Source organism: Carex rostrata, chromosome 21, assembly GCF_964058835.1.
Source record: "Carex rostrata chromosome 21, lpCarRost1.2, whole genome shotgun sequence".
Taxonomy (NCBI): domain Eukaryota; kingdom Viridiplantae; phylum Streptophyta; class Magnoliopsida; order Poales; family Cyperaceae; genus Carex; species Carex rostrata.
In genome coordinates, this window is record NC_135938.1 from 2,862,393 (window position 1) to 2,934,481 (window position 72,089).

At 34.0% G+C, this 72,089-nt stretch overlaps 5 protein-coding genes across 5 annotated transcripts; 4 read left to right on the top strand and 1 right to left on the bottom strand.

The window, feature by feature from the left end:
* Positions 1-26,482: 26,482 nt before the first annotated feature.
* LOC144573234 (pentatricopeptide (PPR) repeat-containing protein) lies at positions 26,483-29,432 on the bottom strand. Its single transcript, XM_078322959.1, has 2 exons — positions 28,488-29,432; positions 26,483-27,439 (listed from the first exon to the last, which is right to left on the bottom strand). Exons 1-2 carry the CDS (start codon positions 29,178-29,180, stop codon positions 26,663-26,665), a joined length of 1,470 nt encoding a protein of 489 aa, XP_078179085.1. The 5' UTR covers positions 29,181-29,432; the 3' UTR covers positions 26,483-26,662.
* A 1,046-nt stretch (positions 29,433-30,478) lies between these two features.
* LOC144573565 (uncharacterized) lies at positions 30,479-32,810 on the top strand. The gene is made up of 3 exons (XM_078323346.1): positions 30,479-30,606; positions 31,022-31,135; positions 32,410-32,810. The coding sequence occupies exons 1-3, from the start codon at positions 30,565-30,567 to the stop codon at positions 32,521-32,523; spliced, it is 270 nt and encodes an 89-aa protein (XP_078179472.1). The 5' UTR covers positions 30,479-30,564; the 3' UTR covers positions 32,524-32,810.
* An 827-nt stretch (positions 32,811-33,637) lies between these two features.
* On the top strand, positions 33,638-35,050 carry LOC144573173 (SAGA-associated factor-like protein). The gene is made up of 3 exons (XM_078322881.1): positions 33,638-33,757; positions 33,838-34,143; positions 34,610-35,050. Exons 1-3 carry the CDS (start codon positions 33,716-33,718, stop codon positions 34,784-34,786), a joined length of 525 nt encoding a protein of 174 aa, XP_078179007.1. The 5' UTR covers positions 33,638-33,715; the 3' UTR covers positions 34,787-35,050.
* A 17,360-nt stretch (positions 35,051-52,410) lies between these two features.
* Positions 52,411-53,304, top strand: LOC144573650 (uncharacterized). Its single transcript, XM_078323423.1, has one exon. The coding sequence runs from the start codon at positions 52,411-52,413 to the stop codon at positions 53,302-53,304; it is 894 nt and encodes a 297-aa protein (XP_078179549.1).
* A 9,886-nt stretch (positions 53,305-63,190) lies between these two features.
* On the top strand, positions 63,191-66,919 carry LOC144573252 (receptor-like protein 6). Its single transcript, XM_078322986.1, has one exon. It carries the CDS (start codon positions 63,462-63,464, stop codon positions 66,792-66,794), a length of 3,333 nt encoding a protein of 1,110 aa, XP_078179112.1. The 5' UTR covers positions 63,191-63,461; the 3' UTR covers positions 66,795-66,919.
* The last annotated feature ends 5,170 nt before the right edge of the window (positions 66,920-72,089 follow it).

Genomic DNA, 72,089 nt, shown 5'->3' on the forward strand with positions numbered 1-72,089 from the left:
TAGTGGTAGAGACGCGGCTGTTGTTGCGTACATCTTACACGAAAACATAGAGAAGAAAATGACTGCTCTTGTGACTAGACAAAAACACTGTCCTTCAAAAAAAAAAAAACCATAAATTAATTTTAGTAGAACCAAATGCACCTTTAGTTCTTGGCAAGGCGATTCTTTTAATTAGCCGTAATTCAACTATGGAGCCCTTAAATGATTAAATAGAAAAAAAAAATGAATGATACTGAAAGAAGGAAGTTGTTTAGCAAAAACAAAACACTCCACAGCTAGAGATGACTGAAAATTAAAAACACTTGCCAAATTTGTAGTCAGTAAATCTGTAGTCAGTACAGGTTGGTACCAATATTTGCCATCACTCAACAGTACCAGTCCAATATGAACTGCTTATTACAACAACAAACTATAAAAACATGACGTAGAATAGCATAATGCTAAAACTTTGTTTGCCATTACTCAAATACTCATGTCCTGACCCTGGCACATTACTCAATCTGTCCTGCATCAGACGTGACCTTCTCAACATCGGTAGAAGACATGCCCTCCTGCAACTGGGCCGTACTGGGCATTTCCGAACCTAAAACAGAATCATCAGCTGATAGCTGTGTTGCCGGGACGTTCTGATCAAAGTCGTTGGTACCAAATAAATCCTCCCACTCCTCCGTTGTAATAATCTGATCAAAGTCGTTGATATCAAAGTTGTTGATATCAAAGTCGTAGACACCTTTCTGGGAAGCAGACGACTGCCCTAGTTCCCTCATGCCGGGCTCCTGTAGTCCATTAATATCTGCATCGGTGTCTAGCATGCCATATGAGTGGTGAGCAGCATTGCGGGGCCCACCCAGCTGGTGCAACGGCCCGCTGGTCTGGATCTTCTGCGGCACCATTATGCCAGATGAGTGGTAAGCAGCATTGTGGTGCCCACCCGGCTGGTGTGCGTGCTGGTGCGACGGCCCGCTTGTCTGGATCTTCCACGGTTCCAGCATGCTATTTGGGTCCTGAGCAGCATGGGGGGCTCGACTCTGCTCTTGCTGAAGGTTTTCAAGGTCAATATGTTCTTGTTGGAGTCTTCTATACTCTTCTAAAGCTGCAATGAAATTAAAAATTAAAACTAACTAGTAAATGTAAATTTAAGAGGTTTTTGTTGACACCAGTTTGTGGGAGATAATCTATTACATTGTATATATCTTTCATTTAGGCTTTGTAGTCGTGTGCTCCATATTTGTTTCTCGAATTGTAGCCTCTCCCACGTGTGCTGTGCAATTCAGAAAAAAAAATAAAGAATAAAAATTTCATATTTCATATAGGTTATATTTAAAACACAATTGGGAGGGGGGGGGGGGGGGGGGGGGGGGCGGGGAGGTTTGGTACTGATAGAATATTTATGGTAGGAGTCGCGGTGCTGATAAAATATGTTAAATTTTCATGTTCTTTCTCGAGACTTGTGATGTACTTGAGTTTCTTCTCTCTCGCTCTGCTTTTATAGTCGCGATGATATTGACGCCTGGAAATTAAAACAACAAATAATAGTTTAATCCGTGTTTGCATGAAAAAAAAAATCGATCATATTTAAATTTAACTAAAGAATCATGCACATTGAATTAATAAAGCTCTCTTCTTCTTTTATGACCAGATTATAATTATCTACCTTATAACTAACATCGTACGTCATCAGATAATCTCAATAATTATAACATAATTTATTAAATGAGAAAGTTATCAATGTAAAACCTTTTAGCCGCTTTCGATTCGGCAAGCTTTGCTGCATCAGACATGGCTTTCTCCTCTGGGGCATTCATCATCTCTCCATTGTTCAATTCCACCTCCACTTCAGAATGATCTGTGGTTGTTTCATCGTCACTGATATATATCACCAGTTCTTTGCCTTTCTTCATAGTTGAGGTTGTGGTGCAGAGGACTATAGGAAAAGATTTGGGTAATAGAAGGCGAGAGAGAGAGAGAGAGGGTTATTCTACAAGGTTTTACGGAGGAGTTAATATTCTACGAGGTTTCTTTGAATTTCTTGGAATAAAGTAGTTTCAAGAATGATACAGAGAATAGAGATTAAGAGAAAATGAATAATGTTTCACAGATTACATGTACAGTACTGGTATATATAGAGATTGTTACAGTATTCAAAGCTAACCAAAACTGCTATAACAACTGTAACAGAATTCTAACTGATCTTGGTGAGTATGCATGTGTGCAAAACTGGACGAATCCAGTATATTCTTATCATGGTTGAATTACTGGGGAGTTAATAAGGAAACGAGAGGGAAGTCAAAAGGAGATGTTACCTTTAATTAATTAATTGGTTATCCGATTGGTCCAAAAAACAAATATTGATTTAGCTGTAAATTAAGTTATGCCAAATTTTATAAATTAACTATTTATCTGTAATTGTAAAATTTTGTATAGTTGTATAATTCTTTTATCAGTCATATATTGCATGCTGTAAGAAGAGCTTGGGAAACTTCACTATAAATTATATTAATATTTTTCAGGAAATATAATTGGGGTACATTGTTGTCCCAATATATTTCCAATATTTACAAAGGGCGATAGAAGGGCTATTTGTGTTTTGTAAGAAAATTACTGGGCATTGGTAATTACAAATTAAAATAGAAGTTTGTGCATACGTGTCAGAAACAGAACTCTATTATCTTATAGATAATTAAGTGGATTTGATTTCTCTGACTAAGGTATATTTTATCAATTGTTGTAATTAATTATAGGGATTTAAAAAAGTCATGGAGTGACAGGATATATTTGTCTGACAAATGAATATGTTCTGTGTCGTGACCATTCACGTGGTATGGTCAGTTTTTTAAAATTTGGCACGGCACATCGCACGAAAGATCCAATCACAGCACATGGTCACGCGACTCATGTGTAATTAGGACTGTTAGATTTTGATCGAATGATGAATCTTGAATAAACTAACTTAAATTATAAAAAAATAGTTAAACGTTACTAAACGTTATCAATCACGTTTGGACACGTCATGGCATGACTAGCGTGCCGTAACATTAATTCCTTCAAAATTTGATCATAGCACGGCACACGTCACATATTTAGATCCCTAATTGGTTCTTCTTTTATTTAACACTATTTTCATCCAGCAACTCTTAGTCAGTTATTTTACAAATTTTATTTAATTATTTTCTTCTTGACAAAACTATTGTTGTAAATTTCTAATAAATCATTTTTTTGACAAAACTATTTTTCTTGATAGTATGAAATGAACTTTGAAAATTATAAAATTAAAAAAAATAAGATTTACGATTTAAGATTGTGTTCAGTATTTGACTTGCAAAATTTCAAATATAAGCTAAAAAGGTGAATTTGTTTTCGGTTATATATGGTATCATTTACTTGTGTGGCATTATAATATCTCATGTAAATAAATAAGATTCAGTTGCAACGGCATGGTTGCACTAGTTCTCCTTTTTTAGGGTTGCTACCTAGTTTTAATTATTACAAAGCACCGTACTGTTTTTGATGGTTTTTCTGAACTTGAATTACGTCCTGGAATGAGTACTAAACAAATTCAAAGGCAATTAATTTTGGAGTATTTACGCAAGAATTGCTTAAGTATAATTAAAATATATAAATATAGGCATTTCAGAATTAAAACATCCCTAGCCACTATAGTAAAGGTTCCTTTTACAATTTATAGGGTCTTCTTTGTCAACTTAAAATCACAAAGGTTCCTTTAGAGATTTTAAAAGAGCAAGTGTTCAAGATTTTTTGATTTTCAGAGGGGCTTTTCAAATTTTAACTTAATCCGACTAGTATCAATAGTCTATATATTATCAATTTCAAAATCTATCAAATCGACTTCAAATGAATTCAAACTGCTCAATCTGATCTACTTCATAATTAGTTGTGTGTTTACATGTAAAATTTATAATTTTTTGAATTTATTTAGTATCAAGTCAAGCGGTCAAATATGAGAGTTTTAAATTTATAATTAGGAGTGGTTTTATTTGATCAGCAGAATAGAGGCGCCCAATTCATTCAATCACATCTGAAAGCTCGTTTTCCGACTATCCCTGATTGGCAATGGGTTCCACGCAAGGTTGCCTCTCAACACTTCCTGATCGACCCACCAGATGATACGTGGCGTACCATTGCTCTCCGGGAACGCAAGATCTCACTTGGCGATGTGGATTTCCCTCTGGAACCCTTCTCATTTGCCCGATTTGGGAAAGGCTATAAACCTCAAACCTTTTGGTTGAATATTCTAGGATTTCCCCAAGATTTGTGGGTTCCTAGTGAAATCAAGAGAGTAGCGGAGAATATCGGTGGTTTCTGGATTGCCACTGACCCGCAATCTTTTGATTGCCATGACTTAGAAATTCTGAGGATCAAGATTGGAGTTCCTGATCGTTCGATCATTCCTACCTCTCGCCGTTTACAATTCACTGATGAGGATAAAACTGTGTTATATCATGATCTCCTCATCATGGTAGAGGAACCCTCTACTCCAGTTTGGCAGAAAGTCACTCCCCCACCCTTTACCTCTACTACTTTGGTGGTCCCTCCACCATTGGCGCTACCCCCTCCTCCACCCCCTCCCCCACCACCTGTGGTACCCCCACCTGAGGTGCCTTTTGTCATTCCCCCTAAACCTATCTCTCCAAGGGTAGCAATACCCACTCCCTTGGCTGGCACTAATAATCGCTTCTCGGCTTTAGATACTGAGAGCCGGGAACCTATCAATCTGGATGTTCAGCCACTTGTCTCGGTACTGGTACCGAGTTCAGATACTTTAGTCGTCAACAAATATTTGGATTCTGACCCATGGACCCCCAACGAACCTGACCCTCAATCTAAGATGCCATCCACCAAGTTGGTGGCCAATCAGCCCGTGGCAGCACCTACTTCCTCTTCTGAGACACGTAACAGTTTGCGTATCAAGTTGCAGTCAGTTGCTGATAACAAGGGAGCTGCTGACAAACCAGTCAGACGCAGTACTGGCACAGGTATTAAATTACTGCTAGATCAATTTCCATATGCACATTTAACTGATTCTGAGGTGATTTCTATGTATGAAATTGGTGGTTTTTGCTTGGATCCTACTGCGGACATTAAAAATAAGGTAATCCATAAGTTTCGCACCATTTCAAAACTTGCTTTATCTACAGTTTTAGATGAACTTGCTGATAACCATCTGGCAGTTCAGTTACCTTCTTCTTTGACCGACATTAGTGATTTGGTGCTTAAAACACCAAATTCAGGGCATACTACACTTTTAAATGGTTAATTTCCTTACATGGAATGCACGCGGTTTAGGGAAGGCTGTTAAACGTAGACTAGTTTCTGATTACATCAAAGCACATTCTATTGACATTATCGGGATTGTAGAAACAAAACATGAATCTTTTACTTCACGCATACTCAGTAATCTTAGTTCTATCATGTCTCAATGGTTTCAAAGGCCATCTTTAGGCTTATCTGGAGGCATTCTAGTTGGCTTTGATGGTTCTAAATTTGATTTAATTAATCATTGGATTGGTGATTTTACTATCTCTCTACATTTTAAGAATAAATCTGATAATTTTGAATGGATCTATACTGTGGTTTATGGTCCTGTCTTGTCATCCAAGCGACTTGCTTTTTTTACTGAACTTAGACTAATTCATAGTTACGGGATATCCGCCTGGTTACTCACAGGTGATTTCAATCTTATTAGATATAGAAGGGAAAGGATTGGTCCCTCCTTCAATATTGCCTTAAGTAACAGATTTAATTCTCTTCTTTCAACTCTTCAACTTTTAGAAATCTCCCTATCTGATAGGAAGTTTACATGGTCCAAATCTATCAATTCAACTTCTCAAGCCCTTTTAGACAGAGTGTTCTGCTCTATAGAATGGGTATCACATTATCCTGCCCATAATTTAACTTCTTTGCCTAGATTCATGTCTGATCATAACCCACTTATACTTAGCACATCTGCTCCTATTTTTCACAGTACAGTTCCTATCAGATTTGAAAAAGCTTGGTTAGCTCAGGAAGGGTTCATTGAACTCTTGACTAGTTGGTGGCAATCTTTTCCCTTAGGTCATGATCTAGGTAAAGATTGGCAGGTCAAGTTACAGTTTCTAAGGAGAAAATTACGAGGCTGGCATACAAATGTAATGGGTGCTCACAAAAAACAGAAACAGAACCTTCTGTCTCAAATCACCATATTCGAAGAACTTGATGAATCCCATTCACTGTCTTCTCAAGACATGGAATCTTGGCAAAATTGTCAGTCCACTCTTCATCAACTCTATCTAGATGAAGAAGTTTACTGGCAACAAAGGTCACGTCTTAAATGGTTTTTAGAAGGTGACCTTAACACCAAATTTTTTCATGTTACAGCCTCCACCAGAAAAAGAAAAAATACAATTTTCTCTTTAGAAATTGATGGAGTTACCTGTTTTGACCCTGTTCAACTTAGAATGCATGTAACTGCTTTTTATAAAAATATGTTAGGAACCACTACTGATAGGGACATTTCCCTCAATCCCAAATTATGGACTGACTCTGAAAAACTGTCGGTATCTCACAGTATCAGTCTTGAAGCTCCCTTCACTTTAGAAGAAATTAAAAAAACTCTATTTTCATGTAATCCTAACAAGGCCCCTGGCCCTGATGGCTTGTCATTTTTATTTTACCAATCTTTCTGGGATGTGATACAAGGAGATATTCTCCAATTATTTCAAGCTTTCTATCACAATACTCTAGATTTGTCTAAACTAAATTTAGCATCCTTGTGTCTCATTCCTAAGAAAACAGATCCAAAGTTAGTCACCAACTATAGACCTATTAGTCTAATCAACTGCAGCTTCAAATTACTTACAAAGGTTCTTACTGCTCGATTAAGTAAGGTTATTGATTCTATCATAAGTGACTCCCAAACTGCTTTTATTAAGGGAAGGTTAATTACTGACAACATTGCTTGTGCACATGAGGTCTTCATGGCAATTACTTTTCACACGACAACTTACTGGTACTTTATACTATGAGTGGCATCACCTGCACATTCAAATACAAAACTTTGTCCCCAATCCTTCTACCCCAGATACACTTTACTGGAGATGGTCCTTGGTGGGTAAATTCACCGTGCATTCTTTTTATCAATGGCTAGAATTTGGAGGCATTTCCAATACTACTTTTAAAACAATTTGGTTGTCTAAAATGTCCCTTAAAATCAAAATTTTCTTGTACTTGTTGAAAAGAAATAAAATACTCACTAAGGGTAATCTCATTAAAAGAGGATGGCAAGGGGATCATGCTTGCCCTTTTTGTGGTAAATTTGAATCAACATACCATTTGTTTGTACAGTGTACTTTTGCCAATTCTATTTGGCAATGGATTGGATCACATAATAACTTCACCTTTGCAGGCACTACTATGGATGACATATGGTTTATTAATGCATGTATACCTTTAAAACACATTCCTTTAGTTGAATTTGTTAGAGGTGCAGTACTTTGGATCATATGGCTTGAACGGAATAAAATATGTTTTCAAGGCTCTTCTTTACCCTCTTTGCAATCGGTAGGATCTAAAATTATTTCACTTGTCAAATTTTGGTGTACTAATTCTAATACAGGATCTCTTTTACACTTATCTCTTATTTTACCGATGGATACTAATGATCTTTGCTCTCAGGACCTTCTACCTCACTCCGAGGAAGAAACCACTTCCCTAGAGGAAGAAGTGGAGAGAGAGGAGCTACCAGGGGCACCCACCCCAATGGTCGACGGTTCAATCCATATGCTTGGTATAATCCCGACTATATAGCTTGACTGTGCAAGGATGGAAACAATTTTTTGAAGATATGCTGACTACTTGCATCCCTTTGTAGTTTAGACCAACAATTTATTTTGATGTCATGTTTGCTTTGCAGTTCCTTGTTCCTCTATTGTAGTTTGCTATTGTCGTTCTTTTGTTCATCTATTAGTACTTTGTATACATGCTTTGAGCTCTAGATAGTTGGAGCTCTTTGCATTTGACATTATGGTTTCTTAATGAAATCGGTGGGCTATACCCGCTTTATCAAAAAAAAAAAAAAAAAGAAAAAAAGAAGAAGTTAATTTGTATGTATTCATTTTTCAATTTTTTTTACCACTTGAGTTGGTACTAAAATAATTTGAAAGAAGTATAAAATTTACATGTAAATACATCACTGATAAAGTAAATCGGTTTGAACAGTTTTAATTTGTCGTTTGAAATCTATCTAATAAATTTAAAATTGATGTCATATAACATCAATGCGTACTAGCCGAATTTGTCCATATTATATGTTAATTTATATTTAAAATGACTAACTTTTGACAAAATGCTTTGAAAATCTCAAATATTAAGATGTTTCTCACAAATTATTTCATAATGTAAGGTTGTATGATTTCTTAATTTCAGCCAAAGAAATATACTAACATCTTGTTTGGATGGAGAGTAGATAAAGGGTGACGAAGTGAAAAATAGAAGGAAATATAATTAAATAGAAAGGAATATTAACATTCTTATTTGAATGATTAATGAGGACAAATAAATTGAACTTTTTTTCTCTTCTTATTTGTTGCTTGATTAATTAAAATTATAGAAGATTAATCAAATGCTTTTAGTGTACTTAACTTTTTTGTTTTCTTTTCATTTGTTACATATCAAAAAAGAAATCAATTCTATTAATTACAATTATACAAGATTAAACATGTCTCCTAGTGTATTTCTCACATTCGTCATAATTTTATCAACCAAACACGATTCGAGAGTAACTTTTCTTTTCATTCCATTCCCTCTCTTCCTCTACTCTCCATCCAAACATAAGTTGACAATTGTTTCTTTTTTCCACAAGCACAAACTTAAACATAAGCACAAACACACACAAAATATACTAGTGTATGTATGATCAAAAAAAGAAAAAAAAATGCAAATTAAGTGTTTGTGAACATCACTTGCAATAGCTAGCTGCAGCTGCATCATTATTTCAGTTTGTTGTTGTTGTTGTACTATGATCTGTTATAGCTGGGTCTTGTGCAGGTGCTGATGCGGCAAATGGCTAATTAATTTGAAATTGTTGCAGTTGTCTCTTGTGCCTAGGACTGGCAAAAAAGCTCGTGGCTCGTGGCCCACTTGGTATTCGCCCGTGAATCGATCGGTAACAACTCGTTCGTTAGTGAATCGAGTTAAAATTAGCTCGCTCGCTATATACTCGAGCCAGAATTAATGAGTTTGAGTTTGGCCTGACTCGGCACGAGCCAGCTCGGTCGTTAACGAGCTATTTAATATACATAGTTTAATTGGATCCGTTCACTTCAGATTTGGGATTTTATGGTCTATGAATGTTATAGCCAATGTTATGACAATTGCACATTAGACTGTGTTTAAGTTGATTGGTAATTCTGTATGGAATATGTGTGAATTAATTATAAGTAATTAAGTTAATTTGTATGAATTTGTTTGATTTGGTATGTATAAATTTATTATGTGAATATGTTTGTATGAATTTAGGATTTTGATATATTTGTATGTATGAATTTAGCTGTAAAGTTAATTTATAGCAGTTGATTTGCTTAATTACGATTGAATTAAAAGTATTCCTCAGTAATTAGTTATATAATTATTATTTTGTTTTAGCCATAATTGATAAAATGTGTTATGAAAATTTAAGATATAGCAGGAAAAAAAAATACAAATTTATAAATCTATCAAACTAGTAGCGAGCTAGCTCGGCTCGCTCGGACAAGCCACGACGGCCTTGAGAAATAGTTTTAGCTCGGGACCTAAAATCCAAACTCGCTCGGTCAACTTGATACACACCAACAAGCCGAGTACGAGCGTGACCTAGCTCGCTCTTTAACAGCTCGTTGCCACCCCTACTTTTGCCTAAATGAGAGAAGGAAAAGACTTTTGGTTGTTCGTAGAACTGTGGGAGCCCATTCCTAGTTTGATTTTTACATCATCCACCTCCATTATTAATATGTCCATTACTATAAACCAAAAAATGATTAAATGAAAAACGTCAATTTTTTTATGCCTAATCATAGCTTGAATTTGCACACAAAATAAGCAACAAAAGAACAAAAAAAAAAAAAAATTCACTAACATAAAAACATTTTTTGTGTTATATATATAGAGAGAGTAAGGCTACTATGCTTTGCAAATTAAAGTGGGTGTTTTAATTTGCGCTCATATCCCTAATTTCAAAGTTCAAACGTCGATCCAAACCGTTCAAGTTGATATCCATATTAAATTATGCTTGGAGACCAAATTATATTTTTTTTTGAAATTTTTTACTATTCTTTTAGAATTTTTTTTAATATCACTGTTTTTGATGGTCCAGAATTTTCTGAAAAACACTAATTTTGAAAAATTATAAAAAAAAAGTAAAAAAATTCTAAAAAAATATAAAATTTGGTCTCCAAGCACAATTTAATATGGATGATCTCTCTCTCTATATATATATACTAGTAATCGTGCCTGTGCACAGCAACGGGAGCAAATTATGTAGTAGAAAACATTAAGCTCCTTAATAAGGAGGAGAGATAATTTAAATCAAATTTGTAGAGAAAAATAGTTAAATACTATATTTATCTACAAGATAACACATGTGAACTCTAGTGTATTGGTAAGAATTTTGGCACCAACATAACCCAACTGGGTTCGAATCCCATCTTTAGCAGAAAAAAGAAAAAGGGTACGCGGTGCACAGGCTCGGTCCGCAGGTGCCGTGCGTGGTTCAGAGGCGTGGTCCACGGGTGCGGCGCGCGGTCTACGGGCACTGAGATCATATGCGGCGCAGCAATGGGATCATATGCGGCGCGACCAATGCATACTTAAGTGTTGAAGCTCATAATTTGAAAAATTCATCTATGTGCGATCTGGAAATTCAATGGCTGAGCATCATTCCGAAAAAAAAAACAGTAAATTAGAACCCTTGCAGGATCTAGACATTAAGCTCCTTAATAAAGATGAGAGATATATATATAGCACAAAAGAGCGATATGACATAGGAAACTTGACTGCGCTCCAGTTGTGGATAATAGAGGGGAGGGGACGGGACAGGAGGGGACAAAAGAGCAAGTTACACGCTCCACAAAAAAAATTGAGAGGTAGAGTAAACAGCGAGAGTGACCGGCTTACTCTGCTTGGACGAAATTCGTCCCTCCCAATTCGGGGTGTAGCGGAGGGAAAAGAGGGCCCACCAACGACAATTTACTCATTCTACCCTTTCCCGCCTCTTCAACTCTGCGTTTTTTGTTTTCCCTCCTTCCGTGCACAAATAAATATAAGTGAAATCAGTTTATCTTCTTCTCGCGTGCCCTCACTTGATCAGGTAAGATGTGAAAACTTTGATACTGATTTGCAGACAATGATCTATTTGCCTTGATCAAAGCATGATCTTATTCTCTTATACTAGGGTTATAATTGGTACTGGTACCAAACTGATAAAGCATGATGATATTCTCTTTTTCTTTTTTTGTCATGCTCAAAATAAGATTGTGATGATACTTTTTATTTACAAAATTTAATATTTAGATCTAAAACATAGATATTTGAAGCTGTCTTTAATCATTGTCAGACATGTTCCTCCTGTGAGATATTATAAAATGCTATTTGTATCTTTTTAGTTAGATACTAGTAATATTGTACCACGGTATGTACAAATATAATGTAAATATTAGGGTCTACTTGCTTTGCATTTTTCTATTATTCTGTTAGATTCATTTTACGCCAAAATATGTTTCAGTATCTTAGCTTAACTAATGGATGCATTTTTTTTAGAATAAATTAAGTTGATAAACAAATTCATATTTGGAATGAATATGTTAAACTATTAAATATTCACATTGGGCTGATCTTTGATTTTTGAGAGACTTGTTTGTAAGTTAATAAAAATTTCAAGGACTGACATGTAACTTTTGTCTACTTTCATTGTCAGCTTTTTTTTCTTTGCTTATTGTTACATATTATTTTATTCAGCTTTTTTTAGTTTATATCTATTATGATTTGTTTATGCTTCTTAGAGCTTACTTTTTTTACTATTCAAATGATATAGAAGGCATAAGATCATTTATGTACCACTATACCGGTATTGTATTGTACCGTTGTATCAGTATGGAAATTATTTATATACTGAAGAAGAAAAGCACATGTCGTTAGAAAAAAAATATCAGAGAAGGAATTTATATAATTTGTGAAGATGTACATTTATTTAATTATTTATATATTATATGTAACTTAATTAAAGGAGAAGTCATTAGAGTAGGTCCTCAAGGGATGGAAGTATATCAAAAATGTTGATTATCAGAGCAAGTCCGGAAGGATGCAAGTATATCAAGAATATTGGCATAACCAGAGCAGGTTGTGAAGGGCTTCTCTATTTTGTTGGTGTGAGGGTAAATTGGTAATTTTAGATAAAATATAAGTTGAATTAAAAGAAGTATCCAGTTCTCCCTTTCCTCGATATGCTTTTCTGGAGCAAGTAAACATCTTAAAAATTCCCCCTCTCCCTCCCGTCCTCTCCCCTTCCGTGGTCTCCCCTCCCCTCCCCTCCCCTTCTACTTAAACTTCTGAAGCATAGCCTTACACTCTTGTAACGCGAGTTTTTTGCTCTAATTGCATAACCATTATCCTTAGATCATTATTTTTGCGATCCAACTCATCAATTTCTTCCTTCATCATTTTCATGAAAAATGTGAAAAGAAGTACAATAAAAATTATTTTCCACAAATTGTACGTTAATTTGATATTGATTACCATGATTAATTAAGTATTGTAAATTGGTACGGTATAGTTGGTTGACAATTTATTCACAATGCATGTATGCAGTTATTTTGCTGGTACTGAATGGTACCACATTTAACTAGGAGGGGGCATATATATACCTTAAACCGTTGATAATTTTGTACCAATGCTACATAAAATATATATATATATATATATATATATAGAGAGAGAGAGAGAGAGATGGGCTACGGTGAGTTGCGAAGTAAAACGCGTTTCTACTTCACGCCGTATTTTTATTTTGAAAGTCCAAACGACCGATCCGAACCGTTAGATGTTTAATCCATATTGAAATGTGCTTGGAGACCAAATTTTACATTTTTTTACATTTTTTTACTATTTATTAAGCATTTTTTAAAATTGCTGTTTTGTTGTGAACAATAAAAAACAGTAAAATTTTCTGGACTATCAGATCAGAGACTTTCAAAATTGTTTAATAAATAGTAAACAAATTCCAAAAAAATGTAAAATTTGGTCTCCAAACACATTTCAATATGGAGAATAAGATGAACGGTTTGGATTGACATTTTGAACTTTAAAATCGTAAAATATGAGCGTGAAGTAAAATAGTCGTTTTACTTCGCAACTCACCGTAGCCCATCTCTCTATATATGTATATATATATATATATAAATGCGCACAATTATGGAAGCTAACTCTGCAGACGAGATAGTCTCCTTGGTGCGCATGATCTTTATTTTGAATTTTATTAGTTCCGCAATCCGATTGGAAATGACAATATTAGCATGTTGTGGTTTTGACACGGCCTTCATCGCATCACCCAGTGGCATCTCGCCTCCTGCAATCTAACTCAAGATAGCTAGCCACTCGTAACATATATGGAATATGGTACAATAGATAAGGAATGAGAGCATTCATCAAATATGATGCATTTACATGCATAATTCCATTATTTGTGAAATAAATAAATAAAATGGATGGCAAGGCTAATTTGATTTGATTTATGGAGATTTAAAATCAGGAGTAGAGTCCAGACTTTAAAGTTATGGGGGTCAAGCATGAATGAGAGTCAGTCATGTAATTTTTTAATGATGTGAATGGGGGATCAATATTACCGTATCTATAGTATTTTATCATATACTATATAGAAAATTGTGTACAAGTACAAAAATTTTCAAAATAAATGGAAGTCAATTGACCCCATTCCTTGAATGTAGCTCTGCCTCTTTTTAAAATGCAAAGAAGAATATAACAGTGAGTGAATCTGTCTTTATTATACGTTTGGGTGACATAGGAATAGCGCTAATCTAGGAATAGCTGCTATTCCTGGCGAGCTATTCTCAACACAACACGTTTGGGTGAAAAAAAACGCTATTCTCAACAAAGGAATAGCTCGGGTCAGCTGCTATTCCGCTATTCCTATTAAATGTTGGGTTAGAGGCTCTTCTGAATCCAAAAATAGCTGCTATCCCGAGCTATTCCTTGATTCATCCAAACGCACCGTTTTCTTTTCTACAGAAGCATGAGATTTACTTTAATTCCTCAGTTGCTCCGTATATAAATTAAGAGGATTATAAATATATATATATATTTTATTTTTGTTTTATTTATAGTATATGTTTTAAAAAAAATTTAAATCAATTTTTCAACTCTCTATTCCAATAAAAGCAAATAAACCCTCTATTCCAAGTAAAGGAGTGTCACATTAGAAAAAAAATAATGTGCATCGACAGGTTATTGAGAGAAAAAATGAATAGATAACATCTATTTTTTGTATTTAATCTTGGAAATATTTGTTACTGTTAAAAGGTAAAAAAAGAAGAAAAAAGGTAAATTTAATTTCCTAAAAGGAAGGACCTAAGTCAGTTCCTTTGTTGGTCTGTAATAATCATTATATCAATCCGCTCTTATTTTTTTCTTGTTTGTTTTTTGCTTCTTAATTAAAAAGTTAGTTTGATTAATCTATTACTTAAATGCTTGGAGATAATACACATTCTTAACATGTCAAAAACCAAAGGAATAAGCAGGATTAAAAAATATAGCATAAGCTTATTTAATCATATCATCTTAAGATAAACTCATCATGTTGTACTCGATTATGCAAAGAGTATGCTTGGGAGATTGTTTCAACATACATCCAAACAAAATTCTAGTTCACAGTTTTGTGCTCAATCAACAAAGGTTATGGAAACAAAAAAAATTGCAAGTCCTCTTATACCTATGGATTTAGAACTCCGCTCCATACTTTGTAAACTTCGCTGACTGATTAAAAAGCGATTTTGAGAGTCGTCTATTCTCTCGGTTCCTCCGCCTCACCTCGTCCCCTCCTTCTCTGTCCGGTTCACTTCGCCTCATTTCATCCAAGTAGATTCTTTCGTCTAACGGATCTAGTTACTGCTTGTTGCTTCGTTTCATCGTTACTCGTTTTTTCTCGACTCTCCGGATTTGGATGGTGTTGTAAATTCGTTCCACATCTACTGTAGTATCTACTAGATCTACATATAAATAAGGTATGTTATGGTTAATGATGATGATGATGATGCGATGATGTTGACTCCTTTCCTCCTCTTTCTCTTCCCTTTCGTCTTCTCTTTCCTTTGTGTTTCCTTTTAAAATAATTCAGGCACAAACTTCATCTGAGCACGAAGGCTCTCCTCGATACCCTGATCTCTCTTTGATTACAATAGCACTTTATTGTGCTAATGACAAGAACTTATGCAAGTTCACAATCTGAGCACGAGCATAGAAAATCCTGCAGGCTCAATATTTATCTACCGACCTGAGCGCAGAAACCTTTGGTTCTGCTTTTATTTTCTGCTTTTTCTTGTCTACTTTAGTAAAGGGGTTCAGTTGAAATATTTTATGTACTAGTAGAGATGTTGTATGTACTGGTACAAAACTATGTAACTAGTTTGTCCTGATTAATAAAAATACCTACGGGTTTTTTTAAAAAAAAAGAAAAAAAAGAATCTATGCTTGTAGTTATAGGAGCACCATAATTAATGCATGAAATGAATGATATGCAGTCTCAAGTCTCAACTTTGAATGACGCTTCTATTGGGATTTCGGAATTCGGATAGATTATAGATGCAACAATTCAATTTAGTCCAACAATTGTTTATACTTGAAAACAAAAAGTGTAAATTAATTTCACGATAAAGAGTTTATCATTAAACGCGCAGCGAAAATTTTTGTCTAGTCATAAGAGCAGTCGTTTTCTTCTCTATGTTTTGGACCTAAAAAGTTAAGCTACGGAGTAAAACTGCGCTAATCGAGCTATGACCGCTATAGTGCTAATAGCTGTCCACTATGCTACATGGGCTTATGATTTTGCAATTTTAATGGGCCTTAATGTCCATATGGGTTTTTTTTTTTACTTTATCAAGTTGTATCAATATAATGGAACATGTGCGGCCTATACCGCTATATCAATTAAATTTTGCCTTAATCTGACTATTTAAAGGATCATGTTGTGTCTTAATCTAACTAATCAAAAGAAAGATTGATTTGAATATGTAGTAAAATGATACTTAATATATGGTAGTGGTATATTTTGAATATAAAATATTTATCGATAGTTTTTGAATTAGGAATATTTTGAATGGCAATTTGAACTTTATATTGGTTCAATATGAATATTATAACTTCTTAATCAATTTGGTATTTTTTTTTCTCGATGAGACATGTTTACTATTAGTAGAAATATAAAATATAATTTTTGAAATAAAAAAACGCTATTTATAATAGCTTCTACTATAGCTACGCTATTGGCTAAAGCTTTTTATTTTAATCTCCCCGCTATGCTGCTATAAACGCTATTTAGAACCTTAAATGTACGCAACAGCAGTCGCGTCTCTACCGTTATCCACACAAACATTTGAAAAGAACTGTCAGTCTGTATGCGACCTGCCTTTTTCTCTTTCTTTCGCTCTCTCGGTTTCTGAAGTGGTTTAAACTTAATTTCCGTACCGAAAAAATGTTTTGTGCATGTAATACTATGCACCAATTTGTTGCACCACTTGATCGCACCCATCAATATGCACATATGTAGATTTACTTATCTAGATGTGATCATATCGAGAGAGCAGAAATTTCAAGCCCATTTATTCATGTAGCCCAGATTTACCCATATTTAATTTTAGAAATTATCAATGTAGCTTAACTAGATTTACCTATTTATCTATGTAGCCCAATTAGATTTATCCAACCATGAGAGTCAAACATAAATAGAGTCAATCATATAAAATTTTCATATTTAGAATGGAGTCAATTTTACAATATACATAATATTTTACTCTAAAATATGTAATAAAAATATACCTAATAATCAGATTTTGAAACTAATTGACCCCATTAATTCCAAGTGTATCCACCCCTATCTTAGATAAACTCTTTTATTTGAAAAATTAGACAGTGGCTGTCAAGATGAACTATAGAAAAAATAATTAGAAACCACTAAAATACAACGTAAAAATGTATCATAAACTGAAATTAAAACATTTTAACTCTATTATCCTAACCAAAACTCAGCCAAAACTCTAAGCGTGGTTTCTAAAGAGAATTCTGGGGAGATAATGTGAGTATCAGCAGATGCTAGTTTTTAATTTTCTTTATTCAAGCAACAGATTTTATCGAGCATCAAGTATTTTTATTTATTTTTAGTTTTCCTCCCTTCTATTCTGTTTAATGAGATAGCGAACTAAATGGTAAAGGAATTATTGGGTACACTTTTTGTTGATTTTTTGGCACGTGAAGAGATACCGGAGTTCTCTTTCTTTGTCACTTGTAGGAGTTACCCTCCTTTCTTCTTGTATATAATATAGTTTATAATATAGTTTATGATTCATTTGTCATAGAATGAAATGCGAATATATGTAAATAGAATTTTTATCCGAAAAAAGACTAGTTTAAACAGTGGTTCAAATTGTATATTTCGAAATCATCCCATCACGAAAAATAAATTCTAAGTTTCAATATTTTTTACAATCAATAGTCATTAGTTTTGTACTTTTCTTTGTAGTTATTGACTAATAAAAAAAATCTTAGTAATTAGTAATCGTTCTTGAATCAAAAGAAATATCTCCGTCTCTTTGGATTTGAGACAAATTCATAACAGTGTGACTCTTCTCAATCTTCCCCTATATTTGGCAAAAGCACTAGTTCCAATTTGTATTCGTAACAGTGTGAATCAAAGAATTCTCTCCGTTTGTATTCATTTAGTTCCAATTTTTCAGGCCATGAAGAATCATACAATCCTTATGTAGAGTATATACCTGTGAAGAGGAGAGAAACCCTTAACAACTCATGTACAAGGAAGATGTCTCAAATTCATTCCTAGAAGGCTATGAAATATCTTTTTCAAGAGTTGAAGAATTAACCTTTTTTATCTTACTTACTGTGTCGTTGTTTGTGTGGGACCTACACTGCTAATTATGCTCAGTATCAGCACATAATACATGGTACTTGTTAATAAACGATATGCTTAATGATTGCCTTTTCTTCTGCTACGTTCTTAGGACATGTCTCTTAGAAGTGTGCCAGCTTATGACAAAAGTTTTAGTGAATATTCGACAGGTGCATAGATCAATATTTATGCCCCAAACTCTGAAGAAAATGTTACTTTCTTAATATATAACCTATTATTATTTTCAGGTACTGTGATCAGTGTGATGCTTAGTAGGAAGGACTTGTGTTTGCCAGGTGGCTGGATGATCAATCTTTAAATTTTGGGGGAATTTCATATATACTACTCAAAAACTGTGTAATTATGTATTTCCCCCTCTAAATTTTATTATTACATATTTACCATCAAAATTTTCAAAAAATCACATATTTACCCAATTAGTTAAAAACCAAAATTAATTAACTTTAATCTTATATAAAATATGATTAAGCCCTCCCTTCTCCTTCCCCTATCTCTTCCTAAGTTCCAAACTTCCTTACATCGGACATCTTACATTTTTATTTATGGTGTTTCAGATATCAGCACAGATCTGAAACTTCTGAACAACACTTCAAGCCCTTTCTTTTTTTACAATGCTCCAAAACGAAATTGATACAGGTAGAGACACTCAACAGATTTTTTACGCCATGGCACTGTCACACTAGCCTTTGGTGAGGCCATAACCACTGATTTTGGTATAATTGTAGTCGTGGAGCAACCTGAGGCAAAGAAACTCCTCCCTCAAGTGTTTGAACACAAATATGGAATGCAACATAGATAACTTCAAAACCATGACTCAAAGTATCATTTACTTATATTTCTCAGCTGATCGGGCACCCATAGCTGAACCCATTCACATACTTAACTGGTCGGGTAAAGGCATTGTGAAAGAAATGTTCATTGTGACCAATGTGGCCCACTGGCCTCTTCTCATGCACCTAAAGAAAAGGTGTTGGTTCCGGTGTCTTTGATCGGGACTTACCATGACCAGTCAGATGAAGATCCGATGGCTGAGGTGGTACAAGAATTGACTGGCTGGTTTCGGTCAGATGTGACTGGCTTATGGAGGCTGTTGATTTTAGCAAATAAGAGGGAACAACAGAAAGAGAGAGAGAATAAATAATATTTTCTGATATTGTTTGATTTACATTGAGTACACATTCTTATATAGGCTAATACTAGCCGTTGCTATTTCCTAATTTACAATTAGCCATTTGTACTTCTATATATAACTTGATTACACAGATTTGTGCTAGCTGTCATTTCATAATAATTCTAATTGGATCTGGATATTCTAATTGGATCCGGTTTTGGTTTAATATCTTCAACAGAGGCATTTGACTAAGGACCTGCTGGATTAGGTTCACCCAGCCAGATCAAACTCCGCCAACGAATCAGATTGGAAGGGACTCGACTCTTGAGGGTTACTGAAGGGCTGTATGTTTATGGGGATCACTGGAGCTGGGCTACCTTTGATGGAACACTTTTGTCAGGCCAAAAAACAACCAAGGCACTCGTTTCAGAGCTCGGCCATGGTGGCGTTTCAAGAGGCTGCTGACGTATTTAGTTGGGTTGTTTGAGGATACCAATCTCTGTCCCATTCATGCCAGGAGGGTTATGATTATTCCTTAGGATATTCAATTGGCACGGAGGATCGGAGGTGAAAGGGCTTGAAGTGTGTGTGTGTGTGTGTGTGTTTTATTTTTTATTATATATATATAACAAAAACAGAGATAAGTCTCTGTTTTCTATACTGAACGCTTAGGCTTAGGTCCAGGTTCTGAACTAGAACCTTTTAACATTAGTACAAAAATTGAAACTAATTGAGACCTATAAGGAGTAAAACATAAATTAAACGGAAAACATACTTAAACCAATAATTAATAAAAAGTAAGAAAGCTGCTCAGATCGATTAGTTCAGATATGACCTTTATACATGTACTTCTTCCGCCAGATATCTATTTGATTTGCGTTCTCTGAAAATTGTGGTGCAATGTTCTCTCCATATTATGATGAAGTGAGTGATAAATACGACTTCTCTTGCTTTATTTTTTATTTTTGCAAATCCGTGAGTTATGCAATCAAGTATGTATCTTCTCGCATGACTTCATGATGTGAAATAGAAAATTTGTTGACTGTCTCTAGCTGTATCAGTTTCATTTTGGAGCATTGTGAAATGAAGAGGTTGAAGTGTTGTTTAGTAGTTAGATCTGTGCTGATATTTGAAAAAATGTAAATATAATATGTAAAGAAGTTTGGAACTTAGGAAGAGAAAGGGGAAGGAGAAGGGGGGGATTAATCATATTTTATACAAGATTAAACTTAATTAATTTTGGTTTTTAATTAATTGGGTAAATATGTGAGTTATTGAAATTTTTGATGGTAAATACGTAATTATAGATTTAGAGGGGGAAATACATAATTACACAGTTTTTGAGTGGTATATATGAAATGCTTAAATTTTAGATAAATATAGATCCAGAGTCTGATAATAAGCTAATTTAGGTATAAGGATAAACCAGTGCTTAGCGAGATGGAGGGGGCCAATCTGGAGTTCTGTAATTTTTAATAGAAATCTGATAATTCCTGTTTGCAATTTTAGTATAAACAAATGCACCTTTGGTTCTTGGCAAGGCGATTTTTTAACTTAGCCGTAATCGGTAATTCAACTATGGAGCCCTTAAATGATTAAATAGAAAACCAAAAAAAAATAATAATTCAATGATACTGAAAGAAGTTGTTTAGCAAAAGGCAAAACACTCCAGAGCTAGAGATGACTGAAAATTAAAAACACTTGCCAAATTTGTAGTCAGTGCAGGCTGGTACCAATATTTGCCATCACTGATCAATAGTACCAGTCCAATATGAACTGCTTATTACAACATCAAACTATAAAAACATGCTAAAACTTTGTTTGCCATTACTCAATCACTCATGTCCTGACCCTGGCACATTACTCAATCTGTCCTGCATCAGACTTGGCCTTCTCAACATCGGTAGAACACATTCCCTCTTGCAACTGGGCCGTACTGAGCATTTCCCAACCTAAAACGGAATCATCAGCTGTTAGCTGTGGAGCCGGGACATTCTGATGAAAGTCATTGATGCATAACTCCACCCACTCGTCCGTCGTAATATTCTGGGAAGCAGACGACTGCCCTAGTTCCCTCATGCCGGGCTCCTGCAGTCCATATGAGTGGCGAGCAGCATTGTGGGGCCCACCCGGCCAGTGCGACGACCAGCTGGTCTGGATCTGCTGCAGCACCATTATGCCAACTGAGAGGTAAGCAGCATTGTTGGGCCCACCTGGCTGGTGTGCCTGCTGATGCGACGGCCCGCTGGTCAGGATCTGCTGCGGCACCATTATGCCAACTGAGTGGTAAGCAGCATTGTGGGGCCCACCCAGCTGGTGTGCGTGCTGGTGCGACGGCCCGTTGGTCTGGATCTGCCGCGGTTCCAGCATGCTATTTGGGTCCTGAGCAGCATTGGGGGCTCGACTCTGCTCTTGCTGAAGGTTTTCTTGTAAGAGTTTTCTATTCTCTTCTAAAGCTGCAATGAAATTAAAAATTAAAACTAACTAGTAATTGTAAAATTTAAGAGGTTTTTGTTGACACCATATTGTGGGAGATAATCTATTGCATTGTATATATCCTTCATTTAGGCTTTGTAGTCCTCTTTTCAAGGATTGATTCTCTCTTAGTAGGTCCTCGTGTTGGTTCTGCGCAATTCAGAAAAAAAAAATTGTATTTAATTTTTTTTTTGTTGATAAAGGTGACATATTGCCACTAGAAACAAATAGTTCATACAAACCAGAGACTTCACAAAATACCTAAACAAAGCAAAGATCCATAAGTTAAGAAGCAACATTGAGATATCCACCTATCCCTCAAATTGAGAAGTAACAAGGGGATAACTTAACAAGTAATAGCAGAACAGTATGCCAGGATAGATCATATTACAAAGTCATACAAGACTGAACAAAACTAAGACTAAACCAAACCAGACTGACCATGATCTAAAGTGCTGCAGGATTAATTTGATAATGATTACCATGTTTAAGTTTTGGAAATTGGTACGGTATAATTGGTTGACAATTTTGCTGGTACTGAATGGTACCACATTGAACAAGGAGGGGGCATATACCTTAAACCGTTGATAATTTGTACCAATGCTACATAAAATATAAAAGTAAAAATGCGCACAATTATGGAAGGTAACTTCTTGGTGCGCAAGATCTTTATGTCCAATTTTAATTCCGCAATCATCTTTTTTTTTTATTTTTAGTACCGCAATCATTTTTTCTTTTTCTTGAAATTCTGGCGGACCGTATTATTGATCTTGAACTTCTGGCTGACCGTATTTTTGACCGAGCTCTGAGAATAGGAATATGATAAACTAATTAAAATAAGAAATAACAATAACATTAGTAATTTTTTAGATCAAATAATTTTTTACACATCTAAAAATAATAGTAAACAAAATTATAAAAAATGTAAAATTTAGTTTACAAATACATATTCATATGAAGATCACATTGTACGGTTCAAATTAACCGTTAAAACTATGAAACCAAAGATTTAAGTCCATAGCATGAACTAATATGAGCTATGCATAGTACCATAACCTCACCCACCAATTAATTAATATCATGCTTAATTAGGAACGAAGAAATTAATGTTATTAAGGAGACTAAATCAGAGCTGATTTCTTCCTTCATGACATTGTCGCCAACTTTGTCATATAATTGAATGATAATAATAACTATATAATATATGATAAGGAGGGATCAAGTTACAACAATTTTTGAGTTACAATAAGTTACAACAAGCATTATTTACATTTTTAAAGTCCAAATAGTCGATCCAAACCGTTAGATGTGATCTCTACAATAAAATGTGCTTGGAGACCAAATTTTACATTTTTTGGAATTTTTTTACTATTTATTAAGATGGGTACAAAATTCAATGGTATGAATTTGACTAGTTTTTGTACCCATCTTAATAAATAGTAAAAAAATTCCAAAAAATGTAAAATTTGGTCTCCAACCACATTTTATTATAGAGATCACATCTAACGGCTTGGATCGACGATTTGAACTTTAAAAATGTAAATAATACTTGTTATAACTCAAAAATTGTTGTAACTTGATCCCTCCTCATATATGATATGAGACTAGTGCAAAACCTTTTAGCCTTTTTCGGATTGGAAATGGCAATATTAGCATGTTGTGGTTTTGACACGGTCTTCATCGCATCACCCAATGACATCTCGCCTCCTGCAATCTAACTCATGATAGCCACTCGTAACATATATGAAATATGGTACAATAGATAAGGAATGAGAGCATTCATCAAATATGATGCATGTACATGCATAATTCCTTTATCTGTGAAAAAATAAATAAAATGGATGGTAATTAAGGCTAATTTGATTTGATTTAAGGAAACTTAAAATCAGGAGCGGAGCCAGATTTTCAAGTTATGGAGGTCAAATATAAATGGAGTCAGTCATGTAATATTTTAATGCTGCGAATGAGAATCAATATAATTACCGTATCTATAGCATTTTACCCTATACTATATAGAAAATTGTGTACAAATACAAAAAAATTCAAAATAAATGAGAATCAATTGATCTTTATTCCTTAAATGTAGCTCCGCCTCTGTTTAAAATGCAACGAGGAATAAAAAAGTGAGTGAATTTGTCTTACCTGATGATTATTTGATGATTTTTCCTTTCTGCAGAAGCAAGAGATTTTCTTCAATTCCTCGGTTGCTCCGTATATAATTAGGAGGATTATAGATAATATGCAATATGTGCATGCCTGATTTAGAGTTTAGACACATCATTTTTGTTTTATTTATAGTATATGCTTTTACAAAATTTTAAATCAATTTTTCAACTCTCTATTCTAATAAAAGCAAATAAACTCCTCTATTCCAAGTAAAGGAGTGTCACATTGGAAAAAAGATAATGTGCATCGACAGGTTATTGAGAGGAAAATAAATAAATAACATCTATTTTTTGTATTTAATCTTGGAAATATTTGTTACTGTTAAAAAGTTAAAAAAAAAGATAAATTTAATTTCCTAAAGGGAAGGACCTATGTCAATTCCTTTGTTGGCCGATATTTTTATTGTTACCATAATAAAAAAAAACAATAAACCCAAACACTCTTGTTTTGAGGGAATTTCATCAATACTCAGGCCGCTAAGTCAATCCACAAATCTAAACTGGAGTCCACAGATTCAACTGTGATCCCAGTTATCCTTTTTTTTGTGTTCTCTACTTAGAAATTTGTGCCATACAATCATTTTTAACCCCATTAAATTGTATGCTCATTTGAGATATTTCAAAATGTGAGCTATGAGATTATTTAATTAATAGTAAACAAAAAAAATATATTGCGTGGCCGTAGATTTAATATGCGGGCTCAAGTTTGGATCCGTGAATCAGCTATGTGGTTCCCATTAAATGGGTCGTGGATTAGATCTGCGGCCTGTGTAAGTTTCAAATTTGGGTCAGATCAAACGAGGGTCTTTTGGTTTACTTTATTTTTTGAATATGGTAAGAATAAAAATATATGCTTTGTTGGTTCGTAATAATCATTATCAATCCACTCTTATTTTTTTCTTGTTATTTTTTGCTTCTTAATTAAGAAGTTAGTTTCATTAATCGATTTGTTAAATGCTTGGAGATAATACACATTCTTAACATATCAAAAACCAAAGGATAAGCAGGATATATAAAAAAATATATCATAAACTTTAATCATATCATCTTAAGATAAACTCATCATGTTGTACTCGATTATGCAAAGAGTGTGCTTGGGAGATTGTTTCAACTTACATGCAAACAAATTCTAGTTCAGAATTTTGTACTCAATCAACAAAGGTTATGGAAACAAAAAAAATTGCAAGTCCTCGAGTATACCAATGGAATTAGAATGTATGCTTGTGGTTATAGGAGCACCATAATTAATGCACGAAATGAATGATAAGCAGTCTCAAGTCTCAACTTTCAATGACGCTTCTGTTGGGATTTCGGATAGATTATAGATGCAACAATTCAATTCAGTCTAACAATTGTTTATATTCAAAAACAGAAAGTGTGTAAATTAATTCTAGGATAAAGAGTTTATCACAAGATGCGCAACAGAAATTTTCGTCTAGTTGTAGGAGCAGTCATTTTCTGCTGTCCATTTTCATATCAGATGTAAGCAAGAGCATTCGCATCTTTACCACTATCCACATGAACATTTGAAAACAATTATCAGTCGATATGCTAGTACTGAACGAACAATCCCACCTTTTCTCTCGGTTTCTGAAGTGGTTTAAACATAATGGCCTAACGAAAAATAAATTGTGCATATATATTTATAATACCATGCATCAGTTTGTTGCACCGCTTGATCGCACCTGTCAATATGCACATATTTAGATTTACTTATCTATCATATCCAGAGAGATTTATTCATGTAGCCCAACTAGCTAGGTTTATCCATATTTATTTAGAAATTATCAATGTAGCCCAATTAGGTTTACTCATTTATCCATGTAGCCCAATTAAATTTAACCAATTATGAAGGTCAAACATGAATAGAGTTAATCATATAAAATTTTCATATTTCACATGAAGTTAATTTTATAATATTCATAATATTTTACTCTAAAATATATAATAACAACATAACTAATAATCATATTTTGAAAATAATTGATCCTCAATAATTCCAATTTCCAAGTGTATTTCAATTGACCATTGATTCCAATTTCCATATATATCCGCCCCGTATCTTAGATAAACACTTTTATTTGAAAAATTAAACATTGGCTGTCAAGGTGAACTACATTAAAAAAAATAATAATAAATAAATTAGAAACCACTAAAATACAACGTAAAAATATATCATAAACTGAAAAACATTTTAACTCTATTATCCTAACCAAAACTCTAAGCTCAGCCAAAACTCTAAGCAGAGTTTCTAAAGAGAATGCTGGGGATATAATGTGAGTATCAGCAGATGCTAGTTTTTAATTTTGTTTATTCAAGCAACAGATTTTATCGAGCATCAAGCATTTTCTTTAGTTTTCCTCCCTTCTATTCTGTTTAATGAGATACCGAACTAAATGGTAAAGGAATTATTGAGGACACTTTGTTGAAATTTTTTGGCAGAAGAAGAGACCGGAGTTCTCTTTCTTTGTCACTTGTAGGAGTGACTCTTCTCAATCTTCCCCTATATTTGGCAGAAGTACTAGTGAAGGAAATAATAAAGAAGATATTGCGGTATTTCCACTAAAACTTATTTATATGATTACTTGCACAGCTTTTACAACGCCAGTTAATACAAAATAGCATATAGAAGATCTTTCAGCTCCAAAATTTTGTATATCCAATATACACCTATAAAATCTTCATTTCTAAACTATATTTAAAATATACAATGAGAATTCAACCTACTAAAAATCTTCAAAGCATATTTATGACCCACAGTTTATACTTCGGCATGTACAAATACACAACACACGGCCCCACTAGATCCATGTCAGACAACTTCTTGCAAACCCTAACATAAGGTTCAATATCACCCGTTTCTTGCATAATTTTCCTCAGACCCTGTAAAACCGCAGCCCGGTAATAATACTCAGGCAAGAGCCCTGAATCGAGCATTTGTACCAGGATATCTGATGCATCCAAATAAAACCCGCCTTTCATATAACCCCTTAAAAGCAAAGAAAGCGATTTTTTCCTGCTAATCGGGTTATTCGAGTCTACCCCGGCAAGTAACCTATGAACAGCACCTGTCTCGTTTTGAGATGCGCAGATTGCCAATACAATGTCAAAAAACTGTCTATCGGGTTCTTTACCCAATAACTTCATTTGCCAGAGTTGGCGCTCAGCCTCCAACCCACGGCCAGCACACGTGTAAAGAGATAGTAACCTTTCATGGACCAAACCAGGTAAGTTATCATCTTTTCCTTCTAGTAAAGCCCAATGAGACAACATCTTTGCTTTTGAAATTAGGCTTGACTGATATTGCTCAATAGTGAAGAGGGTATGGGTATCAAGTTCAGCTGCCTTACCTGATTCGATGAAGCTGTTCAGTTTACGCAAGTTTTTGGAGAATTCCTTTTGTTCTTTAACTAATGCAGTTAGGCCAATTAGATAGCTGAAAACTTCTGGTTTAAACCCGGTTTCCTTAAACTCGATAACCAGCTTGACAGCATCTCTATAATCTCCATCCACCTATTAAAGCATAAAGAATTATGTGATAAATCCGCTGGTCCTCTTTTAATTTATTATAGGTGCTACACTTTACAGGCTACCCAATACCCAGTCGGTTTTTGAACATGGCATGGACGCACCATAAAACAGTCAGCATATGGCTACACAAATTTGGCAAAAAATAAACTGACAAAATCTAATATTAGCTGGATACCTTAAACTTTATATTAAAAGGATAGTTTCATTCAAATAGCATTATTTCCAAAATCAAAATCATACTATCCTATGCCTTCCCCCTTTTTCTCTCTCTAAATTTAGTATTGCATGGAACTCCTCATGCAGGAACATAATCAAGTCTATTTGTTGACTTACAATTCTGATGACTTCTTTTTTTATAAGAGAGATTCAAAAATTATAGTTCAATAAAATTGCACATGGAAAAATGTATTCTATTTAGGGCTGAGAGCACGGACTGGACCTGTTAATTCATTAGCAGTGTATAACAATACATGATACTGACTTAACCATAACAAGTCAACTGGATGACAGCTCAACATTTAGTTCCATCAATCCATGACCAAATCCAGTCAAATAATCTTATATAGTGTTTAATTTGAAACTCAACAACTTATAAGGTGTTTAATTGGTTCAAAGTCAGGGTAGCCCCATAATCCAACTAGGCAAAGAGGTAAAATCATATATTAAATTCTCAGGAGGTGACAGTGTTGAAATGGTTTTTCTTAATGTACAGTAATCAGAAGGGAAAATTGGTTATTTGCCACTCCAAAACCTTAAAATTTGAAAAATGGTAAAATCATATATTAAATTCTCAGGAGGTGACAGTGTTGAAATGGTTTTTCTTAATGTATAGTAATCAGAAGGGAAAATTGGTTATTTGCCATTCCAAAACCTTAAAATGTTATATATCCTATTTCAACTGTTCAACTTTTTTCAGATTGTCTACTTGATGAGGTTAGAAACCTTAATGACTATGTCCATGTTGATTGAGTTTCAATGTGTATCCATCTAATTAAATAAACTTACGCAATTGAAAATAAAAGAAAATTACCATCGTTTTCCATGCGAGAATTCCAACGGGTCCAGCTTTCTCTCCGGCCCGATTCTCATCTCCAATTTTGTACCCACCGACTCCACCCCGCCTCATGACTTCCTTTACAAACTCAACTGCCATATCTTTCCTTCCCTTCTCCCAATATAAGCTCACGACTTTTTCCACCATGCTAAACCCTGGCTCAACGCCCACACATTCCATCTCTCCAATCAATGCTACCACATCAACAACCCCACACTCGGTGTCTATTAGCCGTTCAATCCATCCACATGCAATGGAGACCATCAATTCCATGGTCTCTCCATCCACTCGATTCTCCTTCTTCAGCCAATCAAAGACCTCCAGTGCACAGTAAGAATCCCTCCCCTCCTGTGTAAAGTAAACTAGTACCAACTGAAGCTCACGTGATGACAATCGTTCGATCATGTCAGTGAGTACATCTGACGGGTCACGAGTCATACTCTCCAGCTCTTTGATTGCTTCATAAAAACCCTCCCCCTTCTCCTCCTCTTTGTATGGAGCGAGAATCGTGTCGAGTTGGATCGATTTAGGGGGGTGGAAGCGGAGTTGCCTAAATTTAGGGCTTTGGATGTAGGAGATGGAAACATGGATGCTTGGATAGCGGGGTGAGAGGGTTATGAGGCGAATGGGACGGCTGAGAGAAGAGTGGATTGGCGGAGAAAGAGCCATGGCAAGGATTTGATGGTGTAAATTCAAGAATCAGCCATGATTAGGGGTTTAGAGAAGACGCTGATGCAACTTCAGTTTGTTTACTTACTCAGTTTTTGGATTTCTGATAGAGAAGAAAGATCTTTTTTTATATGGATGAGGTGGATAAGGAGCATGGATTGTGAAAGATTTTTGGTCTTAGACCATTTGTTCGGGGGTTCCAGTCTGAGCGGTGGAGGCGAGAGAGAGAAGAGGAGACGTGTTCAAAGAAGCAACAGAGAGAGACTGAGAGATGAATTCACATCCTCTGAGATATCTCATATTTTGCGTGACTTTTTGGACAATCTCAACCGTTAAAATATATTCTACACGAATCTGAAAGCTCAAATAATACTCCCCCGCGCTATACCGAATAGACACCGGACACGTCGATCATGAAAAATATGAGATATCTCAGAGTATACGCACTCAGAGATGGGGGTTGGGGGTTAAGGAAATAAATTAAAGGGAGAATTTCACGTATGCCCCTCAAAAATATCGAAATTATATATTATTTTCTTCTAAAGTCATAATATCCTATTTATTTTTTAAAATTTTAAAAACTCATAATTTTACTCATTTTATTGAATCTTTTGTTAAAGCTCATTTTCAATTTATAAAGTGTGAATTTTAATTTATTAAAAAAATAAGAATATATGTAGCATGCTTAATAAAAAAATCAGTCTTTTAATTGGTTTGTTTTCTGAAGGGAAATTGTTCATTTCTCTACTTATGACACATTTCCAAGCGTATACTTAAATGTCACCGTGTATACGTCAAAAGTAGACAAATTGACTATTTATTCTTGAAAACCAATTAATTAGAAGACTAATATTTTTCTTAAATAGTTACATATTTTTTATTTTATTAATAAAAGGTAAAATGGTCATTTTATAAATTTAAAATAAGTTTTAATAGAAAAGACAATAAAATAAAGTTTTGGAATTTAGAAAGGTAAATATGATAATAAGAACTTTAAGGGTAAATACGTAATATCGAAGTTTGTAAGGGGTATACATGAAATTCCCCCTAAATTAAAAGAAAAATATAGTGTGTGGTGCACTGTAGTTGGTGATGGCGTGGGACAGGGACAGTGTGGGGCCCAAAATAGTATTTTTTTTAATTAAAAAGGCCGGCCCAAAACAGCCTGAGGATTGTGTAGGCCCAGAAAAAGGATTTTCCACAAACTGGGCTGCTTTATTTTTTTTAGGCCATAAGGGGTGAGGTGCTTTACTTATTTTGAAGTTATATGGGCTGAAGTCGGCCCGATATTTTTGTTCTTTAGTATTCTTTTACGCACAAACAACAAAGAAGAGGTTGGAACGGAATTTCGCGAAGCTCTGAGAAAAAAAAAAAAACAAGAAAGATGGGGCGAACGCCGAGACCGATGGTGGAGGACGATTATGAGGTAAATTTTGTTTATTTTCCTCATTTTTTAATTCTCCTTATCTCGATTTGTTCTTAGCGAAATCGTAAACAAAGATGACAAATAAACAATTTGAAGGGGGTTAGCACAAGTTAACATTGAGATCTTTTGTGATTTAGAAAATTGGGACTGTTTTCAGAGTATTATGTAATTTCAGATAAGAGATGACATGTAACATGTATTCTACTGGCTTCTGATGACAAAGTTCCTTCCTTGAATTGTTTCAACAGCTGTTCGAGGGACTGATTTCAATTTTGATTCAAGTATATCAGTTCTCTACTATCTTTTATTGGTTCAATCTTAAGTGTTTCTTTCAATTTGGTGCTGTTTTACATAATACTCAACTTCTCATAATCATATACTGTTCAATTGTGGGGAATTTTAAACTTCTACATAGACAGATCAGAAGAAACAAGCAGCTGTTGATGTGCTGTCCCACTATTCGCAATTTGCAATGGTGTGCATTGGACAAGGAGTCAGACCAGCTGATCTGAGGTTACACCTCATGAAGGTACCTTTTATAACTTTTTTTATACCTTGATATAAATTAGTTGAGTAGAACTAGGGTGTTCTTAAGTTCACCAAGTCTAAAACCCTTCAAATCGGCTTCAAATGACGAATCCGAACCGTTGAAACCCGCCTACCTTACGAGTGATGCGTCTACATGTAAAAAAAATTAATTTTGAAATTAATTTTGCATAGAGTCAAAAGGTCAAAAAATGTTAAAAAAATGAATGCTTTAAAATTAATTTATTAACGTTCTAATTTTGACCAATTGACTTTATACTAAATTAATTCGAATGTTTAAAATTTTCACATGTAGACGCATCACTCGTAAGGTAGGCGGATTTCAACGGTTCGGATTCGTCATTTGAAGCCGATTTAATGGGTTTTAGACTTGAGTTCGCCAAGGAGGTTGGTGAACTTAAGAACACCCTAGTTCCACTCAAGTATTGGTTTTGTAATTGTAATTGAGTTGAGTAACAAGTGAAGGATTATATTGTACTGGGCTAAATTATGTATCAGTTAGTGGACTATAGTAGTGCCTGTACATGTAGGCTCTTGTACCAGTTCTCCAGTAGAAGTTAAGACCCTAGATTCATATATATGGTCCAATTTAGTTTTGTTTCTGCATTATTTCAATTAAACAAAACACGATTAAAGAATGTAAATGGCTTTCTTGAAGGTAGTGATAGTATTTAAACAACCTAATTCTTGTTTAATCAAAGAGATCTGGTAAATCAACAGTGAGGAAGGAAGAGATTGTTAATGCTTAAAACTAGGTTAAACAAGATATCTAAATCAGATGTATGAGGTATACTCATAAAAAAGGGTATGCTGAACTTACAAAAGGTAGCAATGCCCCGGGGTAGAAAATTTGTATTTTCTGTATTACTAAAGAGACACTGTTCTGTAGAGTGAGATGATCCGGACCGTTCTTTTAACTTTGCACGAAGCTCAAAGCACAAATAATATTGTTTCCTGCGCCATCCCGAATAGATACCGTTTTTTAGTTAATCTGAAGCCGTGAAGTTGTGGGTCCCACGGTGGAGTGCTACAGAGGATATGCATCTGGGGGTAGTGGTAATTAGACCAAGGTGTATCAGTGGCTGATTCGTGTTGTTTTACTTCTCTAGTTTTCTTTTTCATTTTTTTTTGTTGTTTATTTACTTTCATTTTAGTGTTAACGGAGGACAGCCACCCGAAGTAGTTTATTCCAGTATCCATCTTTTACTCAGTTAGTCAAAGTATTCTCCATTATTTGAGTTAAACAAATAATTTCAGGAACTTTCTGGGTTGCCGACAGCTTTAAAGAAAGAGAGCATGCCAATAGCTGCTTCACCAGATTCAGCTGGAGAACCATCATCTTCCGGCTCAAGTAAAGGAGAGAGAAGCTAAATTAATATTCCCATAAAGTTTGAAAATTTGTACTCAGTAATTAAATTTCAACAGAGCATTGGTTGTTTGCGGATAATACAATTTCAGTGTGGTTTACAACTGGTATAAAAAGGAAACTAGAATACTGCATAGTATATGTAGGTCATGGCAGTGTTTAAATAATGCTAGCGAAAAAATTCATGCTACCAACTACCAAATGGTGATTTACACTGTACTGGTAAAGCCGCAAAGGACACAACTCAATTCATGTATACCAATTATTCTATATGATTGTCTTATCTTATTTTAATCTATGTCAATTACAAAGTATTGGTTTTGTAATTGTAAACTAGTTTTATGTTAAATTTGTACTTAAGTTTTAGCAGTAATGATAAATGTAAGATGCGTCATTCTTTTCGAATGCTGTAAATCATATTTTTTTTTTCATACTGAAAGAATGTGATCAACATATTAAAATTTATAAGATACCAACTTTTACTAAACTCTGTCTGTGGGATATTGTAGTGCCATATTTACAAATTCGAAAAATTGTTAAAATTCTGATTGCATTTGAATCGGTTGTTCTTACAAGAAAAGTATGATTTGGATTTCTTTGTATTTAATCCAAATATATTTTTTTACGTGATAGCGTAACTCGGGTTCAAATCATATTTCTACTGTGTGTTTACAATTGTAAAAATTCAGAGAAAATTTCAATCTCTACCACGTAATAATTATCAATTCAAAAAAAATTTCTTAGTAGTCTAATTCGGGTATCAAATCATATGTCTATTGTGTATGTTTACAGTTGTTCTTCAACCATGCATCAATTTTTTGTTTGTTCTGAGGCTTACAGTGCTACACAGTATAAATTAATATTTAAAGAATCATTCATGCATTAATCAAATATCTCCCTTTCTCTATTTAATTAGTTACAATTTTATTTATTACTTATTCAATTAATACAGCGAAAGGCCTTTTTTGTTTCGATCCAAATGAAAAGCCCAAATCGATTTCTCAGAAAAAAGGCCTTTTTGTTTCGATCCAAATGAAAAGCCCAAATTGATTTCTAAGCCCGTTGGTAGAATGAGAAAAACTACCTTCCAAATTCCAAATAGCAAGAAAAAACTATTTTAAAAATTTCAAAGAGAAGAACTCAAGAACGTCTCACTAATATCTCAAGAAATTCTGACTAGAAGTATCTCCTGAGAAAATGTCGACCTCAAACGATGGCAGTCTTACGCCTCGATCGCAGGTGAAGCAAACTACTCTCTTCTATCTCAATTTGTTTACCAATTTACACCTCGAAAAGTCATCTGATTTCGACAACTACAGCACGCGTCGAACTGCTTCGACGACCTTCTAGACAGTATCATCGCTGACGTAGCGTCGGAGTGCCACCGGATCGCTCGTCTTGGTTTGGATCGGAGTCTTGAGGCCGAGGAGGAGGAGCTGCGCCTCTCTCAGCTGTCGGATTCGACACGTGGCGCTGCTGGAGGTGAGGGGAGTAGCAAACACGGGGTGGATATATTCGGACAGTCGCATCCAGCTGTTGCGAGTGACATTTTCGAGTGCATGAATTGTGGCCGTCCGATCGTCGCTGGACGGTTTGCACCTCATCTAGAGAAGTGCATGGGGAATGTATCATTTTTTTTCATTTTTTTAAAGGAATTATTGCTTTATCCAGTATTATTTTTTAGTGATTCTTGAAGTACTGTAATTATCTTTTCCTGATACTAGCTTAAACAGAGTAATCAATTGTACTTTTTGAGTGCTATCAGCACTCTGCAGCACAAGACTGGTAGCACCTGTACCAGCAGTGAGCTGACCAGTATGTGTAGTGAACCAGTACTGTTGAGAATACTGAAAATTGTTTCCATGGTGGTCTGATATCGATATAATCCATATAGAACAACTAATTTTCACTTTGGCAAATTAAGTTAACTTGTAAAAATAGGAATTTTCATAAAAAAAAACTTTGGATAATAAATCATTGTATCTTATACCCTGATTTTGTAGTACCATGCTGGTACCTGACTAGTGTTGTCTTGCCAATGATTTTAATTTTAGATTTGAAATGTAGTCTTTTACTGTTACTGATTTGTAGGGAAGGAATTCACGTGCTAAGGCAACTCGAAGTAGTACAGTTACTAGAAGCAGACATTCGCGTGGTAGTCCCGTTTCCGTTTATGCCCCTTACTCGACCAGTGCGCAGAGAGCCCCAAATGGTACTGCCAGTGGCGTCAGTGAGGATCCTTCAGACTACAATATTGAGGAACAGTGAGGTCATGATGCATAGTATCGGTTTTGTTGTCCTTTGCTCCTGGTGTTTTTCATACTTTTTGTAGGCGGGATTTTTTTCTCATGCTTTTGTTTAAGATAAATTGTTGTCTTTCTTTGTATAATTGGGTTCTGGAGTTATTGTAACATTGTTCCTTGTATCTCAAAAGAAACACTGAGGAAAAGAGAAACAAAATTCTTTTTCCAAACTGAGCTTTTGTAAATCCACTGTATATGGCAATATCAATATGTAGATGACTTAAAAGCAGTGTAGTTGCTTCAAGTTCATGAACAAAACCCGATCTGATCTTAATCTGAATTTTGTGCTGACTAACTGTTGACAAGGATCATTGATATATTTTGACCCACTGAAATGGGTTACTTAGAATAAATGAAAACATGTTCTCATAAAAAATAATAAAAAAAAAAAAGAACTGTCTTGGACATGATGATTTACTGGTAAATATATAATTAGGGATTGTTAACTAATCAGACATAAATCCATGACAACTGCAAGGTTGGATGGGCTATTAACCTATATCCGGCTTTTAGAAGCTACCAGAAAATAAAGTGATGTGTATTTACTGGAAATATACCTGTTTATAACAATAGATGATGACAAATATCAAAGTTATAATGCTTCCTGACATTTTGTACCCCTCACTGGTAATGCTTTGGACTGGCTGGAAAGGACAGTGTGATTTCTCTTCAACATTTTGGTTAATTCTACCATTTTTTACAAAACCAAAAAATATTATATGATTTTCTATCATTAGCAATCTATGTTGCATGGATACGGGTATCGTATCGGATACGATACGGGATACGGCGATACGGTAATTTTCAACAAGATACGGGTGTCCGGTGATACGATACGGGTATCGATACGCGCAATACGATACGTATTGGATACGGGTACAGGACCATATATGAAGTATCAGGATAACATAGTTTGCAATAGATTTGTGTTATGGATTAGATATATAGTTTCAACATGATTCTCATTAATTAGGTAATTAAAACTAATTTGAAGCTCAGGTATGAAGAGCCTTTCTGTTGAATGCTGTCAGAGAAAAGTTCAACCGTAGAAGACTGCCTATTAATTTGTGGATTGATCATTTTTTGTTATTTAGCTAATTAATGAGAATCGTGGTTAGTAGCTTCTATATATAATGAATTACTCGCTTTATTTTAAAATGCATCAAGTGACTGTTTGAGTACGTGTTTGTTTTAACATTAAGTTCTTAAAAACGTGAACCCTCTGATAAAATTTTAGCAAATTTTGATAAAAGAATCTGTGTGGGAATTATTATCTTGTCTCAGAAATAAATTTTATTTTGCTAAACGATATAATGACATCGTCAAAGAGTCAAATTTTTCAGCCCTTCCTTTTTTGGAATCTTAAAAATGTAAGCAAAAGAGGCCAAGCAAACAACAAGCCTCCAAAATTAAACTTGCGCTGATCGATGATCTGTCTCTGTGTGCATCTTTGGTTCCTTTCATCCCGTTGTTCCTTTTTGGCCTAAAGCGAGGTTATTTATAGCTCAGAAAGTGCTCCGTTGAAAAGGGATGAAAAGGAGGAGGGTAATCCGGTAGAATTCCAACTTGGAGAATGGAGATGAAACAAACTATGGTAAATTAATTTATTTATTTTTCACCCGTTTGTTGGTAAATTGTGCTAGCTAGGATTAAAAATAAAAAGAAAAGCCTGATCCTGGTCGAACAGATATCGTACATTTTTATGTTTCCAAGTTCCCATACTGGTAGTAAAAAAAATAAACGCTAACAACTGTCGCAAGGAGCCCACACGACACCAGTTACCCATGTTGGACGAAGAATGGTGACGGGACCGGCTGACAGAAGGACCCACTGACTGTATATTCTTAACAAATAACAAGCCGGTGTATATGGATCATTACACGGTGGACTGTATACACAGTAGTCACAGAAGAACTTAAATATTGGGAAGGCGGCTCATAGCAGCTGTGGAGGGGTAGGGTGGCCTTCAAAGATTCCCAGCAGAGGTCAAACTTGTCAGTTGTGATACCTCTCTATCCAACACTTTGCTCCCCCCTATCCGGCTATTTACATCAGTGATCTAGTTTGGATCCTCTCCAATTGTACGGAACCAACCAGATTGTTGACAAGGGTGAAACATAGTGACAAATGAATTATTCGAGTTCGGTTCGGCGAGATCAAAAATTCGTGATTCGGGTATAATTCGGGAATGATTCGGAATTATCCGGATCATAAATCTCATTCCTGCAAGGGAGCAAAAAAATAATTGTTCTTGGAAAAATTCAGAAAAAATTCGGAAAAAGTTCGTAAAATTCAGAAATTATTCGGGTTTAATTCGGTGTTCGGTTCGGCATCACCCCAAAAAAGAATTAAACGAGTATAATTCGGGTATCTTGTCACTATGGGGTGAAATGCGTTTTTCTTTGTGAGGAATTTTACCAAGGTTGATAGTGGTATAGCTTTTTAAAGTCCGAAATAATTATAGGATAATTATAGTGCAATTATAGTTAGCTATTTAGAATTATTATAAAAAAAAAGCAGTTAATAACGTTATAGTTTTTGAGGTCCGAAAAAATTCTAGCACAACTACTGCGTAGCTACAACTAGTTATTTAGAACCTTAAATTTTACTAATATGTTTCATGTAAAACATTATGGGCTCTCTCACTTTGGTACTCCATATGAGATCTCGCACTCGTATCTGATACGTGTCCGGTACAGTTCCAACACATATCTAGGCCGAATGTTAAAATCAATTTTCAAGTGCTATACAAGAATCAAACACGGTCCCATTAGTTTAGCAGCATACCTATTTACGACTACACTATAACTCATATTTATTGTTAGAATATAATAGCTATGATATGTAATTTATATTTGGGTTATTGTATTGCTCCTCAGTCCTCACTTAGGATTTTTGATATTTAATTTATATAATACAAGTGTTGAATTAATAATATAATTAAAATAATTAAAATAATATATTTAATAGGTGTATCTTATCTAGGATTTTTTTAAATTAACATATCGTCGTATCCATATCGTGTCTACTACGATACCTGAACCTGTATCCATGCAACATTGATTATGTGTATGCATATTAAACATAATAATAGTTAATTATTCAAATAGAATTGTTCTAATTAATGTACACACAAATTTTATGTAAATCTATTTGATATTTTAAATATAATATATCTACTATCTGTTCGGCTCGGTTTTTTTCTCTCTCTTTTATTCTCCTTTCCGTTTGAGAAAGTAAAAACGAGAGAGGAAATTGTATCATTATGTCAAAATGGTGGGAGGAACGGAATGAATGGTGGAGGATCAGATCAAGAGATCGATGGCAGCTAGAGTTTAAATAGTCTCTTTTCTATTTCTTTTTTCCGCTAGAGCGAGAGGATTAGATTTTCAATAGAATTATTACATCAAAAAATTAAGTTTGATGCTCCGATAATTTGATGTACAACAATCAATGTTATATTTAAATTTATGTAGAAATGTTATATGTGAATTTATGTAGGTATTTTTTTAATTCTTTATTTTTTATTAAAGAATTTGATCAGTACACCTCAATATATTTTTTAATATTATTTTTAAAAATTAAATATGTTTCTTCGAAAGGAGACGAGAGGACAAGTGCCAATTCACTAAGTTTTTTTTTTTATTAATTTTGATTTCAAAAATTTGAAAAAAGATATTCCAAACAGGAAACGCAAACCAAGTAAAAGCGTATAAGACTGGATACAACATAATTCACGATCCATATTAGAGTGGAAATTAAAAATGGCATGGCGGCAGAGCCGGCTCTGTCACATAACGGTATAATATGTGTGTTGATTACGTGCTGTGATCATGTGTTTTATGTTGTGATTATTTTCGTGTACCGTAATTATCTTTTGAAAAATTGGCACGGCACGGCACGTGGTCACGCGAGTCACGTGTAATTAAGACGGTTAAATCTTGATCAAATGGTAAATCTTGAATAAACTAACTTAAATTATGATAAAATGATTATGCGAGTCATGTTTGATCACTATCAAATGACATATTTGGACACGGCGTGATTCACATGGCTTGATCATTCACGTGCCGTGATCACTTCTTGACATTTTAGTCACAGTATGTGGAAAATTAATTTAATCACGGCACAGCACGGCAAGAGACCAAAATCACAGCGTATTAATTAGGACACGGCATGCATGTTTTTTCTACTCCCATGTTGTAATCGAATGTGTATCCTCTGCATTAATTAACTCAAAAAATATTTTTTTTAGTTAATGGATCTCAACCGTCTGCTTATGATGTAGGAAGCTCTTTAATATTTGTGCGGATCTACTCTGCACGAATCTTAAAACATATCGGACAATCAAGATTCATTAACTCAAAAGATTTCCTTTTGAGTTAAATGCAGAGGATACGAATCATGTTGTAATCTCATGTTGTTCACATGTGATTGAGTTGTAATCCCTTGTTGTTCACATATGATTAGTGTTTGGTAAAAATCCCCCACGGGCTCAACCCGGATCAGTTCGCTCGTGTCTGTGTCCGGACCGGACCGTGCCCGTGCCACGGGTATGCACAGGTAAACGGGCACGGGTATTAAACGGGCTGGATCCGGTTTTTTGGAGAAAAAAAACCCGTGCTTACCTGGACCCCCGTACCCGTTAACCCGTACCTGTGAGTCTGTGCCCGTGAACCTGTGCACCCGTGCCCGTGAAACCGTGACAATTTTTTTTTTACTTTTGGTTTAAAATTCAAATTTTAAACCAAAATCCCCCCATTTCCCCCATCCCCTACCCCATTTATTGGTTTCCAAAGAAAAAAAAAACCGGATCCGGATCTGGACCCGGACCGGACGGACCGCCCGGCCCCCGAACCCGTGACGGGCACAGGTATTAAACGGGCAGGACAGGATTTTTGAAAAAAAAAACCCGTGATGCCCGGTCTGTTGTACTCGTGTGTTCATGACGCTCGTGACCGTGTCTACCCGTGCCCGGGTTTTGCCCGGCCCGGACCATTTACCAAACACTACATATGATTGGACTGGAGCAGAGCCAAGCAGACTCCCAAACAATTGACACCATCAAAAGAGGAAAACACACTAAAGTTAGATCAGGCTAATTAGGGGTGTCAATGACACCCGTTTACCTTACCCGTATCGTATTCGATAAGACGGGTATGGGTAAGGGGTTTTTTTCGTTAGTTTATTGGGTATGGGTATGGGTAAAGATTTTTTTTCGTTAGATAAACGGGTATGGGTACGGGAAAGATTATTTCGTACCCGTTGGGTAATGGGTAATTATATGAAATATATTATATATAAATATATCAATATTATATCCAATTTACTTATTTTTCTTCTTTTCATATTATTGTATGCCTGTATCAACGCTAGAGACATATATATCAACGAATTCATTTCCTTGTTTTCTTCCTTATTCATCGTTATTGCCTTTTTCTCAATTCTACAAATGAAAATATTCCATGTTTCAAAGAAAATATATCCTCACCTTATTTTATGGCAATAATGTATTGTTTGGTCTAAATAAGTAATCCATTAATGTCAGCTCAGGTGTATTAATGTCAGCTTTCTCAAGGTTATACTATGAATATATATATATATATATATAGAAACCACGCCTCTCGTGCAACCAAGTGATTTTCCGATTTTTAAAGTCCAAATGATCGATCTGAACCGTTAGATGTGTTCTCCATATTAAAATCTGCTTGGAGACCAAATTTTACATTTTTTGGAATTTTTTTACTATTTATTAAGCCACTTTGAAAATCGCTTATCCAACGGTAGCTTCTGATTTTTACTGTTTGGCAAGCCACCGTTGGATCAGCGATTTTCAAAGTGGCTTAATAAATAGTAAAAAAATTCCAAAAAATGTAAAATTTGGTCTCCAAGCAGATTTTAATATGGAGAACACATCTAATGGTTCGGATCGATCATTTGGACTTTAAAAATCGGAAAACCACTTGGTTGCACGGGAGGCGTGGTGCAATCGATTGTATATTAGCCTATCTATATATATATATTTAATAATTGAATGGGATGGAATGAAATGTTAGAAGAAAGAATGTAACAAATGACAAAATTGACCATATGCTGTCCGAACCATTATATTGGTATTTTCGTTATTCGCCCACTACCGTTTCGTTACTCGTTAATCATAACGGGTATGGATAGGGTAGGGTAAAACAAATTCTTAACGGGTATGGGTAGGATATGAATAAGGTCAATTCTTAGTGGGTATGGATATGAAAATGGTTCCACCCTCCCTGCATCGTACCCATTGACACCCCTAGGCTAATAGCTCCGTGGCAGCGCACGCTATACAAAGGAATTGCGGCAAATGAGATTGGGACGTTTGCGTGCGTAGATTCGCAACGTGTTAACTATTAATCACATAAATAAATAATGGCTCCTGAGCAGAGCCAGAAGCAATGAAGCATCCCTTATTTGACATTGTCTCTTTCATCCATGACAAAGCGTCGCTACTTCCCCATGCACATTCATTGCTCAAGTCATTCATGATCAGTACCATATCTATGCATATGCATCCATGGTAATATATTCTACCGACGATAAATTATTTGTCCGTTCGAGAAGAAACCAAGGTGGATTTTCCTGTGCAATTTACTTTAGGTCTTGGAATTTGTATCACGGATCACTGCAGCGACAGAGAGAACGCTCGAACGAGAGGCTTCCTGACTGTAAATAGTTAATGCACAGTTAAATTAAATTGACAGTTTAATAATCAGAAATGGCAGAATTGACACAACAATGCTGGGATCTTTTGTAATCCCGAGGAGGTGTCCAGTGAATTTACACGAATATTAAAGTGTCCTTCCAATTAACTACCTTCGTCGTTTTTTTTTTTGCAATTATTAATAGTTGGTAAATAATTTATTTCTAGCAAAATTCTGCAGAAAAAGAAAAATTAAATAGATCCCCGAACCATTTTTGTTTTTATCTTTCTGAAATATTCACGACGTTTGTTTAAATTTATTTTCAAATTTGATGTGAATTATTCACAGAGGTTAAGTTACCCAACTATTTAATATCATTATTATTACAAAAAAAAAAATACTTTCCATCCAGATTTTGAACTTATGACCTCTCACATGGAAACCATGTACTTTTGTTACTAGACCAAAGATTAATTATCAATACTGTATCATTAGTTACTATCTTTAGAGTTTAAAGAATTTAAATTCTTCGTCATACTTTATACACACACACATCGCACAAGCAATTATTAAGAATAGTTTATTTCTTAAGAATTTACTTTGTATTTAACCTAATTAAAATGTGTGCAGTGATTATATTTTAATAAATAGATTATATATTTAAGTACTTGGCTAGTAACTTCTAATGATGAACTAAAAATGCATGCATCAAGTGTAGGGGTGTCAATGACACCCTGTTTACCGTACCTGTTTACCCTACCTGTATCATATTTGATAAGGCGGGTATGGATCGATAAGATTTTTTTTTCGTTAACTAATTGGGTATAGGTATGGGTATGGATAAGGATTTTTTTTTCGTTAGATAAACGGGTATGGGTATGGATAAAGGTTATTTCGTACCCATTAGGCAACCGGTAATTATATAAAATAAATTATATCATAAGAAGAATATTATGTAAACATTTTATTTTTTTATTTGAATGTTTTATTATTTAGTTAAGGAATTAAATTTGTTAGAAGAGATATTTGTAATTTTTTTTTTTGCTTAATAAAAAATTATTACTTAGAATTAATTACATATTTATATTTAATTTTATGGTAGTAATTGTGATTACATATGCATGACATCATAAGTTTTGACGATGATTTATTGTAAAAATAATAAAACTATTATATTTGTATTATTCGTTATTCGCCCACTGCCGTTTCGTTACCCGCTAATCTTAATGGGTAGGTGAGACAAATTTTTAACGGGTATAGGTAGGGTATGGGTAAGGTCAATTCTTAATCGGTATGGGTATGAAAATGGTTCCACCCTACCCGTATCGTACCCATTGACACGTACTCCTACAGTGACTGTTAAAAATTAGCAAATTTGCCAGAGGATTCTGTATTGGAATTATTATCTTCTCTCAGAAATAAAATTTTTATTTTTTTAGCCGATTAATGACGTCGTCAAAGATTCAGATTTTGCAGCCCTTCCTTTTCTGGAATCTTAACATGCAAGCAAAAGAGGCCAAGCTAACAAGAAAGAAGCCTCCAAAACTGGCGCTGTTCGAGGATCGGTCTCAGTGTGCATCTTTGGTTCCTTTCATCCGTGCCATATATGCATCCATATATAAACGCTGACTTAATTCCCATATAATTCTAGTATCATTGCATCACTGGATATGGTTGGACGGATCTATCAATTGCGCACCGGATCCTCTGCAATTATCACCCAGAATTTACCTCCACACCACCTAATTATCTCATACAATATATTACAAGAATGAGACAATATCTGCGATGGTAAAAAGTGACATCTGCAAGGGTACGTATACCGATATAAAAGTGATTTTTCTATTAGCGACAGTACGTAGTATATGTGAGGATATACTGACAGTATACTGTTCCATTATTATGTGTGTGTATGTATGGTTTAATATAAGCACCCATATATAAATATTGTTTTTTTTTAAATTAATTGTTTCCGTCGTGTACGTAGTTTCTTTTTTCCTTCATGCAAACAAAAAATAGGATTAATCATTGTTTGAAATTATCAACTGACTACTCTTATCCTTAGTCCTAACCTATGTAGTATTACTAAAAAAAATCCCGTGGAAAGTTCATGATTTTGTACAAATTATATATATTTACAATTAATTTTCATTTTACAATGGACTATTCCAATTTTAATCATTGATTATTATATTATTAGAAGTCGTTGAATATATGGGCCAGCTGTTTTTTTTTTTTGAAGAATACACGCACTAGCAGATCCAAGAAGAGTCAGGGATAGGCACTTGTCTATTTTGGATTCAAATTTTCTTTTAAATCTAGTATACTTTATAATTGTATCTACTCTCGTATGGATATAATGCTTACTCCTGGTTTAATTTACAGTACAATAGAAGAAATTTGCGTGAAAATGTAAGTTAGCCCATATTAATTCGCATAAAAGAAAGAAAGAGAAAAAAAGACAGAGTCTGATTAGCCATTCCACTTGAAAGAATTGTTGATTTGTTAGGAGAAAAAAGAGGTATGTTACTAAGGATATAAATATGTACCGTCCCGTGACTAGTCACATCATAATTTGAATCACGTGTTGTGTCATGCCGTATTCAAATTTGAAAGAATAGTCATGGCACGTGAATGGTAACAACACATTTATCACACCATGACCCACTAGTGGAAAATATGGAATCAGGATCGGTTATATACACATATCAGTAACGGAATCCAACCGATCCTGATGAAGGCGATACTGATACTATCAGGATCGGTTTTATATTTTTTAAAGAACCGTTCCAAATAGAAACTAATAGGATCGGTTTTTTCATAAAACCGATCTTAATAGTAGTTATCTAGATCCGTTTTAGAATACGAACCGCTCCAGATAGGAATTATTAAGATCAGTTTTAATATAAAAACCGTTCTTGATAATATTTTCGAATATTTTTTTTTATTAAAAATTTCATATCTAGATCAGTTTTTGAATAAAAACCGATCCAGATAGGAACTATTAAGATCAGTTTTTATATAAAAACCGTTCTTGATAATATTTTCGAATATTTTTTTTTATTAAAAATTTCATATCTAGATCAGTTTTTGAATAAAAACCGATCCAGATAGGAACTATTAAGATCAGTTTTTATATAAAAACCGTTCTTGATAATATTTTCGAATATTTTTTTTTATTAAAAATTTCATATCTATATCAGTTTTTGAATAAAAACCGATCCAGAAAGGAACTATTAAGATCAGTTTTTATATAAAAACCGTTCTTGATAATATTTTCAAATATTTTCTTTTATTAAAAATTTCATATCTAGATCAGTTTTTGAATAAAAACCGATCCAGATAGGAACTATTAAGATCAGTTTTTATATAAAAACCGTTCTTGATAATATTTTCGAATATTTTTTTTTATTAAAAATTTCATATCTAGATCAGTTTTTAAATAAAAACCGATCCAGATACGAACTATCAAGATCAGTTTTTATATAAAACCGATCCTGATACTTTTTTTTTTGTTGGAATGAGGATCTGAAATCTGGATCGGTTTTTAAAAAAATAACCGATCATAATAGTAGTAATCTGGATCGGTTGTTTAAAATAACCGATCCTGATGTTTTATTGAAGCTAAAAAAAATATTTTTATTTATTTGACCAGCTTCCATATATATTTTGCTGGCCAGCATCCTAAATATATTTTTGTTTGCACAGTAAGAAACAATAATCAAATATCATATACACATCATAAATTAAATATCATACACATCTTAAATTATTACAAAAAATTCATGTTCATACAAAGTTTTGTGAAGCATTACATATTATAACAAGAAATTTAAATCCAAAAAAAATTAATTAACAAACATACAAGTGACTAATTGAGCTATTTCTTCAATTAACACACATTTATGCAATTAATGTAAAGCACAACAATAAAAAAATCAATAATTACCTCTTTTGCAATCACATCACTTGAGATTAAAAAAGATCCCAAAAATAAAAACAAATGTAACAATTAGATGGAAAAACATTTTACAATAAAAAATACAAAAAAATGTGTTTTTAAAGCATAATAATGAGAAAATTATATAAAGTTAATACCGTAATAGTTGATCGGCCGAGCCGGAGGTGCGAGAGGCTCGGCTTTGAGAGGAAGAGACGGAGAGAAAGAGAGAGAGAGACACGGAGGAGAGGGAGAGACGGAGACAGAGAGAGAGACACAAAGAGTACAGAGGGAGAGACGGAGACAGTGAGAGAGACGCTAAGTTGAAAATGAGAGGCGCGGAATGAAAATAAGAAGAACCCTAAGCAGGTTATATAGGGAGTTATCATTAGGATCGGTTGTTTATAAAAAACCGATCCTAATACTAATTTTTTTTGACGGGACTAACTTTGAAAAAAATAGTATCAGGATCGGTTTTTTATATAAAAACCGATCTTGATAAATTTTTTTTTCAAAATGGGTTCTGCAAAAAAAAAAAAAAAATCAGGATCGGTTTTTTATAAAAAACCGATCCAGATACTATCAGGAACGGTTTTATTGCTAAAAACCGTTCTTGATAATTTTTTTTTTTTTTTTTTTTTTTGCTGCAGAACCAACTTTGAAAAAAAATAGTATCAAGATCGGTTTTTTATAAAAAACCGATCCTGATACTATATATAAGAAAGATCACTGCGGTAAACCCCACTCATATTGATGGTCTATCAACCATCAAACGGCTACCATTTATTTTATTTTCTGTTGATAATGCATGTACACAGATAAATATTAAGAAAAATGTGAAAAATATCAAATTTATTTATTTGTGTTTGTATGGCCAAATCAACTCTACTATGATCAATTTTGTACAATTTTATTATTATTAATGGCATCAAATTGTTAAATGGAATGCAGACCGTTCATTTCTGCATGATCATCCAACGGTGGGTCTGTAATTAAATGACATGTAATAATTTTTAAAATGATCAAGATATAACATGGAACATTAATAACGTAAAAGTGCCGAAGGCCCGACAACTGTAAGTTTTGATCCAACGTAAATTATTTACGGCCGTGCGATGTTGCTATATTGTTTTGCTTTGATGAACTAGTACACGAATCCCGAATTGTATCAAATTTTATAATGGTGAAATTAATATGACATTCTTTCATTTTAACGGTTCCGATCGACCAAATGCTAATATTCGTATTCGTTCCTTCACAACCCCACACAACAAGGGTTCAAGTCCTATGTATATTATTATATGGCACAAGTCATTGATGCATCATGCATGATTGTATAAAAAAATTCAATAGTCAAAATGACTTCAAAATGAAATATCAATGTCAAATAACTAATTATATTATCACATAAATTTTAATAATATAAATTACATTAATTTTCATCAAAAAATATTTATAATTGAACCATATGCCATATACAACAACCATATATATATTCTATTAATCACCACACTAATTACATATACAACAACCATATAATTGAACCATATGCCATATACAAAAAAAGAGTATTAGAATTGGTTATTTGAAATAACTGATTCTAATACTATTTTATTTTCAAAGTTGTTCTTAAAAAAAAAAAAAAAAAATTATCAAGAACGGTTTTTAGCAATAAAACCGTTCCTGATAGTATCTGGATCGGTTTTATTGCTAAAAACCGATCCTGATGCTATTTTCTGATATATATTTCATTTGTTAGATGTATTTAAGTTATCTGAGAAATATATATATAACCAGAGATTATTTAAAAAAAATAAACAACTTGTTTGTGTTTGTATAATTGTTTGTTTAATTATTTATTTGTTATTTATAAATTAATACCATAAAATTAATTGCTTAATTGATGTCATGAACAAATGGAAACGAATTCATATTACCTGAGATAACAAAATATATATGGTTAGACCAAGACCATATTGATTCGAATTTTATCAGACGGTTCATATATAGGATGTACATAGGGAATGAAATATCTTTAATTTGACCTCTTTAAAGAAATTAATTCAATTATAAACCTCTTTTAAAAAAAAAAACATACTTGAAAGCTGGCCAGGTTTTACAATGCTACCTTTAAAAAAAAAAAAAAAAAAAAAAAAAAAAAAAATTATCAAGAACGGTTTTTAGGAATAAAACCGTTCCTGATAGTATCTGGATCGGTTTTATTGCTAAAAACCGATCCAGATGCTATTTTCTGATATATATTTCATTTGTTATATGTATTTAAGTTATCTGAGATATATATATATAACCAGAGATTATTTAAAAAAAAATAAACAACTTGTTTGTGTTTGTATAATTGTTTGTTTAATTATTTATTTGTTATTTATAAATTAATACCATAAAATTAATTGCTTAATTGATGTCATGAACAAATGGAAACGAATTCATATTACCTGAGATAACAAAATATATATGGTTAGACCAAGACCATATTGATTCGAATTTTATCAGACGGTTCATATATAGGATGTACATAGGGAATGAAATATCTTTAATTTGACATCTTTAAAGAAATTAATTCAATTATAAACCTCTTTTAAAAAAAAAAAACATACTTGAAAGCTGGCCAGGTTTTACAATGCTACCTTTAAAAAAAAAAAAAAAAAAAAAAAAAAAAAAAAATTATCAAGAACGGTTTTTAGCAATAAAACCGTTCCTGATAGTATCTGGATCGGTTTTATTGCTAAAAACCGATCCAGATGCTATTTTCTGATATATATTTCATTTGTTATATGTATTTAAGTTATCTGAGATATATATATATAACCAGAGATTATTTAAAAAAAAATAAACAACTTGTTTGTGTTTGTATAATTGTTTGTTTAATTATTTATTTGTTATTTATAAATTAATACCATAAAATTAATTGCTTAATTGATGTCATGAACAAATGGAAACGAATTCATATTACCTGAGATAACAAAATATATATGGTTAGACCAAGACCATATTGATTCGAATTTGATCAGACGGTTCATATATAGGATGTACATAGGAAATGAAATATCTTTAATTTGACCTCTTTAAAGAAATTAATTCAATTATAAACCTCTTTTAAAAAAAAAAACATACTTGAAAGCTGGCCAGGTTTTACAATGCTACCTTTAAAAAAAAAAAAAAAAAAAAAAAAAAAAAAAAAAAAAAAAATTATCAAGAACGGTTTTTAGCAATAAAACCGTTCCTGATAGTATCTGGATCGGTTTTATTGCTAAAAACCGATCCAGATGCTATTTTCTGATATATATTTCATTTGTTATATGTATTTAAGTTATCTGAGAAATATATATATAACCAGAGATTATTTAAAAAAAATAAACAACTTGTTTGTGTTTGTATAATTGTTTGTTTAATTATTTATTTGTTATTTATAAATTAATACCATAAAATTAATTGCTTAATTGATGTCATGAACAAATAGAAACGAATTCATATTACCTGAGATAACAAAATATATATGGTTAGACCAAGACCATATTGATTCGAATTTGATCAGACGGTTCATATATAGGATGTACATAGGGAATGAAATATCTTTAATTTGACCTCTTTAAAGAAATTAATTTAATTATAAACCTCTTTAAAAAAAAAAAAACGTACTTGAAAGCTGGCCAGGTTTTACCATGCTACCTTAAAAAAAAAAAAAAAAAAAAAAAAAAAAATTATCAAGAACGGTTTTTAGCAATAAAACCGTTCCTGATAGTATCTGGATCGGTTTTATTGCTAAAAACCGATCCAGATGCTATTTTCTGATATATTTTAATTTGTTAGATGTATTTAAGTTATCTGGATCGGTTATTATGTATAGACCCGATCCAGATGCTATTTTATGATATATTTCAATTAATAAGATTTATTTGAGATATTTTAATTATCAGGATCGGTTTTTGTTGGAAACGGATCCTGATACTATCAGGATCGGTTTTTACTAAAAACTGATCCAAATGATTGAACTATTAGGATCGGTTCTAAAATAAAACCGATCCTGATAGTATCAGGATCCGTTTCCACAAAAAACCGATCCTAATAGTAATAAACTAGGATCGGTTGTTACTAAAAACCGATCTGAATAGTTTTTAGGATCGGTTTTTTTAAATAAACCGATCCAGATACTTATTAGGATCGGGTGTCCATATAACCGATCCAGATAGGCCGATCCTGATTTCTGTTTTTCCACTAGTGACCACACATGACGTGTCCAAACGTGTTATGTAACGTTTGTTACATTTGGTTACGTTTAACTATTTTTTTATAATTTAAGTTAGTTTATTTAAGATTCACCACTCGATCAAGATATAACGGTCCTAATTACACGTGACCATGTGTCATGCCGTTTCAAATTTCCGAAAGATGGTCATGGAATGTATACCCTCGTGGATACTACCGTCGTTAATAGAAAAAAGAACCTTTCTGTCAGTTTACTCTCGCAGATAGTCACTTTTTTCTCGCAGAACCGGTACACGTGCCATGATGTATCTGGTTGTGCCGTGAATTTTTTGGAGCCATATCCACTACTTTGCTTCGATTCGTTAGGAGAAAAAAATTATACTGTCTATATTTTGTGACTACTCTTAATCAAAATTCTGAATTCACCTATGAATACAGGGGCTTACATGCAACTAGTTCTTTATAGCTTGTACTTAAAGGTATATGTTTGGTTAAAAAACAAGAAGATCAATTTGCACTGAAACATACGAAGTTTATAATTGAATATTACGACACCAGAGATTAAACTTAATTTTATCCACAAATTTAATGCAAAACTTTTAAAGCTTGTATGATGATCGTCGAAACAATTTTTTTTTTTTTTAAATTCTTCTTCAAGAAAATATTTTCAGTCTATTGCATGTGATTTTCACATCAAGTAAATCAACATTTTTTTTTTGCGATGAAATAATAATAATTGAAATAATTTTCTGCTTGTCACTAGAAAGTTCTTACCCTGACTCTCTCTACAATATTCAAAATTTAGGTGGATGGCATATATAATTGATGAAGTAGTCGAGAATGAGATGAGAATAAGTAAATGCTTCATGACATCTAATTTTAAAAGACCTTCCATACATTATAAAAAACGCATGCAAATAATGTTATTAATTTTGTGGAAAGTGCTTCAAATTTTTAGTTGAAGTTTTACGAATCATTGTTTTCTTTCTAGTTTTTGATTTAATTTGTATTTATTTGTCATATTTTTTCTTAGACATTGTTCAATGTAATTGTATGTAAAGTTCAATCTAGGATGTTTTTGTTGTATTTTTATTTTTTTAAGTAAGAATGGTTATAATGAATGAACTCATACTTTGTTTCTGTAATGTAATTGTAAAAGTTGTTTCTATTGATAAATGTAGTGTTTCTAGTTTTTTTAATATAGTATTTTTGGTATATTGATAAATTCAATGTTTTTTATATGAATTAAGATTTAGGATAATTGTACATACACTGTTTTTTAAATTAAAACTATATATGAATGTTTTGTGAAAAAAATTCGCTCTTTTCTTTTTGGAAAAACATACACGGTTCGTGTACAATTATACTTTCATACGCCATGCGTACCATGCGGTTGTACATGGTATTAGAACCGTATACAATTAGCAATTTTAGCAGTGTATAATTGCCTATTTTGTAGCAGTGTTTATTGATATTTTTTTATTCAACAAAAAAGTCTCTCTTTTAAAAGATACCAGTATCGTCCCGTGCATTGCAACGGAAACATATTGTAAGAGAACAAAAAAAATTGATAAGAAATGATATATTTTTATAAAATAAATTAAAAAAATTATGAATAACATTTATTAAATGATAAATAACATTTCATAAATAGTATATATAGTAAATTACACACATATATATATTATCTTTTTGACATATTTTCATAAAACAAATCTTATACAAAATGACATATTAAATGATAAATAATATTTTTTAAATGATAAAAGAAATAAAGACATGACCAATCAATTATCAATCAATTAAATTTTTTCTTAAATGATAGTTTAAAAATGGAAAAAAAATCATAACCAATCAGAAAGATAATACAATTTTTACGTGGCGAGTACGTGTCTAAATAAAATTGGATTTCTACACATAAAAAAAATCAAAAATATGCATGGAATCAGAAAATGACAGATTATTTAATTAGAAGACTGATATTTAATTAAAATTTTATCTTTTAATCACAGTCGTTGACAGATCAGAATATCTACATGTTTAATATAAAATAGAGATAAATAATGTAAATTGAATTAATGGTTCTTAGTCTATATTATCCTCATAAATAAATAATAAATAAACTAATAAAAAGATGTTAATTTTCTGTAGAGATTCTTAGTATTTAACATTTTATAGTACTCGCTGATATAATGTCAGTATTCAATTTTCCACGTATATATATATATATAGAGAGAGATAGGCTAATATCAAAACGTTTGCACCAACCCCTCTCGTGCAACCAAGTCATTTTCCGATTTTTAAAGTCCAAATGACTGATCCGAACCGTTAGATGTTTAATCCATATTGAAATGTGCTTGGAGACCAAATTTTACATTTTTTGAAATTTTTTTGCTATTTATTAAGATGGTTTGAAAATCGCTGTTTTTATTAAAATTCTGCACCACTAGAAAACAGCGATTTCAAACTATCTTAATAAATAGCAAACAAATTCCAAAAAATGTAAAATTTGGTCTCCAAGCACATTTCAATATGGATTAAACATCTAACGGTTCGGATCGGTTGTTTGGACTTTGCAAATTAGAGAACCGAACCGTTTGTTCCTGAGTTGAACAAACGTTTTGATATTAGCCACACTCTATATATATATATATATGAATATTTGACCACCGCCTTTCTTCCCCACACACAACGCACCTCTCCATTCCTCCTTTCTCTTTTCCAATAACTCTCTCTCTCTCTTCCTCAATGACCGACCCAAATCAGCAATACCATAACAACCCATCAGAACAGTACCACTCCATTCCCTTCCCCTCCAGTATTTCACCAAACCCTACAACTTCACCTCCACTTTCAGCAACTCCACCTCCAGTTTCTCCACCTTCAGAGCAACCCCCAAAGAGGAAAGCAAAAGGAAAAGGAGGTCCAGATAATAGCAAGTACAAGTACCGTGGCGTTCGTCAGAGAAGCTGGGGCAAGTGGGTTGCCGAGATTCGTGAACCCCGCAAGCGCACAAGAAAATGGCTTGGAACCTTCACCACTGCTGAGGACGCCGCCCGTGCGTACGATCGTGCGGCTCTCGTTCTCTATGGGCCACGGGCCCACCTCAACCTCCAACCCTCCTCCCCCTTTACTAATTCCTCTTGTAATTCTCCTTCTAGTTCTTCAAATTCTTCTTCTAATTCCACTTCAAGTTCTACCACTACGCTTCGACCATTGCTTCCGCGCCCGTCATCTTTTCACTATTCTCCTTATCCAGCATTTTACTATCCTAACCCTAGACCAGTATTAACCATGAATAACAGTTCATTTTACCCTGTTACTGGTTCTAGCAGTTCCAGTGGTGCCATTTATGCAAGCAATATTCCTGCGTATAACCAGAGTCAGGTGGCAACAATGGAGCCTACAATTTCTGATGATGTCAGCATGCTTGCTGGATCAGTGAGTTCTAGCTTATCCATATCATGTCCAGCTATTGAAACAGCACCAACAGGGGAGGCTGTGGGTCCAGTACTTGCAGTGTCACAGGCTGAAACTACTACAGTGGCGGCGGCAACGTCACCTATTTGGGGTTATGATGATTTTGCGGCGGCGGCACCGTCTATGTGGGATGATGCAGATACATTCCTGTTTGATCTGTGAAATGGGATTTTTAGAAATTAGGGTTAGGGTTAGGGTTTCGTCAGGTAGGCAGTGATTAAATCTCAGCACGCATACGGTCTATGAACTGGAAATCTTTTTATTCTTGAATTGGTTTTTTTTTTTCTATTAAATCTGTAGTGTTTTAATTGTTAGCTGTTTAATATTTACTTTTTTGTATTAGATATTAACAAGTTCATGTTAATAATTTAATATTATTCTACATTATTTAGCATATATAGTACAAATCATTTGAAATTGAATTGAGGTCTTGGTTATATAACTGGCAACTAATTATTATCATATTTTTGTCATTAAATGGACATTAATATAGACTTTTGCTTGCATGCATGGTTTCATTTGAGATAAGTTTCTTTCCCAATGCTTTCTTCAATTCTTTTCATATCTGTTTAACTAAAAAATAAAAATATGAAAATATAAAAAAAAAATTATATATATATGAAGCTCAAACATTTGGTATTCATTTTACTATTTTAATTTGTTTTGACTGTTGACAGCGTTTTAGTTGCAGCTTCAGCAAAGATGAAAATAAGCTTTTTGCACATATATTTCAGTAAGTGTGGCTTTTTTTATCATTTTCTTAATTTTATTAATGCATTTTAGTTATCTCTTTTTTCTCATTTAATTTCTTTGTCCTTTGACTTCTAATAAAGTATATATATCATAATTCCATCAGATTCATTTGGGATCGCATGGATGTATTATAATTCATGGATAGTTAGGGGAGTGTTTTAATTTTTTTTTTTTTTTTTGTACTTGGAAATGTATCCTCCTATAATATCTTTTACACTAATAATTAAGTTTTCTTGATTTTATCAAAAACTCCTCAATATACATTGACTGAATACTGAGTGTGGGGCTCCATTAATTAATCACTAGCTGCAAGCATTGATTACAGGTTTAACTTCTCTTTGACCCGTTACTTAATCCACAATTTCTTTATTAATAATTACCTTCTTTATATATTTTTGAAGATTTTTACCTCAATTTGAAAGAATATATAGAACATATTATGCCAATCTGGTGAACACAATGGCACTTATGATTTAAATGCTTCATTCCAGTTGACAAGTTTACATATAATCATAGACAACTCTGGAGTACTTGGATGCTTATTTTTGGCTGATACCTTTTTTTCTTAATATATACATATATAGACTATAGTGATGATATAGTTTAATTTGAGATGTTCATGGGATATTTATTTATTTATTTTATTGAAAGGAGTAAATTATATGAATTGAATGCAAAAAAAAAATTATATGAATCTGATGAGATTGTGTGCGTTTACAATTCAACCTCTCCGGGAAAAAAGAAAGAAAGCATTGTATGTTACTTGTTTTATGTTTTGTATATATTTGTGTCTTTTGGGTTAATTTCTGCAGTAGGCATATTGATGATTAATATGGACAATTTTGATTATCATGAATGTGTTTATATTTGCATTCTGATTGAAACGAAAGGTTTCTAATTAATATGTGTTTATTTTTTGAGTAAAGTTTGGAGGTCAAGATATTCAATTTTTTATTATCCATATTGTCCCTTTCGGGTTTCGAACATGTAACTTCTCACACAGAGATTGAGGATTGTCTAATTTGTTACTAGACCAAAAACTGGTTCTCAATATTTATAATACTTATAAATTTAATCTATTCTTCTTGCCATTAGTAATTGTTATTATTTTTAGAAAAGGTAGGTTATTTCTTGTACCCCAGTTACGTTCAACAGAAAACATCAAAGTTATCATTTTCTTTTCTTTTCTTTTGATTGTAACAAATAATGATTGTAACTTCTGTTTTGAAACATTTACCATTCTTTTTAGTGTCACTTCTGACATCACCTACAACAGGTGGCCAGTTTTGGAATGCTTAGCGATATAATTATTGGTGAACCAGATGCAACCATTGCATTAGCAGGTAAAAGAGTGATTGAAGAAGTAATGAAGATCGAAGTACCCGAGGGTGTACAGGAAGCTGAATACTTGGGCTCATTGGATTCAATTGTACCGCGTAATCTTTTCAAAGGTGTTCTTAGTGAATTATTTGCGTTCCACGGTATCTTTCATTTAAATAGAGGAGGTTTATGAAAAAAGAATTGGTATATATTCATTTCTATTCGGTTTATGGAATCATTTTGTTCTATTTTTTATTTTACTCATTTTGGTTTGAACCACGATCAACACAACATAGGTCATTGAAAGGATCTAGCACAACTCACCAAAGCACAAAAGCCAGGATCTTTCAGAAAGTTGATTCATTTTCAAGAGTGCATAACCGCATGGATAAGCTTACACTAACCCGTCAATTTTGGATCCAATTGGGAATTTTCCTTGGGAGGTATCGGAAAGAGATTGAAATGGAATAATATAGATTCATAGGTTCTCGATTGATTCTATCCCATAAGGATAGAATCAATAGAGAAATCGAAATGAAATCAAGAATCCAGGAAAAAAAGAAAAAAAAAAAAAAGTAGAAGATAGAAAGAATTCAAAATGAATAAATTGAAACTCATAATGGATCCTTCTTTCTGGATGAGGGGCAAAGGAATTTCATGCACTTCAAATCCGATTATCATTTTTTTCTTTCTTTATTTTTAAACCTCAGTTATATATGTTATATGGGATACAGAAAAGACCATGCGTGCTTTTTATATTCGCGACGGTACTTTTCGCGAGTGAATACCATCGTAAATGCGTTTTTTCTCTCGCGAAAAGTGCCTACTTTGTTGTTGTAGATGTGTCTGCAAGGATACATATATGATTATTTAATGTTGATATATATATTACTTGGGACACGTACGGACGCAGATATTGATCAGATAAAGGTTCTAATTAAATAGCGATTGTAGTGCTATAGCTTTTAAGATTCGAAAAAACTATAGTGCAGCTATAGCGTAACCATAGCTAATTATTTAGAATCGTTATTAAAAAAGCGGTTAATAGCGTTATAGCTTTTGAGATACGAAAAAGCTATAACACAGCTGTTGTGTGGCTATAACTAGCTATTTAAAATCCTGAATAAAACGTATAGTGATGATTGTGCAGGTGTGTTAGTGTGATTGTATACAGTACCTACGACTCGCATAATCATTAACAATTAATAATTATCACTTATCAGTACCATCAAAATAATAAAAAAAAAGTCTGTATTTGTGTATTTAGAAATCATTTTAACAGAGCATTTATGCTTCATACGTACAGTGCATGAACTATAGAATCATAACAACCCTACATATGGTTTGTGTGCTGTATGAAGCCAAATTTGCTCTGTTAAAATCTTTATTCCATTTTTCATACTCATCATAACTTCTCAGTCTCTCAGACACTAAAATTTTCAAAATAACGCTCGTTTGGCAATTTTGAATATTTTATGACGTTGCAACTGCCGTGCCACATCAGACAGGCAGATTTAATTATATATATATGGAGTAGGGCTAGCTAAGCCAACTTTAATTATAAGTTTTAAAATTTTGATCATATATATTAGGTTATTATATTAAAATGCTCCGGTACACCTTCATCATTTTTTAGATATTATTCTTAAGAATTGAACATATTTTTCTCTGTAGAGAGATGAAGGTTCATTCCACTACGTACACTAAATTTGCAGCTCCAGTTGAACTCGTTTTTTACCTATATTAGCTTTACATATTTGTTGTTTATGAAAATAATGCATTAATATATTTTTTGATATAGAAATGTGGAGTTGTAGTCTATCAACTTTTTATTTAATGTTTGTAAAGAACTTTATATTTGAATTTTGAACCCATAACCTCCTACACATAGGGTGTTATCATTTGTCACTAGATCAAAAGCTAAAATAAATCAATATTATATAGAGGAGGGTTCAAATGCCTCCATTTTTGTACTTTCATTATGCCTTCATTTTTAAAAAATTAAATAACTCAAAGTTTAAAACTTAAACGTCAAAATAAAACCATTAGATGTGATCTATGTTATTTTCTCTTTGTGTCCATAAAAAATATCACATTTTGATTTTGCTTTTATATGAATCAATAATTTGAAAATTCAACGTCTATAAATTATCCACATCAGTATACATTTTTACAAGCTCAAGATGACAATCAAAATAAAGTTGAAATGCATGCCATAATTTTTTACATGTGCATAGATAAAATGATGTAGTTCATATCCAACGGTTTTATTTTGAATTTTAAGATTTAAATTTTAAGTTATTAAGTTTTTAAAAATAGAGGCATGATGGAGGCACAAAAAATGGAGACATTTGAACTCTTCTGACTAGTATTTGGTCTAGTGGCAAATTAAGATACATGATCTCTATATAAGAGGTAATGGGTTCGAAATCCGGATGAGAGAAATTAATATTTTATTATAATAACAAGAATATTAAATAGTTGATTGACCACCAACTTTTACTAAAAAAAAAAAAAAAAAAAAAAATCTAAATCTAAATCGCTGGAATTGAACTTTTAAAAAAGTTGACATGTTCGTAATTGACGCGTTATCTAAATTGGCAGTTGCGCAGTCAAATATTTCTGCAGACCCATACTGATACCTCTGCTTTCTAAAAGCTACGACCAGGCCTCCACATTCCACATTCCATATTCTACTTCTACATTAATTATACATAGTTGATTTTGCTTCTATCCCGTTCGGTCATAAATTTGCATTTCTTTTTAATTTGTGGGTATTATCGAAATTTTCAAGAAAAAGTTCTAACAAATAATCTCCAATTCTGTTTGTGAAATTGAATCTTTGGAAGTTTTTCGACTAATTAAACACCACAAGTTTGTGAATTTCTCCATTAAGTTATATTTAAGACAAGATACAGGCCCATAATTAATTATTGTGGCCCAATACACCAGATACTGTGAGATTCGTGATCTTTCAATAAGAAGCAAACGGAGATCGATTTTTGGGCCTTGTTCAATGCAATTCTCCAAACGGATCTTCTTTTTTTGGATAAAATCCAAACAGAAAAATCAAACTGCGTTCTATCAGCCCGTATCCGTGTCAGATACTCAGATATGTATCATATCGGTATCCCAAAGAGTACGTATCCTCTGCGGAGTTTTCCGTGCGGAGCTTTCAATCTGATCCGTTTATTTTGGATTGGACGGATCAGATCAGATCTTGCCCGAATTTTTTAAAAAAAAAAAAATCTCAGATATCTCAAAAATTCTCCACACGGAAAAACTCCGCAGAGGATACGCTTCCCAAAGAGTCTGCATCGTCTGCATTAAATTAAAAATAGTATCTTTTGAGTTAATGCATATTGGCCGTTCGATTATAAACAGAGTCCATTCGGTTTCCGCTGAAAATATAAGGGGTCTTTAATACTAGTGTAGATTTAATTTGTGCGAATTTTGAAACTAATCGGACGGTCCAGATACATTGACTCAAAAGATTCTTTTTTGAGTTAATGTAGAGGATACGAATTCATTGCGAAGTCCGTATCCTTTTGAAAATTGCCGTATTTCTGTATCCGATACTATACTCGTACACATATCCATACAGCATAGATTGAAAGTATGAAGTTAATATGTGATGAGTCCAATAAAGTTGAAGAAATTAAACCAGCACATCATGGAAGCAAAGTTGTTGGTGTCTGTGTCAGTCCAACTAATATGCATCGCATGAATCGCTGTCGAAATAAATCAGATTTTAGCTTTAATTAGAGGATCTAATGAAGATTAAAATTAAAATATTTCATTCCTATTTTTTTTTTATTTAAGAAAATTTCCCTCCACTAAATAATCTTCCTAGGTTAGTCAAAATTATGAGGCCTTGTTCGGCGGGCTCAAAGGAATGGGAATAGAAATGGCTATAAAAATTTTAAACTGAATTTTACTGTTCATGCGGAGAAAAAAAAATTCCGTCAGACTAAATTTTTGTTTTTCCACGTGAACAGTAAAATTTGGAGCTGCTGCCGAACAAGTCCTGAGTATGAAACTATGAATAATTGACTTTATTAGTGTAACTTGTCGGATACTCGGGTCATGTGTGGCACTGCTGGTATTAGCTTCTGTATATTGTACCAGTATAGCCTCTTGTGTTGCTATTGTAGTGACAAATGAATTATTTGGGTTCAGTTCGACGAGGTCAAAAATTTGTGATTCGAAAATGATTTGAAATTATCTGAACCAAAGATCTCAGTCCTGCAAGTGAGCAAAAAGAAAAAAAAATATGTTTTGAGAAAAGTTCTGGAAAAATTCGCGAATAATTCAGAAAATTCAGAAAAAATTCGTTAAATTCGCAACTTTAATTCGGTCAACCGAATAATTCGACGTTCAGTTCACGTCACAAAAAAAACGAATTATTCGGATTTAATTCACAAATCGTGTTATCGTTACTATAGTTGCTATCTCCTCAAGATCTAAATACATATGCCAGCCAGCGCTTATCAAACCCTAAATCAGTAAATTCACATCAAGTGAAGTGTGAAGATTAGTCTTTAATGCGCACTACAATTAAAGTGGGATACCACCTAATTAAGATGTATATCTGTCCCCTTCTCATCTTCAAGTCTACATTCCAATAAATTGATTAATTGGTCAATAATAGCGTCGACATGAAGGTTGATACTGACTCTTTGTCGGGAGAAATTTGCGTGAGACGTCCATAGGATTCATAGGATTCAAAGTTCCATAGATTCTTATACCGTTTGATCAGCTTTAAAATTCGCACATGTTAGATAATTTTTGGAGACGGACATATATAAATATTAAAGTCGCACAGATTTTTGAATGAATCGAACGACAGATAAATTAATCAAATTCAAATTTGAGTCCGATAAAATTTGGAATCCGCATCACCTTAAGCACCTGAGGTGCAAGTGGTAAATCTGGACCGTTCATTTCACTTGACACGAATCTCAAAGCAGACCCCCTACCACCTCAACATGCATCGGATTGAGTTTGATGTGAATGAAATTGATATGGACCCGTCCATTGTTTTCAATTGCACCTCTGGTACGGATATGGAGACTAAAATTTAGACGCAACTCGTTCCCCTCATTATCTTCATGATCTTATGTGCCATCGAGGCATAAAGTGGCTTGATTATTATTATTATTGAGAAATTTATATAAATTGAGGTCAGAGTCTTCAAATCAATTTAATGAATAACTTAACATCAGTACTAAAGGATGGGAATGGGATTGATTTTGATATGCTGCCTTTTTTGGTGCCAGCAAAACAGACTATTGCAATTTTAATAGTAAAAACAAAAAAACAAATGATAGTACAACACTATTTGAATTTGAATAGTGCATGAATAATGTTATTTGGTTGGCAGTCTCTGTTAAGAGTTCTTAAAAAAAATAATAATAATAATGTCATTTTGCTTATCCATCATCAACAGAAATATCCACACATTTTATTATGCTTATCCATCATCAACATAAATATCCACACATTTTATTATGCTTATCCATCATCAACATAAATATCCACACATTTTATTCTGCTTAACCCTCAAAATTTTATATAGTCCATCCATTATTCATGTCTTTTATGTCTCATGTGTTTCACATTTTTATGACCAAAAATTTTAAAATTATCTGTCCAAAAAATAATAACCTAAAAGACCACTAAAATAAATAAATAAATTATATTTAGCATGCCCGTCATTTGAAATGGCAAATGGCGGACAGCTAATTAAAAATCCAATATCAAGCATTTTTTTTTTTGATAAATGGGTTCGCAACCTTAAATGACAGATATGCTAAATTTGAAATTCTTAGAATTAAGTAATTTTTTTTTAAAAGGAACATATTTAAAAGTTTAAAAAAAAAGAAAAGGTTCTTGTTCATTATCTTTTGTCCACCGTCTGTCCACTACGTTATCCAGTTTCCACTTTCTAACGGTCTGTCTACTCGTATTTAAAAATGTTGTCCGACGGAACCTTCTGAATTTCATTTCTCAAATTTCCAATACGATAAGATTTCCTTTTATGAATTTCTCTCTCTCTTTCTTTTCTTCTTGCTCGCCGTCTCCAGTTCGGCCACTTGGACCGGTGTAGATGCGAGGCCTGTCAAGTTCATCGGTGCAGATGTTGTTCTCCTCTCCTCAACCCCTTCCCTCCAATGACCTCTCCTTTGGCGGTCTCCTCTTCGACGGGTTCTTGATCGTGCAGATCTGAATAGCCTCCTCTCCTACAATTCATTTTTCAACGGCAAGACCACTACTCGTCGCTCGTCGGTGGCACTACTCGTCGCTCGCTGGCACCACTACTCATCGGCGCTTTATTCTCTCCGACGGACTTCTCCAACATCTTTCTTAGATTCTAATAGAGAGAGACGATCTAAGAGAGGCGATCTCAAGGAGCGATCTGGTGGAGAGAGATGAGAGCGAGGCGATCTGGAGAAGAGATATGAGAGTGAAGCGATCTGGAGCATAATCAGGTTGTTTTATAGTATTCATCTTGTAGTTTTACAATATGCATCTTGTAGTTTTACAGTATTCAAATCAACTTGTTTATTTTACAGTTGAACAGATGGTGTTGAACTGATGTGTTTTGTTGAGCAATTATGTTACAGTTTGGAATTGTTATATTTGTAGTGAAGATGTGTCAGTTTACAGTATTGAGCTATTGTTGTTTTTAGTTTTTGTGTTTTTATTCTGAATGTTCTGGATTTATAGTTTAGATATAACAATTTTACAGTTTTGATTTTTGTTTTCAAAATTTTGATTGACTATTTTACGGTATTGAAAATTCATATTTTTTAAATACAATTTAATCGTTTTCATCTGTTATTTTTATAATTTGATAAATTTATAGTTTTTACCTTTTGTTTTCACAGTTTAACTTGATAATTTTACAGTATTGAAATTTTTATTTTTTAACATTTTATTTTATCGTTTTCATATGCTAATTTTATAATTTGGTAAATATATAGTTTTTGTCTTTTGTTTTTACAGTTTAACTTGATAATTTTACAGTATTCATTATTTTGCCTTTTTATCACGTTTTTTGTCAAAATAATTGCTAATAACTAATATTAATTTACCAATAACTTTCTATAACTGTAGATTCCGAAAGTACAGTTTGAAAGTACATTTTTTTGTCATGTTGTGGAAGTTAAAATATGTTTCTAACTATCATGGGACCACTTCAAATAGTTGCTGGATGTTTTGTGATTAACTGATATATTTTATAATTTGATATAATTATACAGCATGTAGAAGTAGTTTTACAGTATTCGTTCAAGTTAAATCTGTAGACAAATTATGAACAAAAGTTTGTAGACAATTATACACTTCCTTCAGAAAAAAAATGTAAGAAGTAATACGGAGCAAATTAAATCTCGTTAACCAAACATGACCAAAAGTGTAAAGTCTTTACATTCGGCCGTGTCAAAATGTTACCAAAAGTCTTGGTGCATTAATATTTGGTACGTTTTAAAATTACAAAGCCTTGAATTTATTTTGTTTACGGTCTGGATCACGTCAGTAACACCTGATAATTCCATAATCCCCCTTGGCCCTTCTTCAGTCTTCAGTCTTCGCTCTACAGTCTGGCATCTGGCTCCATTATCCCTTCAGCCCGTCGCCTTGCTCCATTTTTTTCTTCATCACTGTAGCTCTTAGTTATTTAGTCTTTCGTCGTTTCGTTTTGTCTACGAATTGAGAACCTTTTAGTTCAAAACATCCATAAGCTCCTTCAATCTTTGGCGCTCTGCTGTTGTCATCACTGATGGTAGGAGAAGCTCCAATCCATACGACAACTGTTCATTTGAATTATTGCCAATTTGCCATACCAAATCTCTCTCCAAAAAAGTCTTTACATTATAACATAAGGGGGACATGTGGCCAAAAGTCTCCCCATCATTTCTTTTTTTTGATTGAATTAAGTTCTTCTCCCCATCATTTCTACTGTCACGAACTCTTTTCCCGTACACTTCCAAAGACCAGGCCAAAGCCGCCAAACGCGCTTTGTTTATATTTTTAACTTTTTTCCTATTCCTTGAATTCCTTCTCACTCTTCCCTCTCTACTTATTTTCTTCGTTTCTAGAAAGAAAGAAAGAAAGAAAGAAAGAAAGAAAGAAAGCTAAAGCAACCTCGCTTTGTTTGGCGCCGCACCACCACCGCCTCCTATGGCCACTTTCTTCTCCTCTAAATCCAACTGCATCCCACTTCTCCTCTCCATTAACCCACAATGATGGCCCTCCATCTATCTCTTCCCTTAACCCTTCTCATCTTCTTCTCCTTCTCGAATGAATTTGCCTCTTTAGCACAAAGGCAATGCCTTCCTGACCAGAGACAAGCATTGCTCCAGCTCAAAAATGGATTCAGTACATCAAAGCTCAAGTCTTGGAATTCGACAGATGATTGCTGCACATGGGAAGGCGTCACATGCGATGCATCCTCCGGCCTAGTCACCGCACTGGAGCTGAGCAACCTGTCTATTTCAGGTCGGATCGACCCGGCCTTCTTCAATCTCACTTCACTTAAGAATCTCAGCCTCGCCTACAACCGGTTCAACAATGTTGCCCTTCCAGAGACCGGGTTCGAGCGGCTCTCTAATCTGATTCATCTCAATTTATCCAATTCTGGTTTTGTTGGTCAAATTCCAACTGGTATATCTCAGCTTAAAAATCTTGTACTGCTCGACATTTCAACCTTTTTCCTTAATGTAGGATCCACTTCTCTGTATTTCAGAGAGCCAAGCATCAAAACCTTACTAGGCAATCTTACAAAACTCCAAGTTCTTTACCTGGATGGGGTTAACATTTCATCAAATGGGTCAGAGTGGGGTCGGGCAGTATCTCAGTTAGGCTCCACACTTCGAAGCCTGAGCATGTCAGGTTGTTCTTTGATGGGTCCTTTTGACCAGTCTCTCAGCCAGTTGAGTCAAATTTCATACCTAAGACTAGATGATAATAACTTGAGTTCTCCCGTGCCAGAATTCTTTGGAAATTTCTCATATTTATCGGTTCTCAAGTTAAGTTTATGTTCGATTAATGGAGAATTCCCAAAGAGAATATTACAGCTGAAAAATCTAAAAGAGATTGATTTGTCAGAAAACCCAATGCTGTCAGGTCAATTGCCAGAGTTTCAAAAGGATAGCTCTTTACAAAAGTTGATCCTTTCAACCACAAACTTCTCTGGTCAAATACCAGATTCGATCGGCAACCTTCAAAATCTGTCAACCTTCTTGATTTATAACTGTAGCTTCCATGGAGAAATCACCACTAATTTGCAAAAGCTTGCAGGGCTCTCTCATTTAGACATTTCAGGGAACAGGTTCACTGGTGAGATACCTAAATTTCACAATTGGCTAAGAATTTCAGAATATGTGTTGAATAATAATAATTTTAATGGATCAATACCAGATAGCAGTAGTTATGCTGGTCTAGGTTATCTTTCAAAAATTGATTTGAGGAACAATTCCCTCTCTGGCACAATACCGATATCTTTGTTCTCTCTCCCTTCTCTTCAAAGCTTGGTTCTCTCACAAAATCAATTATCAGGGAATCTCCCAGAGTTCTCTAAAGGGTCACCTGTTTTACAAACTATTGATATAAGTTCAAACAACCTTCAAGGACCATTACCAAGTTCCATTTTCAAGCTCTCTCAGCTAAATGTGTTAAACCTAGCATCGAACAACTTCACTGGTATGCTATATTTGGATTCTCTCTGGTACCTGAAGAATCTCACTAGTATTGATCTGTCCAACAATATGCTCTCAGTGACTGACGGTGTCATTGGTAACATATCTTGGTATACCTCATTTCCCAACATCAATACGCTAAAGCTGGTATCCTGCAATCTGACAAAGTTCCCTTCTTTTATGAGGTACCAGTCTGGGATAAGCAATTTAGACCTTTCAAATAACAAAATTGGTGGTACTATACCCAACTGGGTACAGAAAACTGGCAATCAAACTTATCTTGCTTTCAATCTCTCTCATAATCATTTTACTGGGTTAGAAGCCGATACCCTTTTTCTCACTCTAGAAACTTTAGCAATTCTTGATCTCCATTCTAACAAGCTTAACGGAACAGTACCACTTCCTCCTCCAAGCATCATAGTATTTGATTTGTCTCAAAACCTTTTCTCTCTTCTCCCTCCTAATTTGACCTCTTACCTGGGGTACACATTGTACCTTTCTCTCTCCAACAATAAGCTAACAGGGTCCATACCTGGTTCAATTTGCAATGCAAGCTATCTGCAAGTGCTGGATCTTTCTTACAACAACTTCATGGGTGAGTTACCACACTGCCTTCTAGAAAATACCAGCACTCTAGCAGTACTTAACCTGAAAAATAACAAATTGACTGGTTCATTTCCTCAAGCTATAAGTGAACATTGCGGATTTAGAACTATAAATCTAAATGGGAATCATTTAAATGGAACACTGCCTCAGTCTCTGATGAATTGCGCTTCTCTAGAGGTTTTAGACCTTGGAAATAATGAAATAGATGGTGTATTTCCCTACTGGCTTGGGGAGCTCAAAGACTTGAAAGTTCTTGTCTTGAGATCAAATAAATTTTATGGGCCAGTTTCAAAACCAAGATCACAATCAGGAACAAATGATTCTGCTGCCTTTTCAATGTTGCAAATTCTCGATCTCTCTTCGAATTATTTCAATGGGACTTTGCCAAAGGAATGCTTCCAAACCTTGAATTCGATGATGGCTAATTCGAAAAACAGTACCAGTCTGACAGTTGGTTTCATGTACTTGGAGTTTGGAAGCTATTACCAAAACTCAGTGACAGTTACTTTCAAGGGCTTGGAGATAACTTTTGTTAGCACACTTGCGATATTCACCTCCCTCGATTTTTCAAGAAATGGTTTTGGAGGCAATATACCACAAGAAATTGGAGAACTCAAGATGCTTGATTTGCTTAACATGTCTCATAACACACTTACCGGGACAATACCTCCTCAAATAGGTGACTTGAAGCAGCTTGAGTCACTTGATCTAAGTTCCAATGAACTCACTGGTAACATACCTGAAGAGCTTACCTTGCTCACCTTCCTCTCTTCTCTGAATCTCTCTCACAACAATTTGGTGGGGAAAATACCGCAGAACCGTCAGTTTCAAACATTTTCAAACAGTTCTTACCTGTACAACCCCGGTCTGTGCGGTGATCCTTTGACAGTACAATGCGTGGTCCCTCCGTCAGAGTTTCCAGCTTCAAGTACCAAATCCTCAATCAATCTCAACTGGCAGTACATTTTTAGCGGACTAGGGTTTGGTGCCGGTTTTGCTGTTGTTCTTGTGCCTTTAACGGTATGGAGTGACTGGAGAGAGCAGTTCAACATGTGTGTGGATTGTTTGATTCAAGCTGTTCTACCGTTGTGGATTTGCAGTAGTTGTATCTATAAACGGGTTGGATCAGAGGAGGAAGAGAATGGACCTGTTAAATTGGATGAAGTGGATGAGGATGAAGAGACACCGAAATTTTGTTTATTTTGTACCAAATTAGAGATTATTAGAGAAAAGGTAATTATATATCATCAAGAGTGCTCTTGTCATGTTTAGACTTTGTTTAGTCTTGAGATATTCTGTACATAGTATATAGTGGGGAATAATAGAATGTTTTGTCAATTTGTAAGTGAAATGTCCTCTAGGTTGATTTCATGAATAGTACCTTAAAATTTACTTTGCACAGAAGTTCTTATACCATAGTTCACAAACTGAGGGTTCAAGTTTGTATCTGTTGTCTTAACTGGCTCACTTGACTTTAGATTATTTTTTATTCCCTGGTAAATTTTGTTTATTTTATTAAACTTTTATGAGCTTGTTTTTTAATTTGTTGACATAAAAAATACAAGTATAATTAGGTATTTTAAATATCAGGTTCGGTCTTCTTTTCATGGTTTTTGTACTCGTATGTAAATTGGCATTGCATGCATTATGTTTGAATATGGAAACCAACCTGACTGATATTATTTTTCGGGAGCAAATAATTCCTGAGCTCCTTGTTTCTTTCCTTCAATGAGTAGGAAGCTGATATGATCAGCATGCTTTGTGCATCAATTCTATCAAGTCAGAGGTTTCATTATTATTTCTTATCTCAACAATTGAGCTTGTTTCTTATTTTCGTATTCAATGCAACATTTTTCTTTATTTTATATTAATCTTGGCCGCAGTTTTAATGGAGTTAACACAGTATTCTCATGATCCCATTCTAATTAAAAAGGAAGATTTTGCAAAATTATTATACTATTTTCTTTCTTCCTTTTAGTATTTTTTTTCTCAAATTGGTTATTTTATTTCCTTTCTCTCATTCTATATAACTTGATTGAAAATTTGGAAGAATAGAGTTAGGTCTGTCATCTCATATCTACTCTGTACTGGTTAATGGATAGTAAATATCATCATCACAATCCATTCAATACATTGTAAAATGATGAAGACCAGTCTTCTTTAATAGTTCCAATTTTTATTTTGTAAAAAGAGTTAAATCTACTAAATCTATTGATTTTGTATACTATTCTGTTATATTTCTAAATAAATGATCTGTGGTACCGGTGGTACCAGGGCAGACAATGGTACCGCTGGTACAATTTGTGGTACAGAAATGGATGCAACAGGAACATCACAGACAAGTATCAGCATTGACGATGGTACTGCTCAAGCCAATTGAAATGCTGGTAACGCTGGTACGGTTTCTGGTAAGCAACCCTGGATGAACAACAAGAGAGGCAACAGTATTGTGCTGCTGAGCCAAGCAATACCGGGTTTAATTTTCCTTCTGTTTTTGTTTGGTTGTGTTTAATTCCATTTTTCAGTTCACATTTTGACACTCAGCAGTTATAAAAGTGATCCCTGTAATTTTGCTGTAATTTGCATACAACACATGATGAGAGAATGCCCCTTCTCAATAGAATTATACGACATGCTAACTTCTGACAACCCGCAATACATGCCAGACATCACACTAAACCAAATCCAGAGGCTAAATTTTGCTGTCTCAAAGGCCACAAGAATTCAAAGATCAACAATGTTAATCGCCCAATTCATATTATGGAGGAAGCGATGCAAGAACCTTCGCGGAGACAAACAAAAGTGCAAAAGAACTCAAAGAGGAAGCAACATGGCAGCTTACCATGTCACGAATAGACCAACACGATGCAGAGGCCCAATCAGAGATTACAATGCAGCAGGATCAGAGAATATAAGGCAGCAGATCTCCTTAATTTTCTGTTTCAGAATTATGCAAATTACTGGGACTAGACAGAAAAATTCCATGACAAGAGGGGGAGAATGAGTGGCTGGTACCAGCGTACCAGTAAAAATTTTTGGAGGGCAACATACTGGCGTACCAGCAGGGTTCCTACTTGGATCATGCTCAGATTTTGCTGCTACTTTCCTTTCTCTCTCTTTTTTTATTTTTACTTTTATTTTTATTTTTATTTTTAATTTCTGTCAAAATTTTAGCTCAAATTATTTGAGCAATGTTTTTCCTTTTATTTTGGTGGTTACCACTCTCGTGTAACGGAACCCCGAAATTTTTATTGATAGGAAAATTGAAAAACAAAATGTTAAAAACGAGAATGGGTCCGTAGAAATTTGAAAAATAGAAAGGGGTACGCGGCCCATAGCGTCCCTGAGGGACGCCATGCCAAATTCCAGTCCGACGGAAAAAAAAAAAAATTGGAAAAACCTTGGGACGCCATGCCATGTTTAAGCTCATGGAACGCCATTCCAAATTCTAGCCCGATGGAAAAAAAAAAAAAATTGAAAAACCCTGGGACGCCATGCTCCAACTTGGATCCGTTTAATAAAACCAAATTTCGGTGCTCTCTCCTTCAAGTAATTTAGTCTCTTCGGGATTTCAACAGCAACAGAAAATGACTTGAATTTCGGCGTCCCATGGGAATAAATATGGCATGGCGTCCTATGGTTTTTCAATTTTTTTTTTTGTCGGACTTGAATTTGGCATGGCGTCCCATGGTTTTTCCAAATTTTTTTTTTTTTTTTCTGTCGGACTTGAATTTGGCATGGCGTCCCTCAAAGACACCATGGGCCGCGTAACCCTTCCTGTTTTTCAAATTTCTACGGACCCATTCTCGTTTTTTAATTTTCCTATCAATAAAAATTTCGGAACGGAACCTATCTTTAATTTAATACAAATGCCGTTTTTTTTTTATGTACCACCCTAATAAATAAGAATTAAATCAATACCATCCGTTATTTCCGAATTCAGATTCCGCCACGTTCGCACAGTAGATCTGCGAACGGGTCGCTACCCGTTCGCGTAATGGATCAGCGGACTGACCCGTTCCCGACGACCCGTTCCCGATGACCCGTGCGCGTAACAGATCGGCGGACGGATGACCCGTGCGTGATCTGACCCGTGCGCGACGACCCGTTAGCGATCTGACCCGTTCCCGACGACCCGTTCGCATGATAGATATGCGTACGTGGCGAATCCGGATAAAAACCCCTCCGCAGTGGTTTTTTTGCTCTGTCCCTGTCTCCGCAGCCGCGTCCAGCACAGCAAAAAGGTAATTTTTTTTTTTATTTAATTTAATTTTGTTAAATAATTTAATTTAATTTAATTTAGTTAGTAAGTAGTTTAGTTTTATTAGATAGTTTATTTTAGTTAGGTACCAAAATAGTTGTATATAAATTAGATTAAATTTTTTTCTAGTTTTAGATAGTTTATTTTTGTTAGGTACCAAAATAATTGTATATTGTAAATTAGATCAAAATTAGGTACCAAAATAGTTGTATATTGTAAATTAGATCAAAATTAGGTACCAAAATAGTTGTATATTGTAAATTATATAAAAAATAGGTACCAAAATAGTTGTATATTGTAAATTATATCAAAATTAGGTACCAAAATAGTTTATTGTAAATTAGATCAAAATAGTTCTATATTGTATATTGTAAATTAGGTACCAAAATAGTTGTTTATTTTTTTTTGTATTTTTGTAAATATTTGTGTTAATTAGATGAAAGTAGTATATTGTGATCTATTTGTAAATATTTGTGTAATTTACGATATACTATTATTTGTGTATATTTTTTATTAAATAGTAGTATATTATAAATTACACTAAAGTAGTAGTTTAGTTGGGTACCAAAATATTTGTGTATTTAAACCAATTTAGAATTGTGATTGTATGTATAATTTAGAAATTATATTTAGAATTTAGAAATGTACCTATTTAGAAATGTACCAATTTACAAATCGACAAATTTAGAAATGTTGTATTTAGACCAAAATAGAGTATAAATGCATCAATTCAGAATTTATTTTTTTCTGAATTAGCGTAGATTGTAAGATTTTTTACCGATTCATTCAAGAATGGTGATATATTATTGAATTACCATAGATATTTGTATTATTGTTAGATTTGTACTATTTGAAATTATCAATAGAGGTCAAAATTGATAAAATTGTTAAATTTGTTGTTAGTATGGCGTCAACCAGCGGTACCAATCAAAATCGGACGCAAGATGATTTACAGTTAGATTTATCACTGGCCCGTCACGTATTTCCAAATATGACGGAAGAGAGTATCAGTCCTCTTTGCTGGTATAAATTCGAGGAGCACAAGATGAAAAACGCATATGTAAGTTTTTGTTTTGAGAAATGCAAATAATTTTAATTTTCATTTAGATAAAAATAGGTAAGTTATATGTTTGTTTGTTTTGAAATTGAATGCAGACTCATACCTTGACGAATACGCGGAACAATCAGATGAGTATCCTCTACGACGACCGATACGCTCCCGTGTTGAAGAGTTTGGGTCTGTGGCATGTCTCACAGCTGACCCCCATTGTCGCAGATGTCGCTCTTCTATCTGCGTTGGTCGAGAGGTGGCGGCCGGAGACACACACATTTCACATGCCTATCGGAGAGATTACGGTGTCTCTCCAGGATGTCAGCTGTCTCTGGGGACTGCCTATTACTGGACGGGCTGTGACGGGTGTGGAGTACGGGGACTTCACAAAGGACGTCGAAGAACTGTTGGGACCCAACCTGATAAAGGAAAGGTCCCTGAAGAGGTCGAAGGTTGCATCGAAGAATGACATCAGTATCCCTCTTTTGCGGGCGGCATTCAGGTAAGTATTTTTTTTGTAATAGTAAGTATTTGATTGTGATGCTTCATACTCTGTACTAAATTAGTTCGTATATGTAGTGGAAAATTGGAAGAAGATGCGCCTGAGGAGAAGATAGATCGGTGGACACGTGCTTACATAATGGAGTTATTCTCTTGCTGGTTGTTCCCAGATTCCTCTGGGAACACCGTCCCTGCTTGTATGCTACAGTGGCTAAGGGACTTGGATGACCCTCCACAGATGAATTGGGGTGCAGCAGTTTTGGCATGTCTGTACCGAGGCTTATGCATTGCGTGCCGGGTATAAATTACTTTCTCTTATTATTATAAATAAATTATTTTCTCTTATCGAATTTAAAAATAAATGCAACTTGTATAAAAATAGGTCGACAAACAAGGTCTGTACGGACCGATTGGTCTCCTTCAGCATTGGTCATGGACGAGATTTCCATTTGGTCGTCCACAACCACTAGACGAGGGTTGGGCTCCAAACTGGGGTCGTCCGGACGGGGAGACCTGTCCTGCGTATGCTCAGAGATTCTGCGCCAGAAAGACCTTTGTCGCGACCCCTCACGGCAAGCCTTCGGGAGTTTTCTTTTTCAGAACTCAATTCGAGCAGATGACTCCAGATCTACATGTCGAGTGGCGACCGTATGATTTTCGCGTCACAGTGTATGAAGAAGGTGAAGAACCTTACTCTTTCCTCACAAAACTTCCTTCGATCTGCAGTCGCGAGCGAGAATACTGGTTTGCTCAG

Bases quoted from the DNA above. Each gene is read 5' to 3' on its own strand.
- LOC144573234 (XM_078322959.1), bottom strand. From the start codon at position 29,180: ATGGCTCTTTCTCCGCCAATCCACTCTTCTCTCAGCCGTCCCATTCGC. The intron at 27,440-28,487 runs GTAATTTTCTTT...ATGCTTTAATAG, and splicing joins TTCTCGCATGGAAAACGATG to GTGGATGGAGATTATAGAGA.
- LOC144573565 (XM_078323346.1), top strand. From the start codon at position 30,565: ATGGGGCGAACGCCGAGACCGATGGTGGAGGACGATTATGAG. The intron at 30,607-31,021 runs GTAAATTTTGTT...ACTTCTACATAG, and splicing joins TGGTGGAGGACGATTATGAG to ACAGATCAGAAGAAACAAGC. The intron at 31,136-32,409 runs GTACCTTTTATA...AAATAATTTCAG, and splicing joins TGAGGTTACACCTCATGAAG to GAACTTTCTGGGTTGCCGAC.
- LOC144573173 (XM_078322881.1), top strand. From the start codon at position 33,716: ATGTCGACCTCAAACGATGGCAGTCTTACGCCTCGATCGCAG. The intron at 33,758-33,837 runs GTGAAGCAAACT...CGACAACTACAG, and splicing joins GTCTTACGCCTCGATCGCAG to CACGCGTCGAACTGCTTCGA. The intron at 34,144-34,609 runs GTATCATTTTTT...ACTGATTTGTAG, and splicing joins TAGAGAAGTGCATGGGGAAT to GGAAGGAATTCACGTGCTAA.
- LOC144573650 (XM_078323423.1), top strand. From the start codon at position 52,411: ATGACCGACCCAAATCAGCAATACCATAACAACCCATCAGAACAGTAC.
- LOC144573252 (XM_078322986.1), top strand. From the start codon at position 63,462: ATGATGGCCCTCCATCTATCTCTTCCCTTAACCCTTCTCATCTTCTTC.